The 56,778-nt window shown below is 37.7% G+C and overlaps 7 protein-coding genes and 3 pseudogenes across 21 annotated transcripts in view; 3 read left to right on the plus strand and 7 right to left on the minus strand.

The window, feature by feature from the left end:
• Nucleotides 1-4,562: 4,562 nt before the first annotated feature.
• Nucleotides 4,563-7,223, plus strand: LOC110766279 (DUF581 family protein, putative (DUF581)). 2 transcript variants are annotated; one of them, XM_021969566.2, is made up of 3 exons: nucleotides 4,563-4,813; nucleotides 5,521-6,600; nucleotides 6,701-7,223. In XM_021969566.2, exons 2-3 carry the CDS (start codon nucleotides 5,564-5,566, stop codon nucleotides 6,846-6,848), a joined length of 1,185 nt encoding a protein of 394 aa, XP_021825258.1. In that variant the 5' UTR covers nucleotides 4,563-4,813; nucleotides 5,521-5,563; the 3' UTR covers nucleotides 6,849-7,223. The 2 variants fall into 2 exon arrangements, with proteins under 2 accessions (XP_021825258.1, XP_088102843.1); XM_088246717.1 differs by lacking the exon at nucleotides 4,563-4,813 and adding an exon at nucleotides 4,830-5,363.
• Nucleotides 7,224-7,303: 80 nt separating this feature from the next.
• Nucleotides 7,304-10,435, minus strand: LOC110766278 (pentatricopeptide repeat-containing protein At3g22690 pseudogene; annotated as a pseudogene).
• A 143-nt stretch (nucleotides 10,436-10,578) lies between these two features.
• LOC110766280 (CHY-type/CTCHY-type/RING-type Zinc finger protein) lies at nucleotides 10,579-16,200 on the minus strand. Of its 5 annotated transcripts, none has more exons than XM_021969569.2 (13): nucleotides 15,897-16,200; nucleotides 13,668-14,322; nucleotides 12,989-13,544; nucleotides 12,811-12,898; nucleotides 12,624-12,683; nucleotides 12,479-12,511; nucleotides 12,135-12,212; nucleotides 11,953-11,996; nucleotides 11,702-11,742; nucleotides 11,529-11,611; nucleotides 11,334-11,425; nucleotides 11,129-11,240; nucleotides 10,579-11,030 (listed from the first exon to the last, which is right to left on the minus strand). In XM_021969569.2, exons 3-13 carry the CDS (start codon nucleotides 13,117-13,119, stop codon nucleotides 10,920-10,922), a joined length of 873 nt encoding a protein of 290 aa, XP_021825261.1. In that variant the 5' UTR covers nucleotides 13,120-13,544; nucleotides 13,668-14,322; nucleotides 15,897-16,200; the 3' UTR covers nucleotides 10,579-10,919. The 5 variants fall into 5 exon arrangements, with proteins under 5 accessions (XP_021825261.1, XP_021825260.1, XP_088102844.1 ...); XM_021969568.2 differs by having other exon boundaries at nucleotides 13,668-14,557; XM_088246718.1 differs by having other exon boundaries at nucleotides 14,750-16,200.
• Nucleotides 16,201-18,061: 1,861 nt separating this feature from the next.
• On the plus strand, nucleotides 18,062-20,226 carry LOC110766283 (leucine-rich repeat extensin-like protein 4). Its single transcript, XM_021969579.2, has one exon. It carries the CDS (start codon nucleotides 18,399-18,401, stop codon nucleotides 20,046-20,048), a length of 1,650 nt encoding a protein of 549 aa, XP_021825271.1. The 5' UTR covers nucleotides 18,062-18,398; the 3' UTR covers nucleotides 20,049-20,226.
• Nucleotides 20,041-25,654, minus strand: LOC110766281 (uncharacterized). 7 transcript variants are annotated; one of them, XM_021969576.2, is made up of 10 exons: nucleotides 25,519-25,654; nucleotides 25,238-25,308; nucleotides 24,682-24,953; nucleotides 23,658-24,318; nucleotides 23,317-23,516; nucleotides 22,983-23,224; nucleotides 21,684-22,552; nucleotides 21,406-21,475; nucleotides 21,137-21,197; nucleotides 20,041-20,179 (listed from the first exon to the last, which is right to left on the minus strand). In XM_021969576.2, exons 2-7 carry the CDS (start codon nucleotides 25,256-25,258, stop codon nucleotides 21,861-21,863), a joined length of 2,088 nt encoding a protein of 695 aa, XP_021825268.1. In that variant the 5' UTR covers nucleotides 25,259-25,308; nucleotides 25,519-25,654; the 3' UTR covers nucleotides 20,041-20,179; nucleotides 21,137-21,197; nucleotides 21,406-21,475; nucleotides 21,684-21,860. The 7 variants fall into 7 exon arrangements, with proteins under 7 accessions (XP_021825268.1, XP_021825264.1, XP_021825269.1 ...); XM_021969572.2 differs by having other exon boundaries at nucleotides 21,137-21,204; XM_021969577.2 differs by lacking the exon at nucleotides 20,041-20,179 and adding an exon at nucleotides 20,513-20,815 and having other exon boundaries at nucleotides 21,406-21,470.
• Nucleotides 25,655-30,459: 4,805 nt separating this feature from the next.
• On the plus strand, nucleotides 30,460-32,246 carry MOT1 (molybdate transporter 1). Its single transcript, XM_021969555.2, has one exon. It carries the CDS (start codon nucleotides 30,482-30,484, stop codon nucleotides 31,919-31,921), a length of 1,440 nt encoding a protein of 479 aa, XP_021825247.1. The 5' UTR covers nucleotides 30,460-30,481; the 3' UTR covers nucleotides 31,922-32,246.
• Nucleotides 32,247-34,289: 2,043 nt separating this feature from the next.
• LOC110766304 (ArfGap/RecO-like zinc finger domain-containing protein) lies at nucleotides 34,290-39,227 on the minus strand. Of its 3 annotated transcripts, none has more exons than XM_021969602.2 (15): nucleotides 39,064-39,227; nucleotides 38,676-38,725; nucleotides 38,445-38,563; nucleotides 38,003-38,064; nucleotides 37,754-37,841; nucleotides 37,617-37,678; nucleotides 37,417-37,534; nucleotides 36,747-37,202; nucleotides 36,006-36,593; nucleotides 35,676-35,840; nucleotides 35,476-35,592; nucleotides 35,307-35,390; nucleotides 34,939-35,113; nucleotides 34,814-34,853; nucleotides 34,290-34,699 (listed from the first exon to the last, which is right to left on the minus strand). In XM_021969602.2, the coding sequence occupies exons 3-15, from the start codon at nucleotides 38,541-38,543 to the stop codon at nucleotides 34,549-34,551; spliced, it is 2,205 nt and encodes a 734-aa protein (XP_021825294.1). In that variant the 5' UTR covers nucleotides 38,544-38,563; nucleotides 38,676-38,725; nucleotides 39,064-39,227; the 3' UTR covers nucleotides 34,290-34,548. The 3 variants fall into 3 exon arrangements, with proteins under 3 accessions (XP_021825294.1, XP_021825293.1, XP_021825295.1); XM_021969601.2 differs by having other exon boundaries at nucleotides 38,676-38,735; XM_021969603.2 differs by having other exon boundaries at nucleotides 35,485-35,592; nucleotides 38,676-38,735; nucleotides 39,064-39,226.
• A 7,367-nt stretch (nucleotides 39,228-46,594) lies between these two features.
• On the minus strand, nucleotides 46,595-47,864 carry LOC148298002 (uncharacterized; annotated as a pseudogene).
• Nucleotides 47,865-49,730: 1,866 nt separating this feature from the next.
• LOC148298003 (uncharacterized) lies at nucleotides 49,731-50,608 on the minus strand (annotated as a pseudogene).
• A 1,766-nt stretch (nucleotides 50,609-52,374) lies between these two features.
• Nucleotides 52,375-56,778, minus strand: part of LOC110766305 (Enhancer of polycomb-like transcription factor protein) — a 7,240-nt gene continuing 2,836 nt past the window's right edge. For both annotated transcript variants that reach the window (XM_021969604.2, XM_021969605.2), the window contains exons 2-5: nucleotides 56,296-56,778; nucleotides 54,394-56,142; nucleotides 53,624-53,879; nucleotides 52,375-53,513 (exon numbers count right to left, since the gene is read on the minus strand). The exon at nucleotides 56,296-56,778 is cut by the window's right edge. In XM_021969604.2, the coding sequence (XP_021825296.1) occupies nucleotides 52,945-53,513; nucleotides 53,624-53,879; nucleotides 54,394-56,142; nucleotides 56,296-56,778 (3,057 nt within the window). In that variant the 3' untranslated portion in view covers nucleotides 52,375-52,944. The remainder of the gene's footprint in view (nucleotides 53,514-53,623; nucleotides 53,880-54,393; nucleotides 56,143-56,295) is intronic.

Here is a 56,778-nt window from a genome sequence, read left to right on the forward strand (position 1 = left end):
TTACAAATTAAATAATATAAATGCATTCACTCTTTTTTTTGGTTTGAACCACAAGGTGGTCCTGAATGGGCTCCAAATATGGGTGGCACCTTTAAGCCTTAACCACAACCCAAACTAATTCCCGCTCACACCGGGTCGGCCCGTAAAGGGTAAAGTACTGGCCAAAGTGGTGACTCCGTACGAGAGTAGGGATCGAATCTTTGACCTCTCTTAAGGAATGAAAGTGCCGAACCACTCACACCAACCACCTTGGTTAAATGCATTCACTCTTGACTATCGAGAAATACCAACATTAACATATGCTCTAATAAAACTTTATTGTTTTTTTTTTTATGAAAATTGAATTTGAGATTTTTATTAGACTACGAGGAATTAAAGGCAAACTAAAAACAAAGTCTCAATTTTTTTCTTGTTTAATCATTTTGACGGTAAAATGCACTTGACAAAGTCAAAAGGGTAAGAAAATGAATTCCACCCTCGGATCAAATTCAAAAGGGTATTTGGGAAAAGCAAAGACCAAATGCATGTAATTATTACACTAACTACCCCACGTGTTCCCCCATCGAGCAAAAGATTAAAAAAAAAGGTGGATTTAGCACATGAAATAAACATGGTAAGGAAACACAAAGACCTAGTTGTACATAGTTAAGCAATGTACAATGTCCAAATAAACTCTTTTGCATTAATATATGACATGCTTTTAGTAGAAAATAATTTAGTCACAGCCTTTTAACAATTTAAGCTACTTTACTAGCTATAATTACTATTATGTTATTAAAAGATGGGCCATTGAGCTGTGAGAGATATCATGTGAAAAAACAAGAAGAAAATGTCGCTTTCATGAGATTTAAAGAAAAAACTCAAAAGTGAGGTTATAATTTGAAATGAACCAGTCTGGATCGGTTCATGAGAATATTTGACTTTTTATAATACAAACCAATACAAACGACCAATTTGGTCCCGAAACCTAGTTTTCCGGCCACCCATAGTTTTAAAGGCATGTCATAATCTTTGTTTGGTTTCATTCATTTGGTTGCAACTTGCATCTAAAGTTCTAAACCCGCCGTTAACTTCCAAACAAGTACTAGAACATTACGTTGATACATACCACCACGTGTCAAATTGAATAAATGTCTTTGTCCTCTTCAAGCACATTGCAATAATAATGCACAAGAAGCATTAATTATTAGTAAATTACAAAACAACTCTCAAAATAATTCAATGTATTCCAATCTCATTAATTTAAGGGGCTATGAATTATGGGAGTTATAAGATTGCTAATTGCAAAGCCAATGGAAACAAGACACGAAAATACAAATAAAATGAAAAGTGATCGTTTCAATAAATAACCAAATCATTAATAATTGTTCTATTAGTTTTCTTTAAAGACGATTGAAATGAAGCTTGATTTTTAAAGTAGATTTTTGTTGTTGACAACTTTATGAAGGGGTGTCTAGAAACTCACACACACGTGTGCCATGTGGGTTTTAACCTAGGACCACTTGGGAGCACACCAAAGACCTGGGCCAATCCAACTAAGAGTATATCTAAGTGAGATGTTAAATCCAATGTCGCACTTTTAACAAGTAGAAAAAATAAATGAGACTCACTCCAACCGAAATGTTAAATCATACATGGAATAACATTCAATCAGCCAAGGGAGATGCAGAAGAAGATTCAACATCTCCAAGGGAGATGCTCTAAAAAAAACACCCCGTTTTTTATCCAAATATAAAACACCCCATTGATTAAAATAGATTTCACATCCAGAGTATCTCTAACTGACATATCAAATTCTCATGTGAACATAAAACACTAAGCATTAAAGTATACATGACATGGCAAAAAATTTAACAAAAAGCATGAAAGGTATGAACGATCTGCGGAAAAAAAATAAAAAAGTTTGTGAAAAGAAAAAAGGGGGTGTAGATTTGTGTAAATAGAGATTGGCCCTCCCCATATTTTATAGCTCTTAAATTTTTGTAATTTATTTTATCAAATATAAAAAATAGTAAATTGAGCTTAGACCCATAAAATTCATTTGTAATCACCTAAAACCCTTTCCTTTATTTTTCTATTTAAAATACCCAATTTTTTCAAGTAAAACCCGCTAACTAGGATCCAAGTAAGCAAGTTACCTAATCTAGCTTAAAATCTGATTTATTCTATTTTTCAGATTCCAAAACTACCCATATTTACAAGTTAACGTGTTATGTGGAGGTGTAACTAATGACACACGTTGAATTTGGAAAGATCTTCAAATGGTTTTAATGGATGAAGGAATTATTTTAGAAACTTATTTGAAATTAAATATTAAATTCAACATTAACGTATTAGCAACGTTTTGGTTTATTTTATGACCAAAAAAAAAACGTTTTGGTTTATTTAATAAATTTTTGTTGTTGTTTTCCTTTTATGAATTATACTACTAGTAATCTATTTTATTATAGTTTTATGAATAATAGTGTACATTCTAATTATGTTGAAAAATATTTTGATAATCTATTTATTGTTTGTTTTATGAAAAACATTTTTTTTTAAATGAACCTATTTTTTCTCTAAATAATGTACCTATTTTTTTCTCTAAATTATGTACCCTTTTTTCTCTGAATAAAGTACCTATTATTTGTTTTATGAAAAACAATTTTTTTAAATGAACCTATTTTCTCTCTCCAAATAATGTACGTATTTTTTCCCTGTAATAATATACCTAGTAAAACAATGTACATATTTTTTTAAATGAACCTATTTTTCCTCTCCAAATAATGTACCTATACACATTTATAGGTATATTGTAAAATAATTTACCTATGGGTAAATAATGTACCTATATTTTCTATAAATTATTGTGTACCTATTTTTAATTTATGAAAAATGTACTGAAATTTCAATTACAAAGTAACTGACTTAGTTTTTTTTATTTAATTTTTTTGTTAAATAATATACCTATATTTTATTTAAATAATATATTTATATTTTATACGTATATATTTTTATTTTTATTTTTTATAGGTACATTATTGGATATGTAATTTACAGATATTTTTTTTTGGTTTGCAATTTTAGGGGGTGGTATGTGAGAGGGAATGACAACCAAAAGAAATGAGGTGATTGATATGCTATTAATAGGGAGTGTTAATTACAATTATGACAGTTAATGAAATGCTTGAAAAAAATTATAAATAAAATATGAATTTTGGTGGCAACGATGTAAAAATATAGGAATACTACGACTTCTTATATCCTACTGGTTATTTAAATTTGAAATTGGGTTTTACACATAGATTTGTAGAGTGATGGGTATATGTCTAGGAAATAGAAAATGTAGGGATCTATATTGAACAAGCCCTATAAAAAAAGACCCCGTCAAATCAGCCAAACGGGCCCCCGTTAACAGCCGTGGTGGTCTGTCAGTCAGTCATAATAGAAAGGCACCACGAGTCACAAGTCATTTTTGTCGTCTTGTGTGACTCAGCAAGAAAGGGTAAAGAAGAAAGTACTGAACCATTTCCTCTTTGTTTTTTTAATTGCCCTTTGACCCATTTCACCCTCCTCTCTCCACTACTTTACCCTCCAATTATGCCAAGTCACCCCCACCCCCCACCACCCACACCCACTTCTACTTTCACCACCTCAGTAACTCTCTGAAACATGTAATGATGTAAATCTTACCAACTTACCCACCTCCTCCTACAAAAAAATAACAAATTTTAACTTTTGTTTTATCGTATTTTTAAAATTTAATTTTAAATTATTATGCACGTAAAATTCGATTGAGATGAAATTAATTTATCTAAAATGTCAGCTAGTTAGAAGAGTCGTACCGGTTATTGATTAGTTTTTGTTTTTAATGTTATTGGACTAGATTCGGAGAAATTATGGCAGTTGAGAGGGGTTATAGAAAAGTTATTTTCGAGAGTGATTCTCTACAGATCGTTTCAGCTTTTCAAATGGCTCAGGTAATTAGGGAAGTTATATCCATGTTTGTCGTCACATTGTTATTGAAATAGCTTCCTTTATTGTATGTGTCCTTTGTATTATTATTCCTATTAATCTAATAAAATTCTATTGTCTTTTTATAACATAAAAAGAGAGAAGTAAAACTACGAAAATTAAACTTTGTCGGTAATTGTTATTTTACCGAAAAAAGATAGGCCCTTAGGAAATTGTTTTGGAAGCGAGTGCATTATTAAGGATCTAGTGTAGATGCGTCTTTAATTAAACAATATTAAGGGACGAGATATGGATTAAGATTTTGAACAGAATAATAAATGCTCTTAATCACGAAAGCTGCAAATTTAACAAAAATTTAATGCAAGTTGATTATTGATTAGATTGAGATTTGAGAGGCATTTTGAGTTCCAAATAATTCAATAAGTTACTGTGACATGCATTTTGAGGATTCTGTCAAAAATTGATAAAGAATGTGGTCCAAAACCAAAACCACTTGGTGATGAGGTGGCAATAGAAGAGGAGGAAAGGATGTATGTAGTGGCAAAAGTTGGTAAAATACGTACAAATGCATATCTGTGGGCAAAATACATTATTGCATACAGACATTGTTTTATTCTAGAGAGAGAAATAGAGGTCATAGAGAGAGAGACTGAGGAGTATTTCAGAAGCTCACTGCTTCGCTGATTTTGAGGCACCAAATAGAGAGAGAGAAAGGAGTGCAGAACAAGTTTCACATAGAGACACCGCTTGTGACAAGCAAAAAAACTTCTTATTTTTACTACATTTGGGCTTCTTTCCCTCAGAAAACCATATATCTCTCTGAAGTTTCCAGAGCTGAAAGGAGAGAGCTAGAACCCAGGTGGGTTTTTCTTCTTTTATGTCATTGTTATCTGAGTGACTCGTTCTTTTTCAATCCAATGTTGGGTTCTTCAAGGATCATCCTTTTATTATATTTTTCTCTTCTTCTTTTTTTTTCTTCTGGGTTTTGCGGGATTGAGCTAAAAGATTCAAGCTTTTAGTGTTCTTGGGCATTGATCGTCTTCTTATGCATGTTTAATCGGCTTTTAAGGGCTTTCTCTGTACTTTCTTGGGATTTTTATATCTGGGTTTTCTCTGTTGTATATTATTAAGTTGATTTATTATTTTTTTATTTGCCAATGCTTTAATGATATTCAGGGATTCAACCCCTCTTTGCCTCTACATTTTAGTTTTTACCAAGGAAGCTATTTTCTTCGACCTTACATTTGATTAGACATTTCTCTGTCATTTCAGACATCCTTTAATGCTCTAATCGACCCAAAATAGGGAAAAAATCTTATAATATATTTTTTGGGTGATCCAAAACCACTAGGCAAAAATTTATTTCATCTCAATCTTTGAAAGCATCAGGTTCTCTGTGTATCTGAGAGGTTTGATCATATTTCATATATTTTCTTTTGCTCAATGCAGCTCATGGATTATGCCGATGATACTCGTTTTTTGATGACTATTAACTGTTGAATCTTTATTAACTTCTGAATATGGTAAAATAATGTATTGATTTAAACCTTGTTGATTTTGGTACAGAAAAGGGGGGCTTTTGGTTCCCAAAAGGGGGATAGTTGAGAAAATGCTGAGGAAGAGAAGCAGGTCAATTCAGAAGGATCAACACCAAATGGGTCATTTGCCAATTGCTGATGCTGGGTCTGAGGTTTTGGGACACAATCCCAAAAGCAACTCTCTTTTCAGCGTTCCTGGTCTGTTTGTGGGGTTGAGTTCTAAGGGTTTAATAGATTCTGATTCAGTTAGGAGCCCAACTTCTCCTCTAGATTTTAGGGTGTTTTCAAATTTGGGCAACCCCTTTAGGTCCCCAAGGTCCAACAGTGATGGGCAGCAGAGGAGCTGGGGTAGCAGTAAAGTAGGCTTAAGCATCATAGATTCTCTTGATGATGATGTGAAGTTTTCTGGGAAAGTCCCTCGTTCATCAGAGAGTAAGAACATTCTTTTTGGACCTGGAATGAGGATTAAAACCCCAGATTCTCAGTCCAATACCAATTCTTTTGCTTCACCTAAATCTCTACCTAAGAACTATGCAGTTTTCCCTTATTCCAAAATCAAATCTCCTCTAGAGAAGGGTAGTTCTGATGTTCTTTTTGAAATTGGAGAATCCCCAACAGAGCCTGAGTCATTTGGAAAAATCCGGTCCTGTTCATTGGATTCTGGTAGGGCATTTTCAACCCTATCAGGTTTAAGCAACCTTAACCCTAACTCCACTTCTGGAAATTTTTGTATGGAAAGTTTAACCACCCAACCATTTATTGGAGAGAGCCCAAATTTAGCCACCCAAATGAATACTGGATCTATTGGGTCTAGCAATGGGTTAGTTGGGTCTCTCTCAGCTAGTGAGATTGAGCTTTCTGAGGATTATACTTGTGTAATTTCTCATGGTGCCAATCCCAAAAAAACTCATATCTTTGGTGACTGCATTTTGGGATGTCACTCTAATGATTTGAGCAATTTTGGTAAGAATGAGGGAAAGGAAATTGGATTTGCCCGCCCAGACATGAGCTTGGGGAATTTTGTCCAGTACCCCTCAAACAATTTCTTGAGCTTTTGCTACTATTGTAACAAGAAATTGGAAGAGGGGAAAGACATCTACATATACAGGTACAGTTTATGAAACAGACATATCTACTAGCTTTGTTATGATCTGCAAAGCATTTTGTAGAGGAATTGGAAATACTTATTAACATTTAATTTCTTTCAGGGGTGAGAAAGCATTTTGCAGTTTGAGTTGCCGCTCTGAGGAGATTTTAATTGATGAGGAATTGGAAAAATGCAATGACCAGTCTTCTGAGAAACCTCTTGAGTCAGATGAGGAACTTTTCGAAACTGGCATCATTGCTGATAAGTAAGAGACACTTCTCTTCTGCAGCCACCGTGCCCATGATTGATGAGCCCGTCGCAGACGCAGCTGATCATCTGTTTACAAAGAGCTGTTTGTGTGCATCGCTTGGCAGCCATGGATGATCGTTTTGTAAATTCACTCGTTTGTTTACTGTGTTTCAGCTTTCATGGTCTTGGTGGATGTTGGTTTCAGCTCAACTAGTTTTGCTTTCCATAAAATCAGACATTGATGTATGCCATCAAAGTACTATTTCCTCGTAATTCATGTAGAAGGGTGATAAGCCGACTTTTTTGGCTCCCTAATTCAAGTCTCTGTTGTGACCAGAGTTGCTGTAATCTTGAACCAGTTTTTGACTGAATATAAAGTACTATTACATATACAACTTCTTGTCATCTTTTACATTTTGATTAATTTTGTAAATTTTTTGAGTTTGGATGAAGATGAAAAACTATTGAGCATAGGTTGCAAATTATTATCTGAATTCACCAATAATCTTTACAAGAGCAATTTCCATCTACAAACCGATGGAATCTGTAATTATCCCTGATAACAATTTCTCTGTTGTAGGCCTGAGATATTAGTTTCATGGCTGTATGGCAATCCCTACAAATCTGCAGATTATTAACTACACGGATAGGAGTTCTCGGGGGGTTGTTTAAAAGACCAAAAGCAACAGCCAATCTTTCACTATGATGAGATGATGTTTCTACTAGGTCCTGTTTTTGCAATCTACCCTTGATCTCATCCAACATAGCATAAATTTCAGCAGATTGAGGGTTTGAGAAATCCCAAGCTGTAAATTCATGCACAGCTCCATTTTGTTCTATTAGACTACATCCTGGTTGCTTCCTCACTCCTAGTTCATGCAACTTCTTTCTTGCCCAGCTCACATCATCCCACCTACCAGCTTTTGCATATATATTTGAAATAAGAGCATAAGCAGCATCATTTAGGGGGTCTATCTTTATGAGCTGTTGAAATACTTTTTCTGCTAATTCTAGATTCTGATGGCTTCCACATGCTCTCAACAAGGAACTCCATATAGAGATATCTGGTTTGATAGGCATGCTTTCAACAAACTTCACTGCCTGGTCTAAGCGTCCGGCTCGACCTAGGAGATCAACCATACACCCATAGTGCTGGATCTTAGGAACAATACTGTAGACACTACTCATCTTGTTGAAATATGTGTACCCTTCATTGACTAAGCCTCCATGGCTACAAGCAGATAGAAGAGCTACGAAAGTGACATGATCTGGCTTTGTTGCTAGAGCTTCCATTTCTGAGAAGAGATCAATAGCTTTCTGGGCTTGCCCTTCCATGGCATGTGCTGCTATCATAGCAGTCCACACAAACTCATTTTTTTCAGTCATATCTGAGAATATCTCATAGGCTTCTTCAATGCTTCCACACTTTCCGTACATGTCAATCAAAGCAGTTCCCAACATAATATCCAACTCAATATGATTCTTTTTTATGTAAACATGCACCCAAATGCCATGATTCAGGGCTGCAACACTAGCACAGGAAGACAGAACACTGGCTAATGTGATCTTGTCCGGCTGAACATTTGAACTCTGCATTGCACGAAATAACTCAAACACTTCTCCGAATCGATGAGATATGGAATAGCAGTTGATCATGGTGTTCCAAGAAATCACATCCTTCTCAGGAATCTTATTGAAGAAGAGTCTAGCCTTCTTAATATCTCCACTTCTGCAGAACCCATCCAACATCGAATTCCAAGACACAACACTCTTGCAAGGCAACTGCTCAAAAACTAAGCAAGCCTCAGCCAGTTTTTCACATTTGGCATACAAGTCTATCAGAGCATTCCCAAGAAACCCTTCAACATTCATTCCATATTTGAAAATCAGACTGTGAATGGATTTGCCTAACTTGAAATCTCCCACATGAGCACATGCTGAAAGTACCGTGACCAAAAGAACCTCATCAAGGCTCAAATATGTTTTTCTCATTTGCCTGAATAACTCCAGACTTTCATAATAGTAACCTACTTGAACATAACCTGAAATCATCGTCATCCATGAAATCAAGTTCCTCTCTGTCATCTGGTCAAACAGGCACCTAGCAGAATGTATCTCATTAGATTTTACATACCCACCAACCATAATAGTCCCCAAAACAACATCAATATCAGGCTTGCATCTACCCACAAGCTCAAATGCCTTATTCATTTTCCCACACTTGACATACATATCCACCACACAATTCAACAGATTCCCACCAATCTCCAATTCATTTTCCTCAATATACTGGTGCAACTTCTCCCCCATTTCCAAATCCCTAAGCTTCGTACAAGCTGAAACTAAGCTCAGCATCGTAATTTCATCTGGTTCAACTTCTTCATCAGCCTGCATTTCCTGAAATATATTCAAAGCCTCGTAAAGCATTCCCTTATGGACATTGCATGATATCATGGTGTTCCAACTAATCACATCTCTCTGAGGTAATATCTCAAACAATTTGCGCACTTCATCCAATTTCCCACATTTCGAATACAAACCCATCAAATTGTTAATCAAAGACATATTATCCCCCAACCCAATTTTCAAAATCCGGCCTTGGATCTCAGTCCCCTGTTGAAAGGCCAAAAGTCTAGAACAAGCAAGAATCAAGAAGTGGAAAGTAGATGCATCCAGAGGCACACCTTGAGTGACCATGTTATAGTAAGTTGAAAGCACATCTCCAAAAGAACCATTTTTGAGTCTGTTTTCCATAAGGGTGTTCCAAATAATGGTCTCTGGCTGATGGGTTTGACTGAAAACTAGACGAGCATAATCTAAGTCTTTGATGGTTATGAAGAACCAGAGAACCTGGCTGGCGGTGAAGGGGTCGTGGATGAGGTTTGTGGTGACCAAACGGGCATGGATCGGTGCAAATTCTCTGAGGTTTGAACAGGATTTCAACAAGGAGATGACGCAGTTTGTTCTTGGAATTTGATTATAGACTTGATTTTTGGTTGGTTTTTGTGTGGAGAGAGACAGGCTTGAGAGAATGGCAGGAAGGGCTGCGGCCATTTTGGAATATTTGGCCCTTGGTTCCCTCCAAATTTCATTTTGTAGCAACTGGTAACTTTACGGATAAGAATTTATTTTCCATAATTCGTTTCAGGCTCTTCATTTGGATGATATTTATTAATTAGGACTTCAAATTATTTTGTTCGAGTTAGCAACTGAGCTAGATAGCAATAGCAGCGAGACGAGCGCCAGCAGAAATGCATTGTCCTAATGTTACAGTAGAAAATGTTCATCAGAATCTCACTGAAAATGCTGTACTGTCAGTCACCTCTATTTCTTGTCCTCTCATTTCTCTAATTCAAATAACAATCTTCTTCTTCATAGTGAGGAACACCTGCAGGCCAACGCCCTCATCAATTTCCAAATCCTATAACCACTACACGAATAAGATGAGTTTATAGGAAAACCATGGTCAATGATCCAGCTGTGCGAGTTGAATGCATAAAAATGCGCCTAAAAAGGGGTACGATTGTCTTTTTCCACATAAACTCGTGCCGCTTCCGAATCAAACTCCCTCCACTTTGTCTCAAACATGTCAACGTTCTTAATACCCACTCCTACATCCACACAGAAACAGGTGAACCGAAGCTCAGGTGCGGTGCCTTAGCAGGAGTGGATACCATTTGAATGCCTTTGCCGGAGTGGTGGATACTGTTCGAAAAACCAAACGCAATCGAGAATCAAAGGAGAAAGGAATACAGAGGAAAACAAGAGATCATCCATCCAGATGATAAATCGAGAAATCATCATGGCTACTCTTGGCTTAATTACAAGGGGAAACCATACATACGAAAGTAAATAAATAAATAGACGAGGAAAAGAAACACAGAAACAAAAAGCGAATCGCAACGGTGCATTCAGCCACTGGTTTCCAACAGAAGACAATCGCAGGACCACAATTCCCTTTGTCCTCCACTGATATAGCCAGGTGGTCAAAAGAGTGTACGGAGCCCCATTGTTGCGAGTCTTGTGACACACGTAGCTGCACAATAATAGCCAAAGCCAAGATCAATTCTGATGCAACCATAGCCACTAGCTCAGCCTCTCGTTTGGCGAGTGTTGTAGGATTTACAGTTCAGGCATTTCTGGGCCACAACATGGTACTGCACTTGTGAGCTTTTCCCACAGTCGTTGCAGAGGATCCAAACCTGTTGAAGCGAATCACGAAATAAGAAGAATGACTTCTAACCACACATTGTACACTTGGAAAGTGTGTAGAGAGAGAGGAGAGAGAGAGAGAGAGTACCAATTTGTTTTTATATGGTTCAGGCATTGGTGTAGCTGCAATCTCCATGTCATATTTCTCCCATACCTTGGACATATCACAAACTGATTTGGAGCAAAGAGGGCACGCATATCTGTCATAAAGTACGATCAACCAGTGAATTAGATAATTCTACTCAACTAGCCAAATAAAAGGAATCAAAATCACATAGCTGCCAGGCACTTACTGATAATGCTCCCTCATCTCTTTTAAGCAATCCTTGTGAATAGTGTGTCCACACAGCATCACCGTAACATCATTTGTTGATTCAAATAAGAACTGCAGATCACCAGGTACGTTATGCTCCAGTAAGACAGGCATCAATAACCCGAAAACAACAAACTAATATTTGTTGTAAGAATTTGTAAACTGCTAGTCTTACCTCAAAGCAAACAGGGCAGTCGTGATGCATTGCTCCTTCCACACAAGGGTGGCTGTTTTTCAACATAATTGAGTAGCAGCAGCCTAACAAGAAGATAATAACATCAGTCATGGTACAATATAATAAACGGGATGCTTAGTTGCTTTGGAGAAAAACAAGCACACATTGCTTACCACACTTGTAGCAGTGGAAGAAATTCTCACGCCCTCCGATTCTGTCACAAAAAGCACACTATCGAGTCAAACACTAAAGAATTAAAGCTCAACAAGACATAAACACAACAAAGATCAGAAAGTACAGCTGAGCCAGAAAAAACTGATGCCTGGAAGAATATTGAGTTTCTCTACTGAGTATTGAGGGGAATACTAGGTGTTACTTAAAAACATTTTTGCACAGAGCCTTAACAAGGACAAGAGAATCCTACCTGCATATTCCACATCCATTGCAGTGGTACTGTCTCTTAGACGTCTGCAAAGAAGGCAAATAGGATTAGCTTGCTACACAAGCTGGTTACTTGCAAGAAAGTATCATGAACTTCCAGGGCAAACTCACATAAAAATCCTGACATATAACGTAGAACAGAATTAAAGAAAGTCGGGCACTCACATCATCATCGAATAGCTTGCAAGTCCCACAGAAGTATTTCCCCATGCATACACCACAGTTAACACAAACTTGTCCAACCTGGTAATGAAAGCAATCAACATAAGATACTGCAGAAAATTGCAAGCAAGTCTTAGAAATAAAGATTTGTCTTAATTATAGAATCGAGAAAACATCTTAAGTTCAGCTAATGCATAATGTATCAACAATATCCACTATATCCTAATTATTAACGAATTAATTACTAGAATACTGACGTCAAACACAACCCTATCTCACAAGTTTAATGACTTAATACAAAATCCAAATAAATAAATAAATAAATCTGCCAATAAAACAAAACTCACCTCTTGCTCAGTGCCGCAAAGTGAACATATCACCTGAAGTAACATGCATGTATTTTGTCAGCTATGAAGCAGAACAATATATATTAACTTATTAAAATTCAAACAACGACAGGAGAAGATATACACCAACTCATACAATGATTACCTGTTTGACTTGATGACGTGGTATGTCATGCCTATGCTTCTGATCGACATTAATATCGTTCTGTACACCAATATGAAATTCAATATGAGTTGGCTCAACTCAAAAAAGAATTATCAACAAAAACATCAGAAAGGCAGAATTATTCCTACTGGAATATTCTCTGAAATTGTACATATTGAGTACTCACCTTTGCTTCATTATGACAATGGCGACAATCAAAAATCTCATTGCAGCAAGGAGCTCTAATGCGGCACCTTCGCCTGTAGTGTGGACATCTGCAGAAGAAGAAAAGGAAACCAATATCATAATGTTTATTGTGACAGGGGAGGGAAGGAAACCACCAGAGTAATGAATAAGAACATTACCCATACTCCATATGTCCTCTCTCCAACAATTCAGTGGCCTTTCCAGTATCCTTTGATTCTACTTTTGATTCTACAGTGAGCATGCACGATAGATTCAAATGGGCATCCTCCATTTTGTTCTGTCTAACCATTCTATGTTGCTTATCTCCAAATTGATATGATAATATTTAGAAGCTTGCAGAAGGCCTAAAGCACCTGCATGTACAAACATATTTAGCAACAATGGTTAATCCTCAGGGGCATATTAGTCACCCGATCAAGCCAGGCAAACACCCCATGACACTCTGCTTTCTTCTATAATGCTGCAGACATTTGAAATCAGCAACAACAAAAGCCAAGCAAGGTTGAACAGCTCCAATCAGCATTTCTCCGAGAGGAGGATTCATCAAAACAAGTAGATCTATAAGAATCCCAAACAATAACTACAATGCAGCGCTGGGGAACTCCAGAGCTTCCATCTGTTGAAAGTAAGCAATAACATTGCATCACTTGATTCCTTGAAGAAGTCCCAGAACCAAATCCAACTATACTGGGCACGACGAATTGACACCCCAACCTATGGTAAAAGCAATATATCACACAATCAAATGCGTTTTAAAATGTTTGTAACAAAATAGGGGAAAGAGTGTGAGAGATGGAGAAATGTGTTGTGTTGGTTGTCCATAGAGGACAGGCCTACCTTAAATGGAAATTATCCACCATGTCTGCTTCGAGTACTGAACTTACCCAATAGGCAAAATCTTAAAAATTCTATACCGTCAGACTTTGAGTGTCACTGCTTGAAACTTGTGGAGTTCTCTCATCATCTATGTAGTTGAGTTATGAACTACAAAAAGAATCACAACTTTCATCTCTTGATTTCCTTCAGAGAAAATTAACTCTCCTTCCAGGACCACGGCACCCATGCAAGGCTAAGTCCCAACCAGCTAAGTGGAGCACCATTCTTGTCTCTACTAACCTACTTACAACTTAATAACAGGTTTAGGGATGAAATGAACAACAATGTACTTGGAGTATGAGCATTGAAACTCATAACCAGGAGCAGACAAATGCTCCGATTAGCACAAGGGGGCAGATGAGACAACTCAGAAAATGATGTTTCCGCAATAAGAGTTTCAGTGCGGAATATTCACTATGGGGGTAATACACGGATATAGGCGCCAAAAAAGAGGAGCCACAAGATCTAACTAGAAATATACGCTGACATCTTCGGATGGAGATGTGAAGAACCATTTTTACCGGAAAGACATTCAAACCCCTCAATCAGAACCCCGATAAACCAGCATATACACTCTGGAGTTGGAAATTTCACCTCTGGTACAGATACAACAGCCCTGCAGAATACTGCCGAAACTCAATATTAACAATAAAAGAAAAACCCAAAGGAATAAGCCCCCCCGTATGCTGCCCTATCTTTCAATGCAACCCAATTAAAAACAAAGAAAATTATCTTATGTAATTTGTTAAAGCAGTCTCCTTAAATTTAACAAAGATCCACAAGGCTCAAGCTGCAACCAAGCTGTAGACTCAACACAAGCTGTAATGTTTTCCCGTCCTCAGTAACAGAAACTGAAAAAGTCGATAATTAATATCAGAAAATATGTCAGGTAATATTTTCTTTTATCATTTGCATTATGAAATCCATAACTGGCATCCTTAAATATTCCACTTGCACAGGTAGTTAACACCCCAAAACACTGAAGCCCTACACTTTAAAAGGCCCTAACGGTTTATCTATAACGAGCTACTATAGCTCAGTACCTGAAACCAAGGTCCAGAGGAAGGCCCAACAACATTGACCTTGGTGTTTCCTGGATGAACAAGGGCTGCTTCAGAAACAAGAGGCTGAGGTACACCAAACGGGATGCACCGGCCATAAAGAGGGGATGATGGCTGACAATACTCACAAACTTCACACGCCTATTTCAGAAGCTTATATAGAACAATCACAACAAAAGGACCAAATTGCCATTCATTTCACGCCACAAGCATGAACTCTATTTGCTATCCAATTACTATAAATCCTCGTCCAAATAAAAAAAGACCTACTATAACCCAGTCACATCACGTATCCATTTGGGTATGTTATTATTCAACAGTTGGCTTGAAATCAAGTGGCAAGTAATAGAGAGATTTCACCGCCCTAATTTTGTTTCTAGTTTCTCAACCAAAAAAAGTGCACCGTCAGTAAAGAGGAAACAAAAAACCTTGTTGAGTAGAATCACCTATGATACAAAACAAATGCATCATGTTCCACAGCTACCCATTTTCTATTTCCCTCCTCTCCCTCTGTAATACTCATGATGATCACATCCACAAATAAACGAAATGTAGAAATTACAAACAAAAAGTTAGACGTGGCTTCTTTCCAAGGGAAAACCAATGGTCTCACATAGCATTTCATCCTGGACATAAATTTCATGCACGGAAAATATTATCTACGAGAAGAAATAACCAAGGCGGATCACATTTCTTTCAAAAATTAGCTAAACCAAACATATCGATTATCGTCATCATCAGCAGCAGCAGCAACAACCAAATTCGTCACAGTCAACCAGTCAAAAATCATCACAAAACCAACAACACAAATTCAAACAGCACAAAATGGAACATAAAACCATTCACCAAATCAAATCCACAGCAATCCACGCAATGCATGATGAACAATACAGCAACAGAAAAATGAAGCATAAACACAATTCATTGAAAATACGTTACTGCGAAATCAAAAGCTCAGCATTAACACCATAACATATCAAACACACCTAACGCTTAAGCACACAAACACACAGAATTAAAAAAAACTGCAGCACCAAATTACCTACGATTTGAACAATTAACGCAAACTTAAAGCCATTCAGATCAAAACAGACTACGAATTATATGAATTTCTTAAAGAATAACGAACTTTCAATCGGGAACGACAAGCGGTGCAGTGGCCGATCCGAATCCGATAACAAACGGCGGGATCCGATTGACAATCCAAAGCTCCGGCTCGCCTTTAGAAACTATGTGCGTGTGTGTACGTGAGAGAGAGAGAGAGAGAGATACCGATATACAGAGTGACAGAGACGAATATGAGAGAGAAAGCGATACGGATGATAGAGAGAATTCGAACGGAAGCCGAATTTATAGCCTCCCTGAAGATAGGATCGTTTCCAGAGCCTTCGAAAACGAAAGCGTCAGGGCCACCGGTTTCTTTCTGTTGCTTCTCAATTGACAGCTTGTGCAGTAAATTGCCTGAAAATATCTCCGTTTTTTCTCAATTAAGATAATGAGATTTTATCCGGAGCACTCGCGCCCATTCTATAACTGTGTGCGTTAGCGTAAATCTTACGGTGTGGATACTGTGTTATTAAATCCGACGGACCCAAAGAGAGAGTATGTTATTTAACGTGCACACGCGTGTATTAGAAAGCTTCGCTTTAAATGTCGGTGACGTTGAACACTATTATGTTTCTTTCTTCCCGTGGGGAGAACTTGACCATTCAACGGTCAAGATCGAAGCGTACACGTCAGGTTGATGTGATTGCAGTTGGAATTTAGATTGAGCTATAGCGCAACGACGACACGTGTTACTTTTTTTTGGGGTCAAGGACGACACGTGTTACTTAAATGGGCAAAAAGTTCTGATTGCATGCCACGTGTTAAGGCTGACGTGGATGGATGTAATGATATTTGAAAAAAATATTAATTAATTTAAGAAAAATCTCCAAATTGATGTCTATCCAATAAAATGAATATTATATGGCATTGATTTGTGATAACTCCAGTAGATATCATGACATGTTGGTGAGAGAAGTGATCATATGATTTGGAACATTTTATGATAATGTTATAATATTAGTTTCTCATAGGAATGCCAAGTTTCTTGGAAATCATTCTAAGCTCACCTTCATTTGCTCAACTGGATCCAAACGTGAATCAGTTTGATGAAGTTCAATTATATATTTTGTTGTGAAATCAAATGCACGATTACATGACCTAATATTATTATTTTTTTTTAAACGATAAGATTTGAATTCAAAGACTTTTAATTTTCTCAATCGATCTCAATGCCTTGTGAATGTGAAATACTTTAAACTCATTATACATTGCGTCTATTTTTTTGTTCAAGAAGAGGTCTATTTTATGGGTTTGTCATGGTATTGTGTCTATATTATAATATGAAATGATCTCCGTAGTATGATTTGTAACTCAATTGGAAACCCAATATTCTTCTAAATTTTCAATATAACTAAATTCAAAATGAAAAATAAGTCCTATTAACTTTGTGATAGGTTACTGTTAAAGATATGTTTCAATCCAATTCAATTGGAGATATGTGAAAATTGAAGTCAGAAAAGTAAACGTTAGGAAATGATAGTTACACTAAAAAAATTGTTTGCAAGTAGAGTTATTTACACTAGCACCCCCTAAGGTTTTTGGCTTTTTTACAAAACTTATTGAGGTTTTAGAAATTACACAAACACCTTCTGAGATTTTAAATTATTTTCACAAAACTCATTTTCATTCATTTTTCATCCAAAGATTGATGATTTTATACAAAAAAAATCTCCAAATGACGAAGTAGGCCTTTGAGATTAGATTGCATATACTTCATTAAGGTTAATTTTGTCATTTGCATAAGTTATTTTTCAATGAAATCGTCAATTTTTGAACAAATAATCAACGAAAAAGGATTTTATGAAAATAAATTGAAACCTCAGGGGGGTGTTAATGTAAATAACTTTGCGAGTATGGATAACTAACTTTAACTCAGTTGATTACGTGTGTGTGAATGATTATCAGCCGTATGTAGTTCAAATACGCGTAGTCAAATTCTTAATTATGTCTCACTAAGGGTCTTTTACTATCCCTCTTAAAATTCTCTTATATCTGCAACTAACACTAACTTTAACTCAGTCAATTACGTGCGTGTGGACGATTATTAGCCGTATGTAGGTCTAATACGCGTAGTCAAATTCATAATTATGTCTCACTAAGGGATCTTTTACTATCTCTCTTAAAATTCTCTTATATCTGCAACCAACGCCCTCAGGCCCCTAAATTGGTGTGAAAAACTTGATCAAGTCCAAGATGAGAGAGTGAGAATCGGGAACCGTCCCAGAAAAACGGTGTTTCCCTTTGACTGGTTCCGTTTTATAAAGATGTAATAAGAATCATGCATTCATCGGTTCCAGCAAAATCTCAACGTCCCTACCTGCCACTCGTCTGACATACTTGTCTTGCACAGTGAACAAAATTTCTATGCACAAAAAAAGTTTTACAAAAACTCAGTGGCTCTGAGCTTTTACTGTGGATTTTGATAATTTTCCCATCCCCAAAATCCTCTTTTTTTCTCTCTTTAAATTTTGAGCAAACCAAAACCAAGAAATTGAAACCCCATAGATGTGATCTCTTGTATGTGATGAAGAGAGAAATTCAACACATTTTTCTACCCTCTACTTTCTTGATACTGATCTTTTGCCTTGGCTCCACTGCCCAAAACCCTAATGCAGGCGTGAGAGAGTTAAAACTTTCTCATATTAATCAGAGGCAGCTCTTGTTCTACACTGACCAAGATGGGTCAAGAGGGGAGCTTGTGGTAGTCCCATCCTCCCTTGTTTTTCACAACTCAAGACTCAGGAGTGCCTACGTTGCCCTCCAGGCATGGAAACAAGCCATGCTCTCAGACCCTCTGGGCCAAACATCCAACTGGGTTGGATCCAATGTCTGCAGCTACACTGGAGTCTTCTGCTCCCGAGCCCTAGATGACCCGTCAGTCGAAACTGTGGCAGGCATTGATCTGAACCACGGCGGCATTGCAGGGTACCTCCCTGAAGAGCTGGGTCTGCTCTCAGATATTGCATTGTTCCACATCAACTCCAATCGGTTTTGCGGCAGTGTCCCGAAGAGTTTCAGCAAACTGAGGCTGCTTTTTGAGCTTGATCTGAGCAACAACCGCTTTGCTGGGAAGTTCCCTCTTGTTGTTCTTCAACTGCCAAAGCTAAAATTCCTGGACCTGCGATTCAATGAGTTTGAAGGTAAGGTCCCCAAGGAACTGTTTGATAAAGATCTTGATGCAATCTTCATCAACCACAACAGGTTCTCCTTCGAATTGCCGGATAATTTCGGGAACTCGCCGGTCTCAGTTATTGTTCTTGCAAACAACAATTTCCATGGGTGTGTGCCAGCCAGCCTTGGCAACATGTCCAAGAATTTGAACGAAGTGGTGCTCACAAACAACGGCTTCCACTCATGCTTGCCAAAGGAAATAGGGATGCTGAAGGATGTGACTCTGTTTGATGTGAGCTATAATCGGATCGTCGGCGAGTTGCCGGAGGCAGTGGGTGAAATGGTGAGCTTGGAGGCGCTCAATGTGGCTCATAACATGCTAAGAGGGAACATACCTGAGAGCATTTGTGAGCTTCAGAACCTGAGGAACTTTAGCTTTGAGCACAACTTCTTCACTAGTGAGCCACCAATGTGTTTGAAATTGGAGAAGTTTGATGACAGCAAGAATTGCTTGCGGCGTAGGCCAAAGCAGAGAACCATGTTGCACTGTAAATTGGCCTTGTCTAAGGGTGTTAGTTGCAGTTCTTTTGGATGCCGTCCTTTTGTTCCTCCCTCCCCACCATTACCACCTTCACCACCACCATCTCGATCACCACCACCTCCATCGCCATCACCGCCACCATCACCACCACCTCCTCCTCCTCCTCCTCCACCACCACCGCCGCCGCCATCCCCACAGCCTTGCCTTCCCTCCCCGCCACCTCCTTCACCACATTCCCCACCACCATCTAAACCCTCTGATCCTCCACCATCTCCTCATCACAATTCACCACCACCTACCCTACATTCTCCCCCACCTCCACCCTCTAATTCTCATCCGTCGCCGCCTCCACCGCCCATTTATTCTCCTCCACCTGCTTCACCTTCTCCACCTCCATCTCCACCACCATGTATACGACCTTCTCCACCCCCACCTTCACCACCAGCTCCAGTGTATGATGGCCCGTTGCCACCAACTATCGGTGTCTCCTACGCCTCACCGCCACCACCACTATTTTATTAGTGATTCCTTCCATTTCTTCTCCACCTTCCCAGACAGCTTAGAGACTGATACACTAGAGTGACTAAAGTCCCATGACTTGGAAACAAATTTCCACATTAAAAATAATTGCCATGAATTCATCATCTCTACCACTGCAACCAGAGACGCAGGCAATACAGAACAAGGTCATCAAATCATGTTACAAGGTGAAGGTGAACACAAGAGGAACGAGACAGTGCATAGTGAAGGTTTTTTCTTAATTTTTTTTCAACAACAAAAAAAAAACTCTATTTATTTACATTGTTATGGACTTGTCTTTAAAAGTAGATAATAAGTTGGAAGATAAAGTACTAGGCTACTTGGAATGTAATTACAAAGCTCTCTAGATTCTCACATTTCTGTTATATTAAGAGCTTTCCCTTTGCTTATTTTCAGAGCTAAATGGTAAATTAAAGCACACACTTCTACTCAAATTGAATACAATATGCAATGCCGGATTTCTTCCGGTCCCAATTGAAATCTCTTTCAACTAAAGATTCTTAGAACCCTTGCAGCTAAGTTCCATCAGGTGACTAAAATGGCCTCAAGCACATTGGATTCTCCAGTCATATTACTGGTTCAAACTGGTAAATGGGCAATAGGTAAAATTCTATGTGTTGCCTTGAAACTTAAATGGTCGACCGACCACCAAACAAAGCAGTCAGGAGCGACTGAATTCCTCCCCCAGTTTTTGTCACATCCTCATCTTTAAAGCAGCTCTCTTTCTGCTGATTTGTCCCATCTGCTTGCTGTGAGAACAGACAATTAATGGAAAACCTAACAAACTGATATCTAGTCCAGCAGAAAAACAAAACAAAGAAAAAAAAGAGGAAAAGAAAGCAAGGATGAGAAATGAAACGTAAATCCTAGTTTCCTACGAAAATATGAACTTAAACATTAGCCTTCTTTCTCTACCTCTTGAAGCATTACAAGTTAAAGAATTATTTCAGAGTTTTTAATGTAAAACAGTTATAGAACTACCTGAGTATTAATACTTAAAAAGATGAATGTGTAAAGAGAATCAAGGATTTTCTAGTTACTGATATTCAAGTAGGAAAACTTTTTCTTACCTTCGACACGGTCGTCAAATTTTTCAAAACTACACATCACACCCTTACACCTGATTGCTTCCTGCAAACTGCACAGAGTTCACATACTTGTGGCTAAAAATTTCTTTGATGAACTAACTTCGATAAAAAATGGTCTTTAAAGTATAATTTAAATAGCCACTTTTTTACAGCCAACCCTGGAGAGAGGAAATACTTTTTCTGGATTCTTTTCAAATTTCAAGGTATTGCTTACAAATATACCATTTAGAAAAGTTAGGTCTCACTATTACCTTCTACAATGCTCTGCTTCAATATTTAAGACTCCGAATAAGAAATTGTAAAATCTGCGTTCCATCTTTGCTGCAGGAAGACGAAAGTCAAGAATCTTCATTTTCACTTGAGAAAGGAAAAATTCAATGCATAATCTAAATAATAATTGAAATGTCAAACTACGTGAAAAGCTGAATTTGATTAAAAAAATTATTTTTCCTTGATTTTATTCTCAACAAACACATGAGAAATGAAGAAAAAGGAGAGCAGTAATCAGAAGCATGAAAGATATAAATACCTCCATAATGCACGTCTGCATCTGAGTGAAAGAGACAGGGAGAGTCATGAATACCAAAGCATTTCAAAGCTCACTGAGGTACAGTCTGAACTGTACATCAAGTCTTAACCATGAACCAGATCAAAGATCATAACTTCAAGCCTCGTGCATGTTTCCATCTCCTTTTTGATGGCCTAATCAGTGGAGACGAGGAAAAAGTATATTGTCTGATACATGAGAACTAATCTCTGAAGGTAAAGGCTGGAGCAACCCACTATTAGATATTACTTCCAAGCCTTTAATGTCCTGTTGCAAGCGGGTTGCATGTAAAATGGCATGGTCAAGAACTACAGGATCATCTGGGGGATTTTGAAGGAGGGTAAGCAAGGCCTGCCGATAAACTTGGGCAGACAATAATGGTCTTGCAACCTGCTGACTTTTACATGTGATTGCCACCTTGATGACATGCTTGCAGAGATTTCCTAGCCTTGACCAAGGGCAATCACACAATGAGAACTCGGAACCGGGGTTCCAAATAGTGTATGCCAGGCTTCTGTCTGTTTGTGAGATGACTTTTGCATACTGGAGATTTTGCTCATCCAGTATGACATCAACATTTAGGATCTGCAAAGCCTGATACCAAGCATTGGTTGAGAAAGATTTGTCCCTCAAGTTTTCAAAATACCCAGTCTCTATGCTATATTGGTCTAACCAATATGAAGATTGAAATTCAGTTGTAAGTGTGTGGATTAACCAGTCAACTCTTGACCAAGAATTAACATATTGTTCATTGAAAAGCTTGGACTTCAACCTTAGATGATAGGACTCAATTGCAGCATTTGGCTCTGGACCAGCCACGGGAAGAGACCTTATGCCATTGGCCCACAACTCTGCACAGCAAGAGCATATGCAAATATCAATGTTTGAAAGAACAATATAACAATGTTTGAAGCGGCCATTATGATGGTTACAACAGCAATCACAACATCTAGCACATCAACTGCATTTTGTAACACTGAAGTTTGAATATTAAGAATATCACATTTCAGGGTTCATGTTTGTAAGTTAGACCACATAGTTCACATGTGTCACCTGACAACTAGGCTACACTAATCCTCCTCTCAATGGGTTTGGGACCAGCTATATAAAGTACAAGGCATGCAAAATGATATCAAACAGAGGTTAAAGACAAAAGCCAATAGTCCAATGAGGAGAAGGCATGGGTCATTTGACAGAAACAGGTATTCTGGCCTGGTAAGAGAAAATATGTCTTCTTTTTATTTTATGCATTAAAGGTCTCAATCATAAATGGGAAAATACCTATATTTGGTAACCATCGACTCTTAAAATAATCCATAAAGGCACATTGATCAACAAATACTTGCATAAACTCCTCAACTGAATCCATAGTATTTGGCCTTCTTGTGCAATACAAAAGCCAGCCTAAGTGCTTAAACATTTCTCGCTGCACATCAAAGTTGCAGCATGTCTTTAAAAGTCTTCTTATCCAAGAACGACGAGCACGCCAGATGCATAATAAGACCCGGCATTGGAAAGCCTCTCTGCAAATAAAAAAACAATTGCAGCAAAAATTCAATTCAATTTATAAACAAAACTCTATGACTAAACTGCATAGCCACACTAATATTATTACCTTATTATAGAAATTTCAAAGGAAGGATCATCCACTAAAAAGGCATCGAGTCTCCATCTTGGATCCTTGGTTTGGATTCTTTCAGCCAGTAGCCCAATCCATTTATGGATATCTTGACTGACGAAAGACGAGGTAATGACCCAAGCAACTGGTATTGCATCCCGTGATGCGTTGAAAACAAGTAATGTACACAAGGGATACTGTTAAGAGAGGACAAAAACAATCAGGATACGATATCATAATTGTTTTGTTTAATTCTTGAAGACAAAAACAATAAGGAAAAAAAAAAACAAAAGCATGAAATATCAAATGCACGTAACTAGAAGAAGCAATCACGATACCTTAAGTTTCTTTAAGCCAAATGTTGAATGGAAAGCTATGTAACCATTATGTCCATATTGGACCAACTGCTGCAGCTGCCAATCAGTCTGCATCCCCAAAACAAATGGTTCTGAACCAGAGCTATCTTGAAAATAGAACACATTCTTGCGATGGCGTTGAACCCACATCCTTATACTGCATTCATCATCTTCATGCAACTCATGAGAAGAATTGCGAATCACCCTTTCCATGTTACGAACATCATTACGACTTAGAAAATCATCACGGTTATGAGGTCCCCCATGCCCCTCGACCATCTCCATGTGATGCTGAACTATACTGTCCAAAGGTATTCCAACATAAAGCATAGACATCACTTTCTGGCGTTGCTCCTCTGAAATTCGTGGAGCATACATGGCTCTCGTTCCCATAGCATCCTGATCAAGTATACCATGACAAGGCGATCCTGATTTGTCTACATGATTTCTCTGGTTATAGATGATGAGAGCTAGGAGTGGCCGGGTATATAAGCGTTTTACAGTAAAATGACAGATGCAGCCCCTCATCATGTGACGCCTCCCAGGCCTGCTTCCCTTTCCAGATGCAGGCTTTGTACTAGAACCATCCACCACACCAGATTCATTTTCTCGGTAATCCTCAGGACCATAAGAACACCAGTATCTGATGAATAACCATATACACAATTATGTCTCTCAAATTTAAGTTGAAAATCATTTCAATGCTTTTAATTTAATTGTTTATGGAGCACATTACAGTTACCTATATTTGCAAGTTTAATTTAATAGTTATATTCATGAATATTAATAAACTCTATGTTATGGTTAATGAGCTTAAATGTGAAATGAATTCCTAATTTTCCAATCCTCGTACAAGGTGCGCAGAAACTAGTGAATCAAGCAGTGAAACTCGGTCGAAGGTTAAAAAGGTCAAAAGGAGGTATTTAAGACCAGAACTCCATGAACCCCAACAAACACAGAAAAGAAAGGAAGGCCTAGTGGATTCTGAAGAGCAAAGACAACACACAGTGTATACTCAAGATAGCCATCAACCCTTGGCTTGCTGATGCTGCCCTCAGGCCTCCTCCTTCTTGACTCAATGCGGAAGCTAGCAGGGCATTCTGCATTTGAAGATTCTCCTTTCACAAAATCACCCACTCTAGCAAATGGGATTAGGGCAATATCATCGCCGCCTTGGCGACCGCCTTCTACTTTTACCCATTTGATATGAGCCGCAGAAAACTCTGCACATGGAGGATCTTGTACTGGAAGGTTAAGAATATCCTCCATTCTTGGAATCTGTGATCACATGAAAATCAAATCACACTTCTTCTAATTTTTGTAGCACAAAAATCCATGCTAAGATTTTAGAATAATTGGTCTGTGCTAATCTCTGCTGCCTTTTCTGCCTTACAAAACCAAATACGGTTTCACTTACCATTACATAACACCAAGTTACCAAGTTAAACAAGCAAAATGCAAAGCTACTAGAGATTACTAAATAAAATGGTTGGAATTTTAAGATGACAGCACAGTAGGAACTTCAAAGATTGCTCAGGTAAAAGCAATTGAATAAAATTTACCTTGTGTTCATGGCCCTTCATGCTTCTCCTTCTTCACTAGCTCAAAAAGTGTAAATTCTGAAACTTTTATACTGCAAATGAATTATCAAGTTAAGATTTACATAAAAACTAAAATAATAATCAACAAAAGATTCCAGAGAGTCCTGGAAAGAGGAAAACCAAGGAGCAGCTGAGAAAAATGCAAAAAGATCAACACAAAATCCATGTGAAAGAAAAAAAAAAGTAAAAGAAATAAGTAAAGCTAAGGAAAACAGATAGTAAGATTGAGGAGGGAAATTTACCTCTAGAGGCTGCCATTTGAATGGAAAGCCATGGAAGAGTGATTTGAGGTCCTCGAAGTTTCAGTGCTGCGTTGGAGTTTTTGCCTTCTGGTGATCACCGTGTATCGGACAAAGCTGTTAATTTACCAAAACGACCTCAGTTCTTCTGTCTTTCTTTTCTTTTTGGGCTCGCAAAATGGGTCCAGCCCAAACCATATGCTTGGATCAGATGTATGTTTGGGCCAGATCAAAAAATATGGGCCCATCTTTTCTAGCCTAGCCGAGCTCATATGGAAATGTTAGCTCCAGCCCAACCGAGCCCCACATTCAAAAGTTGGCTTTCTACTTATAATATTTCCTTTTTCGGTTTTAAAGAAGAAGACAGTGCTCAGGGCAATCTCCTACACGCACTAGGAGACTTCCAATCGCTGATGTAAATGAATTTCATAACAGTATATACATGCATATAGTCCTTGGCATTCCTTAAAGATAAAAGAAAGGTCCATATAGTGAAAAGTTTTACAATTATACTTGTGGTGGCGTTATTATCATTCATGTCTCCACAATGAGAGTTTGATTCTCGCTCTTCTCGTCTTCGAAATAAAATGAAAAATAAAAATGAAGGACCCGCATAAATGGTTGTCCATGCAGCTCTACACCTTCTATGGCTTGCCGAGCTCTAAAAAGTTTGCATTACTTCACTACTTTTTTAATCCACCATTTCTTTCCAAGAAGGGACAATGCGCCGTCTAGTCTTCGCATAACCAAAATAAATCCAACATTAATTAATTTCCGATAAGCATTCCATCTAATTAATCCAACACCAATAATTCCACCTATAATCCTATTTGCTAGGAAGACCTTTTAATTAGCACTCAATTAGGTGTGAAAGTGAGGGTAGATTAAAAACACCAAAATTAACAAATGTTCTGGTTGTGTTTGTGTCTTTGTATGTGTGACCCACTTTGAAACTTTTTGTGTGAAATGAGTCAAATGATGTGATAGGATAGGAGCAACAAAAAAAATATACTTGATTGTATGCGGGTCATTGGGTCTTAGTCTTTCGGCTAGAAAAAGAAAAGCAGAGTTCATGATATTAATTCCCATCCAAAATAAACTATTTTCAACTATGATAATTCAAAATAACAGGTCACTCCTCCTTCACATTTGAAGAGAAGACAACACAACAAAAATCTAATTATCTCTTCTCCTACCTTTATATATATTTTCTACTTTCTATTAGTTTTTTTGGACAATGGTTATGTGACTTGGAGACATATCTGTATGTGAACGTGCTCATAGCGGATCTTGAGTTTGTGTAATATGAGTCGTATTTTGGAGTCTTGTAGACGGTCAATACTGGGACATAAGAAGGCTACAAAGGCTTTAGAATAGCGTCTTTAATGTGCTTCACCGTACCAAGCTTGCCTTTTTACTTATATTTTATTTTGCTTTTACTACCTATTAATTTTGTTTTTTTTATAGTTTCATTGTACCTTAAAAGCTTTCCAATTTATTTATATATTATTTATAATATAAAGATTTTTGTTGTGTACGGTATCAAATTTATCAAATTTATGGTATTTCGAAAGATGTCCTATCCTAAATTCAAATTGGATAAAGAAAATATTCAATACCACATAAATCATGTTAGGCTCCTTATTATTTTAAACCTCTAATCCCCAATTAGAGAGAAGTGTGTTTACACTGCATGACAGGACACACAGCACAGATGTGTGTAGACGTTTTTTTACACTTCAATACCTTTCAATTGGTTCTTTTCTTTTCTTTCATTAGGGATTTTTTTAATTAGGTTATGCACTTACAACTATTCTACTTGAAGTTGATTGAAGCAATCATCACTGTCATTAAGGTTTTTTTTATTGCATTATTTAAATACAATTAATAATCAACTTGGCTCATCGTCCTAGAACTTAATAGAAGAAATCATCATTAATTATGAGATTAGTTGTGCTAACCCAGGTACAACTTCATTATCTTTTTTTATATTCGACAAAACAACTACCAGAATTTAGACTTACAGAGGCACCCAGGCCTAAACATATCCAACTCCATCACAAATGCTCTCTGCCCGGATAAAGACTTTATGCTAGCTAACCAATGGTTAATTGATTTTCCAGTTTCGTGTACGCCAGAGATTCTCTTGTAGAACGATTATTTTGCTATCACCATCACCCTCTCCGTGGTCTATATAATTTAAGTCGTCTCAATAACATGTTGCACTTTGTTTAAGAATTTTATACAAAAATAAGTTAATAAAAGTGTTGGTCAAATAAATATCGTTATACCTTTAGATTTAGTTATGTATAACTTCACCTCTGTAGACGGATGCTTGTTATACCTATCGTTATATCTATAAATTCATTGAATTAGACCTCGTTGAAACCGTTGTTAGATATGTTTAAGTTTGCCAAACATCATGTCTTTAAAATATATGTCTACAAACCTTTACTCATGTAATGTAAGGGATGGTTGTTAACAATTCAAGCTTTTTAGAGCATCCACAGTGGGGGGTGTAAATTTGGGGGTGTAAAGCCACTTTTACATCCCCTTTACACCTCCGGGGGGGTGTAAATATGTTTTTTGCTCCAGTGGGGGTGTAAATTCGGGGGTGTAGCTGTGGGTCCTAGTCTTTTATGTTGATTTTTCTTCATTTTTCTTCTCTTTTCTCGGGTGGGTCCCGCCCGCAAGAGATGTAAAAATAGATGTAAATATACATTTTATTTTACATCCCCATGGTGGTGATGTATATATTTTTTTTTTTGGTCAATAGGTGGTGATGTATATTTACATCAATTTACATCTCCTCATTGGAGACGATTCCGGTGACTCGGGGTGTATATTTAACATACACCCCCATATACACCCCCCACTGTAGATGCTCTTAGTGTGGCCTTTCGTATGACTGAAATCTTATTTGCTACTTTATTAAGAGGCCGTGCAGTGTGCACTATGATTGGGATGCTATATACAAGTCAACCAGCCTTTCTTTAATCTCTGATGTCATGCTTTTCAAAATGTGTGATCATCTCGATGCCCTAATTAATACAGTTGCTTTTTGCTAACTTTGGAGTTTGGTTATGTTCCCAGATATTGTATTTTCGCATTTAGAATGTTAAGTGGTGCTTAATCTCAACTTTTATCCTATAATTTGTCATGTTTGATTCTGCTAACCAACTTTGATTAGTCCCAAATTGACTAGTTTCGATTGCAACAGCAGCACAATTTGGTAAGTGGTGCTTCTGCGGTCGGCAATACAATATTTATCTTTAAAATATATAATAATAATAATCATTACAGAATACAAAACAAAAGAAAGAGGTCTCAGCATCCGCAGCAAGGATATCTTCAAGGAAGTCAGGAACCTCATCATAGACATGGAGACCAGGGCCAAGATTATAACTTCTGGTAGCCAAAGCATCAACAGCTACAACCCACTCATAGACTTTTGACGTTGGGAAAACGATGCTAATTATAAGGCTGTCGTTATCCTATCCTCCATTGTACACAACATCAAGATTTCGATTCTCAAATTGATAAGTATATAGTATGATATCATAATTGATGTTCGTTCACATCATTAATTTATCTCATTATATATATATATTTATTTATGTTTTAGGATGATCCTAGGATGATCCAAGTGGGATCAAACAAAATAAACACTCAAATAAATTAGAATTGTTGTCACCAATAATAATAATAATAACCTAGGATGATCCAAGTGGGATCAAACAAAATAAACACTAAAATAAATTAGAATTGTTGTCCCCAATAATAATAATAATAAATCTATCGAGCTAACTCATGCATTTGGTTGGTAGGAAAAGGAATGATTTTTCATGTTTGGTAAGTCCAAATTTGGAAAATGATTTCATGGTTCATGAGAAAATATGGGGGAAAATGAAACCCTCCATCTACCTTAGGTTTCATTTTCCATTCTCATGGGGCATGTTTTTAAGAGATAAACTTCATCTCCATGGTTTATATATTAGTTTTTTTATAAATATAATTTTTTTGTCCTCGAATATATATTTCTCTTTAAAATTTTAGTTTTATATATATATATAGTGAGCTTCGGTTGAGGGACACCCTTGTAGAGCTCTCCATACATTGTATTTCATTAATCCAAATCATCTATTTTGTAGATATTCATTCGAAGATCATCTATGCAAAAAATTACTTGGATCCGATATCATTTGACTACTCAATTAAATTATTAAATTTTTGATACTTTCTTGAAACACCGTGTTCATTGATTTTGTAGAACACAATTAGATGTTCAAACGGTTTCTGATTTGTCTAATTTTTTGTAAGGATGATTTATGAATAAAGACCTAAAAAAATAGATGGTTTGGATCATTAGAAAAAAAAAAACTATAGGGTACCTTAAAGGGCATTAGTCCCTGAATTTTCAAAATCGTTCCTGTGGTCCTTCAACTTCAGTTTTGTTGGGACAAATGGTCATGCTGTCAATTTTGTTAACTTTTCTGTTAAATGCAGAGGCAAAATGATATTTTTGTATCAAAATTGATTAAAATATGAATAAAAAGTTAAAAAACTAAGAAATTAAAATTAAACTCTCTCTCTCTCCCCCTCTATCCCGATTTCTACTACCCCAAACTTGATTTTTATTTTTATTTTGTTGGTTATTTATTTGATTTTCTTTTATTGTTATTTTAAAGATATAGTTTTTTATATATGAAATACCATTTTGCCCCTGCGTTTAACAAAAAAAGTTAACAAAATTAACGACATGACCATTTGTCCTAACGAAAGTGAAGTTAAAAGACCACGGGAACAATTTTGAAAATTGAGGAACTCAAATGCAAATTAGATCTAAATTCAGGGACTAATAAAACGATTAACCCTAACAGAGTATGTTTTGCCAAGTAAAACTACTATAAATAAGTCACACGCCCATAAGACCATTTCAGATTGACCTACCAAACCGCATTCACATATGGAGTCCCAAAACAACCAAATCCCCCCAACCCAAAACACTCCTCCTCATCAACCTTTTCCTCAGTCTCAGTCGTCAGCACCACCACCCAGTTTCACGGCCAAAGTTGTCAGCCAAGTAAAATCCAATCTGATTTTCAAGTCCAAATGGGCAGAATTGAATGGGGCAGTGGGTGATTTGGGCACATACATACCAATTGTTGTGGCCTTGACACTCTCTAGGGACTTGAATTTGGGCACAACATTGATTTTCACTGGGGTCTACAACATTATCACTGGTGCCATCTATGGAGTCCCCATGCCAGTCCAACCCATGAAGGCAATTGCAGCCACTGCTCTGGCCAACCCAGATTTTGGTGTGCCTGAAATCATGGCTGCTGGGATTTTGACCGGAGGCATCTTACTTGTTCTGGGTGTCACAGGGTTGATGAAGTTGGTTTACAAGTTTATCCCTTTATGTGTTGTTAGGGGGATTCAGCTAGCACAAGGCTTGTCATTTGCGTTGACTGCGGTCAAATACATTCAGAAAGTTCAAAACTTGCCCAAGTCTAAGGCTTTGGGGCAGAGGCATTGGTTTGGTTTAGATGGGTTGGTTCTTGCTATTGTTTGTACTTGTTTTATAGTGCTTGTTAGTGGTGCAGGTGAGGAATATCATCAGAGAAGTGAGCGGGAGGCTGATGCTGATGTGGGTTCTAATAATGCTGTGGAAGGGAGGCCTAGCAGAAAGGCAAGGTGGTGGAAAATCATAGCCTCACTTCCTTCAGCTTTTCTGATTTTTGTGTTAGGTGTGATTTTGGCCTTTATAAGAAAACCAAAGATTGTGCATGAAATTAAATTTGGACCCTCTCCCATGGAAGTGGTGAAGATTTCTAGGCATGCATGGAAAGAAGGGTTCATCAAAGGGGCAATTCCTCAGCTACCTTTGTCTATATTGAATTCAGTGGTAGCTGTGTGCAAACTGTCCAATGATCTTTTTCCTGAGAGGGATTTCTCAGCCACTTCACTTTCAGTGACAGTTGGGTTGATGAATGTGGTGGGGAGTTGGTTTGGGGCCATGCCAAGTTGCCATGGAGCTGGTGGGCTAGCAGGGCAGTACAAGTTTGGGGGTAGGAGTGGTGGGTGTGTGGCTCTTCTAGGCACAGCCAAATTGGTGCTGGGTTTGGTCTTAGGGACCTCCTTGGTGACCATTTTGAACCAGTTTCCTGTTGGGGTCTTGGGGGTTCTGCTTTTGTTTGCTGGGATTGAACTAGCCATGTGTGCCAGGGACATGAACACGAAGGGGGAGTCTTTTGTGATGCTTATTTGCACTGCAGTCTCACTAGTGGGATCAAGTGCAGCACTTGGCTTTGTGGTTGGGATGGTTGTGTATTTGCTTCTGTGTATTAGAAAATTGGGCAGGGACAAGCCTGCTTCTATGATATGGATGCATGGTGGTGTCTAGACTTTTGTATTTGTTTAATGATGTGGCGTACATTTTTAAGTTGGTAATTAAGTTGGTGCATGCAAGGTTTGGAATTGATTTGAAAAAGAGCGAGAAAGAAAAGGTGCTTGCTTTGTAGTTTTTTTACTTGTAACTTTGCCTTTTTGTAATGGTTTTAAATTGGTGTTCTGGGAGAGAGTCAACAAGTGAAAAAATTACTCACTAGTGAGTTGAGTCTCAGTATTTGTTGCCTGCAGCTTTTCCCTCCTTGCTTACATTGTAGATCGCCTACACTGTAATATGTATATATTGACTTACTATGAATAAGGGAAAGCAATTGTGTTCATATTTCTTGAAGCTGTTGTCTATCTTTCTACTATATATGTTGACTTGCTAAAGAGGTACATTCATTGTAAGATGGGTTTTTGTTCTGCCAGTATGTGTGTGTATCACTCTCATCACGTGACTTAAAAAAGATAGACACATGATTGTATACAACCGTTACACTTAAAAATTTCCTCCATTCAGAAGAAGCTCGTGTTTTTGACTGACCTGATCAAACACTTGCGCTCAGATTCACCATTATAAATTGATGTCCACATTCATGCAATTGTACTTTTTGATGCACGTGTGGAAAGAATCATAAGCTGCAGTAATTACCAACTTCTAGCACTGTTATTTAGTTTATGAATACTTTTACTGAATGAACGAGTCTACAAGTCTTGTTGGTTTCTCCAACTGCGCCTCCACAATAGCTGCAAAGATATGAATAAATACAGAAAAGATAAGAGCCCATTTGCACCTAAGCATATTCTTCGTTAATTGTGCTGCTAATCTGCATCAAAGACGACCAACCCATTTTCCATGATTTTATTCCCCTTGGCTGAAATTCAAGATTTTGAATGGTTAACCTTCCACTTGGGTAAAAAGTTAAAAAGGCAAAAAGGGAAAACAGAGGAAGACTCTGAATAAACAAATTTAAGTATATAGAATAATTTAGTAATGTTGCAGACTGACGTGTAAACCTAATTATGAGTCGTTTATCATCTCAGAAGTCAATTTCTGCATCAAAAACTTTACATTAAATAGCTTATATCAATTTTCACATGCGTGGGCTATAATTTTCTTTTTCTTTTTTCCGTCTATCATGTGTGAGCGACTAATTGACTTTGTTTTGGGAGTTGTTAGGGTAGAGCGGGCTAATTTTCGCAAATCAGAGGCCCGGGAATGAGTATGAAAAAGCCACAAACTCCTTAGTTGCAATCTGGATTTATCTTCAGAGTGACTTGGAACTATCGCAACATCACCATTAGCTATAAAAAGCTTTATGATGGGAGAGAGGTTCTTGAGTAGAGGCTTTTACTACAACAGAATGATAAGATACCTCCTCCTTTAAATAAAGAGGATGCCCTGCTTATATGCACGAGGCTTTGAATAAATTCTGCTGCTGTTCATAGGGACCATACATATATGCTTCAGTAATTTGATGTCATTTTCTTGGTAACAACTTATTTTCTCATTCTCAGAACAAAAAAAATTAATGGATATTTTCAATGTAAAAAAAAAGGACAAAGAAAAGTTATTTGTCTGATGAACAAAAAAATAATTATGTTGGATAGTTTTCGATTGAACTTAAAAAAAATTTATTTGAAGGAAACCATGAGGATGTAACACCATTTCAACGACACATCCGCGTATGGCCATGACACCTCATGCCCACATGCGGCTCCATCTAATTACTAATTAGATTGCAAAATGTGACAAATGTGTTATTGGCCTCCCTATGGATTTTAGGCCAACTCCGCAACTGGAGATAATAGATGGAGGTATATGAAACTCAACTATTTTCCTTAACAATTTATTATTTTTTTTCAAACTTTCATATGAAATATGACTGGTGGTGATATTGTGGGATTCATGTAAAATTATAAGAAAGTTGAAAAAAGAAGAAGAGAGGGTTTGGATATCGAATAATCCATTCGTCATTCCAGAAGCCAATAATAACCCATAACCCATTCGTCATTCCAGAAGCCATTCGTCCATTCATGGCATCTTAAGGCAATAATAACCCATTCGTCATTCCAGAAGCCAGTCTATGCATCTACCATGCCTAAATGCAAGCCATAGGGGTCAAAAGGAAAACGCTGCTTCCATCATTTTGGAAGTACAATGGCCACTTTAGAAATTGAGAAATTATTGGCTCATTCTCTGACAGCTTCGTAAAAACTCAAATTCGGGTAAAGCAAAACGAAGAGGCTCCTAACCTCATCCAAAAAGTGTATCATAAACAATATAATGGCATAAGAGAGCATTTTTTATTTTCAAATACACAAGATTCAGCTCCAGTTGAGTAAAATATGATAGCAGCCTCATGCAAAATTAGAGAATCTTGGTCACAAAGGAACTATATATTAATAATATACAAATTAGTACAGCCATGGAAGAACAAATTTGCTCATGGTAGCAAAGATATTTACAAATCTTGAGAAAATAGCTTGGACCCCAATGAAACTGTAGGATGTCTACAAAGTAGTATCTATATTTACTCATTACCCTTGATGTTTAACCAGAAAGGATGCAGACTCCCTCCTGAAAATGCTTGAAGGCCAAAAGAATTTTTAAACTTAATGGAATAAAGAATCTTTCATCTATCCAAATGGGTTTCCTCTCATTGAAGAAAAAGTTTCTGAGTTGCTGGGTGCTGGGTATCTGATGCTTGGCTGCTGAAATGGTTGCTGAGTTGTGCTTAAGGCGCCAAATACAGCTTCGTCCCTGCCAAAGCCACCGACTCCTTGTGGTCTGCAATGACGATAGTGGCGGAAAAATTAAGAAATTATATTCGTTGTCTCAGCTGAAATGGCTCGTAGCATGCGATGCAATACAAAAAACGATAACCAAGAACAAATCATTTACCTCGTGTAATTATTATGCAATTGCTGCCCCATGTAGGCACCTGAGATGATTATATTATTAGATATAAACAAAACAAGAAGCCAAGAAAAGTTGACAAGAAACAGAAGATAACGAAATGAATTTACTAGGAGAGAATGCAGTTGCAAAGGAAGGCGAATGTGATGGTATCATGGATTCATTAGTTGGAGATTGAGGTGCCTTCAACTGCGAAACATGAGTAGGAAAGCTGGAAGCATGCATCAAGCCTGGAGGTGCTGACACATGATGCAGAGCTCCTTGCAATGGGGCCATGGAAGGAAACTACAACAAAAATAATACTTGGAAGGTTCAAAATAAAATTCTTAGCTATGATTTGAACTTTTATTTCTTGAGAAAAGAAAAAGAATGCTCTTAAACATAAAAATAAAAATAAAAAAGTCAACTAAGAGTATGAATTTTTAAAACTTCGCAAAATTGAGAAAGAATAAGACGTCAGTTTGAATGTTGTGCATACATGTGTGGAATGTACTACACTTCTTTCTTCATTAAGATCAAATGGGTTTGTTGGTTTTGCTGGAGCAGGAAATGCAGGAGCAGGCTGTAAATGAAAATAACATATCAATAATCTGCATACATTAAGAAATCTTAACACAGAACATATTCAGCTTGATTCATTTTTATACATTATATACCGTTGTGTTAGGGTAATACTGCATGCTGTACCCCATTCCATGAGCTGGAGCAGTATGCCAACCTGAAGCTTGTGCAGGGACTGATGAGTACCTTGCAGAGAATAGGTCCTGTAGAGAATTCAATATAAGATAATGACTAAGAAAATTTTTACAGAAAAAGAAATATGAAACAACATAAGACAATTTCATACCAATGGAAGTTCCTTTCTCATACTAGAGCTTGTTTCCACTGGAAAATATTGGGATCCAGCTCTACTGCCGGCATCTTTAGCTGGCTTTAAAGAAGATTGAGTTGATTTTTCAACAGGAATACTGAGAGATCTTTGTATGTTTGGTGCCAGTGGTATAGTCCTTGACTGCAAATGTGTACATTAAGCAACAAAGTAAGAAAAAACCATGAACTACATAAGACACAAGAGAAAGCAGTATATTTACATTGAAGAATTTTCAGAATAATTCATAATCAGTGATTGCTTAAATGAATTTTCAATATTTAATAAGGAGGAAGCCATTTATCTTACCTCACCATTTGAAGCTCGAACTGGAAAATTGATATGTTGTGAACCACTATCTGCAGCGAAGGATTGCTGCATACATGGTGGCTGCTGCCCATTATTAACTTTTAGAGTGGAATCACCCCCACTAGGAGGAGTTAGAGCTAGCAAAGGACCTGCATTAGCAGGTTGTTCTGGTACAGCGGTACTAGTTGATGTAGATGTAGAAGCAGTTAGAGCATCAAGTAATGTTGGTATCTGCTCTACAGGTGCAGCTGGGGCAGCACCGCCTGCAGGCATGTTGCTTATACACAAAGTTGAGGGTGCAACGTCATTGCATGGTGTCTCAGATGCATTAGTCGCAGGTACACATGAGGGAGCTGACAATTCAAATAGCAAAGACTCCAAAGGGTCTGGATTTGGAACCTGAGATGCCTTTTCGTTTGAAGATGAATCAAATGAGGCCCAGTTGTTATCATTATTAGGTGGAGGTGTTTGCTGTGATTGTGAATTTGCTGCGGCATGTGGGGGGTCGGAATCAGTATTGAAATCAATCAAGCTTACTATTTTGTTTTCCGTCACATTCCCATCCTGGCCATTGGCAGATTTGATTTTCTACAGAGGAAACCACAAACTATAAGTGCATATCTTTCTTGAAAACTGTCTATAAAAAAAGTAGTCTTCCAAACCAACAGAGCCTATGAACCTACATAAAGAAAAACACCTATGCTCCAATGAAATATCCATCATAATGCAGCAGCAACTGACCTGATTATGAGCAGAACCATCAGCATCCTTCTGATTTTCTGTAGAAATTTCACCAACCTGTAGAGGAGGCACATTCTGCACTAGTTTCTCTTCAGTGGGGCGTGCAACAAGGGAACGGGACCTCTCCATGTTCTTCTTATTTTCAGTTGCCCTGCTTTGGACCTTGAATTCTCCACTTGAGGATCCATTGCATCTGGTTTTTTCCTCCCGAATCCTGTTATCAACAATCTCAAAACGCAGAGGATTTCTCTTGACACCACCACTTCTTACATTTTCTTGAGAATATCGAGGACTTCTTCTTTCATCATAGTAATATCTTAAACTTCTGTCGGTACCTCTTTCACCTGGACTAATTCCTTGACTATAACTCCGTTCATACATGTCGTCATCATGGAAGGTCCTAGATCCACCATGATATGAACCTACCTTCCTGCCTTCGTTAGACTCCTCATTGCTCTGTATAAAATGAACAAGAATCTTTAACTGGGGGCAATCAACAGAACTTACAAACAATCCATCATCACAAAACCAAAATGAGGTCTATGTTTGTAGTGCTTGCTGCTGCTGGTATAGCGTGCAGATCAGGAATGGCCAAGCTCTCCGCAGACGAAAGTAGTAAAATATGAAATAAAATATTGAATGTGCAACCATTAATAAATGTATAGCTCACCAATCGCAGCCTTGGGAGCTTGTTGACACTTCTCTCACCAATGTAGACACTCCTCTCACCAGTGAATTTTCTATCCACGTAGACGTGCTTGATAAAATCCCTAAGTCTATGAAGATTACTGGAGGAAAGTATGTGAATTAGAAAACATCTGGTATGAATTAATTAACCCATATTAATAGAAGATAAATACGCTTAATCACCTGCCATCAGGGTAAGCATGGTACTGAGGATCCCATTCTTTAAAATAAATTTGTCTTGCTCGCTATAAATGAAAATTTTAGTAAGAACCTGAACAGAATATATACATACAGAAAGACCAATGAGTATGCACACTCACCTCATTTCCCCCGGCCTGCAGAGCACTAACTTCTTCTGCATTAAATTTAGCCATCGACACTGATTTCACTCGGTGAGTGAACTCCCGACTGAAGAATACGAAAAATCTTAATAGGTCAGCACTGGTAAAACACAAAATCAAAATGATGCCATGTAGAATTTATGCACATCACAACAAGAATAAAGAAAACTATAGGAAAGAAGGGTATCACGGAGAGGTAGTGAGTGTAAACCAGATATGAATACTTACTGTACTCCACTACAATTTGTACACACAAATGTCAAGAAGGTTGTGCAAACATATTGTGGTCCCTGCACAAAGAATACATGTTAAGAATAATGTTGAACATTTGCTTGTAAGAGAAAACATACGAAACCGCGCTTTCCACCAAAATATAATTAAATTTTTCACAAAAACATATATATTGCCGAAGTATCTTCTCATATATCTTTCGAAGCATAGTGCGTCTTGAATGCAATAGGAAATCTAACACATAATTAACCATGCATTTACAGAGTTCAAATGTTAATTTGCAGAAAATAACAAATTGAGGGTTTTGCTGCTTTCCCTGATATAATGCTGCAGATGAAGAACCGTTGTTGATGCTTTTAATTTCATTTGTATAAGGACCACATAACAATGAAGGACACACACCAAAGAGAATAGAAAATATGTAAAGAAGATGTCATACCAGACTATTGCAATTGATGCATCTTTTATTCTCAGGATGTTTCAAAAGTCTGCGAATTGTTCTTTCGATTTTCTCATCTTCCTTCAACCGATTACCCATTTCTCAGAAAATTATGTAACCTGAACAAAAAAGAAGGGAGAAATAATTATTTCCACACAAAAAAAGGTCATCCTTACTTTCTTTTCCAAAATTTCTCACCATTCAAAGGGAAAATTACAGGAGGAAACCAACCTGATTATATAACCAGTGCAGATTATATCGATTTCCGCATGCAGAAAAATCTGGCACCTCCTTCCATCCAAAAAATAGAAATGTCATCTTCCATAAATAATTCAAACATCATCTATAAAATGATTGGAAATGCATATTTTCTCTTTTTTCTTCAGAAAAAGAAAATTGAGAATAATCCTTCAACTATATAAATGCAATGTTTTACATGAATATGAATGTTCCCTGTCCTTTACTTTTCCTACATTTTCTCAGTAACCAAACGGACGGAAATGAAATAAAACCACTTGTTATCCATATCCGATCAAAATGAAGGAAAAGAGGACGACATTTACTCTACTTTGCTCAATTTTCTGAGCAAGCAAACAGAAAATTGCTGGGGGAAACCAACCTGATTATATAACCAGTGTCGTTTTTGTATGATCTATGCCTGCATCCACCAGCGTGCAGAAGAAACCCCAGAAATTGGCCACCGAGAGAGGAAGTGAAGATAATAAGCGTCGCAAAGAACCCGACGGCTTAGAGTCGGACATTTGTGCAACGAAGTCGGTTAGAGAGAGAGAGAGAGAGAGAGAGAGAGAGAGAGAGAGAGGGAGAGGTCAAACGGAGGGAGTGAAAGTTGCCGATTCGAACGGTTAAATTTACCGCTAAATAATAGTAGCCGTTGAATCTATGCTGATTCTTTTTTTTTTAGTAACAAAAACAACGGCCACTTCCTAATTAAACCAGTTGTGAAAAAGCGTATGGGCGAAATTGACGAATAAATTTCATATAATGGCTAAATTTACTGAAAAATTAATTATTGATGGTTATTTCGACGGTCAAAATAATCCAAGAGGGTATTCGGCAATTTAACCTAAAATATTTTATAGTGGCCGAATATTTAAGTTGTAATTTGCCAAAATTTTGGTGGATAAAAAAATTATGTATTTTATTCATATAGCCGCGTGGTTATACAAAATCAATATCTATAAAGTATAAACTAATGACACTAGATGGGTCCTTCTTTCTTTTATTTATTTATTAAATAGTCTAGCCGTGCGGCTATACTAGGTCTTTTAATATTTGTTATAGAAATAGTATAGCCGTTCGGCTCTACTCTGATTTTTTAATTTTTTTAATATATATACAGCAACTGGTATTTTTTTTTAAAGATATAGTATAGCCGTGCGCCTATACCCTTTTTCTAAAAAGGAAATCGTATAGCCGCGGGGCTATACTATACTCTGTTTTTCCTAATTTCAAATATATATATATACTCGGTTATTTTCCTAACTGTTGAAGAAAAAAAAACAAACAAACAAACAAAGAAGCAAATCATCCGATTTGGGTTTTCATTAATTTTAAGTTTTAACCCCATAAAACCTAATTTCATCGAATTACAACAATATCAAAACACAAGAAATTAATACATACATACCACATTTTGGAACTTCTGTATGTTTTCTCAAGTTGGGAATTGGAATTTATATCTTTGATCACCCTCCCCATTTTGTCCATCAAATAGAGAGATCGAAGACTGACAAAATGGGCACTGACTTGAACTCAATCAATACAGCCATTGTCACATCTCGGATCGGCTCCGTCGTAGCACGATATTGTCCGCTTTGGGCCCCTGCCCTCACGGTTTTGTTTCTGGGAACTCACGAGCAACTTCCCAATGGGTCACCCATCTTGGGATTGCTTTAGCCCAAACTCGCTTAACTTCGGAGTTCCCATGGAATCCGAAGTCAGTGAGCTCCCAAAAGGCCTCGTGCTAGATAGAGGTGGGCATGTACATATAAGGCACATCACTCCCTCTCCGTTGGTCGATGTGGGATGTTACAATCCATCCCCCTTAGGGGCCTGACGTCTTCATCGGCACACTCGCACCACACGGTAGAGTGGCTCTGATATCATTCTGTCACATCCTGGATCGGCTCCGCCGTAGCACGATATTGTCCGTTTTGGGCCCCTACCCTCACGGTTTTGTTTCTGGGAACTCACAAGCAACTTCCCAATGGGTCACCTATCTTGGGATTGCTCTAACCCAAACTCGCTTAACTTCGGAGTTCTCATGGAATCCGAAGCTAGTGAGCTCCCAAAAGGCCTCGTGCTAGATGGAGGTGGGCATATACATATAAGGCACATCACCCCCTCTCCGTTGGTCGATGTGGGATGCTACACCCGGCATACTTATGGAGTTCAGATTCTCTATTTTATCTTTTATGTGAAGATATTGTTAACAATGTCATTTGAGGTCACACATCCTATTTTACTCTAGCACATATAGTGGTGCTTAGTTTTGAGCCAGATTTGAACTCTTCTACTGAAAAAAGTATAGCCAAGCGGCTATACTCGGGATTTATATATATAAATAAAGAGTATAGCCTTATAGAGTATTTTATAAATAGTATAGTTGCGCGGCTATACTCTTTACATGGATACTATTATCTTTTTTCTCCGATTTTGTTTATCGATAGCTTAGAGCATTTTCCATTACTATTAGGCCTTTACACGAGTCTCTATTGTACCCTTTTGAGTTTTTACTTTTCAAAAGTTATTAGCCGTATAAAAAATTTAGCATTTCCATATTCAATACTCGTATTTTACAAGTACGTATGTATTTTTCATGTTTAATACACTAGATTTTGTACAAAATTTTCAATAATAGACATAAAATTCACGTATTATGCACACAATTTTCACATACTATTGAATAAAAATAATATATATTAAAAAATCTATAAGGTATACATATCGAAACTAGCAAATTAATATTTATAAAGTATAAACTAATGCAAATAGAATGGTTTTTTTTAATAAATCATATAGCCGCACGGTTATACCCTTTTGATTGGGCGATATGCGTCTTTTTTAGGGTATACTGGTGATTTACCCCCTGAACTTGTACCTCGCTTTCAATTAGCCCCCTATCCTTTATTTTTTAGAAAATTAAGGATATGAATTTTTTTCTTCTGCCAATTTCCCCCTCTGCCGTCTAAATCCTCAATATTTCATCCAATTTGCCGTTAAATATGAGGGCAAATTGGTCATTTTCATATTAAAATAAAATAAAACAATTTAAAATTTAGAAATAATAATGATAGAAAATAAATAAATAAATAAAAGGCCACCTGCCACCTTCTCTCTCTCTCTCTCTCTCTCTCAACTTAACCCCCACAGATCCACCCCTCTCCAGCCCACTCTCTCATTCTCTTCCAGATTGGTGCCAGATTAGATTTAGAGGTTGAATATGGACCGTTTGTGTTTGTCAAATTCAATTTTTTCTCAAGTCCACTCTGTGGTTTCCAAAACCCAATTGTTTTTGTTGCATTCCCAATCACATTCACCAATTCAAAAATGGAATATTGTAATTGCCCTTCAACAAAGCTGAAATCCCCAGAGAGGCCTCTAAAGTTAGTACTTGACAAGGATTGGCTAAGTTCTGGACCGTTTAGGGAAACCCCAAAATATTCAAGATCAGTTGATGAGTTGGTTGAAGCATTCGCCTTTTCGAAGCCAAAGTTTTTAGTCCCGACATTTTCAACTGCCATGGCTAATGCAAAAGCAGCATCATAAGCCCAGAGTGCAGGAACATCTAACTCAGCATCAATTATGGTTGGATTGTCCTTTTTTTTTTTAGGTGAGACCCAAGGGTATCCACCGCCGACAGTAGTGACTAATCCCTTTCGCCGCGGGAGCTCTCCCAATGGAGGTAAACGGCTGGCCACGAAATGCGCTCCATTCCCATGGGCGGGGATCGAACCCCCAACCTCATGGTTAAGGAATGAGGTGAGCTACCACCACACCACATCTCATGGTTGGTTGGATTGTCCTTTTGGAATTGCCTTTTCCATCGACAAGCTCTTCTCTTCTGGAGGTATGGTAGGGGTTGTCGTCAACTCCCAGATTTCAACCACCGCCACAGAACTCCTAAAAAACCCAGATCTATGTCCCACCTCCAAGATTTCATCCTTCCCCTTCGTCTTCTCTCTCAGCTAAGCTCAAGGAACAAAAAACACAACAAATATTTGATATCTGATACACAAATCCCAGTTTTTTTTTTTTTTTGCTTTTTGATTGTTTTTGCTGTGAGCAATGAGGGTTTCAACTTCCACAATTCAAAAATATTGAGGCAGAGGAGAAATAGGGTGGAGATAAAGATTTATTTGTTGTCGAAGAAAGAGGGGAAAGAGGAGAGAGAGAGAGAAGGAAGAAGGGTAGGTTTGGTTGTTGTCGAAGAAGGAATGGTTGCTGAGTAGCGGGGAAGACACAGGGGGGCCTGTGGGTGAGAATAGGTTTTTTTTTTTTTTTTTTTTGGGGTTATTTTTCTCTTTAATTTTTTCTAAAAAATAAATTTATTTTTAATGATTTAACATAAAATTGGATGAAATGTTGATGATTTAGACGGTAAGGGGGAAATTGGCCAAAAAAAGAAGTTCATATCCTTAATTTTCTAAAAAAAAAAGGATAAAGGGTAAATCGAAAATTAGGTACAAGTTTATGGGGCAAATCACTAGTATACCCTTTTTTTTAACAAATATTATAGCCGCGCGGCTATACGTTGGATTTTACTAGAGTCTTTTTTTATTTATTTTATAAATAGTATAGCCGCGCGGCCCTTTTCTAAACCCTAAACATAACTTCATCATCATTCTCGTTTCTCTCTCTCTCTCTCTCTCTCTCTCTCCAGCGCCCGCCCAGACAGCCTAGAGCGCCTAGCCCGCCTAGCGCCAGCCTAGGCCATTTATTCAACTCCATTCAATGCTTTTTATGAAATAGCCTTTCAGGTGACCTTAATTGCTCAAGGGGATGTTCCTCTGTCTATTGTAATGACGGTATGCACAACTCTTGGGGCAGCAGCCCTGACTCCTCTACTAACAAAGATATTGGCAGGGACTTTCGACCCTGTGGATGCTACCAAACTGTCAATGAGCACCATGCATGTTAAGTTAAATGTAATAAACTTCAGTAATATTATATTATCCATCAGCTGGAGCTCATTGGTCTCTATTCTGTCATCTGTAGGTCGTTGTTGCTCCAATTTTGTTAGGTTCTTATATGCAGAGTGCATTTCCTGCAGTGGTTAAAATTGTGATACATTTTGCACCACATTTCCCTGTTCTAGCTAGCTGCATCACTGCTTGCATGCTGGTACGTTTGTTGTGCATATAAATATCTTTTTAATTACTTATATGTAAAATATGATTGTCTTGCCTGTGGTTCCTTCCAAATGTGCTCTCTTTCTCAAACATACTATATTTTATTTTGTGGGCCAGTGTATTCTCCGAGAATGTTGTCCGTCTCAAAGCTTCAATGGTTGCTGTAACATTGCCGGCTGAACTGTCCCTAATGGCTCATGCTGAGACAGTGTTATCTGGAGAAGTTGGGGTGGTTATTCTTTCTATGCTGTTAGTACATATTGCTGGTTTCTTTGTGGGGTAAGTTGCCTTTAACTGTTGGTGACTTTAATTGTTAAGTGTGTTGTTGTGGAAAAAACTCAAAAATTATAAAAAAAAATTACATTGTAGCCTTGTATTAGTGTATTATTGCTGTTTGATTTAGCTTATGTCAAGTTTGATATATAAATTATAGAGTGAAGTTAACTACTCTGAAAAAACAAAGTATTCATAATTTGTAAGCAATAGTTGAGAAACTATAGTTTGCTGTCATAATGACTTCATAGCCATAAAAGCTTTTGCAGTAAGAAAGTATATATTCAATCTTCTCTGTCTATGTGGATTTTAATTTGACATATGAAGACAGAAGCTAGTTTTGTATATGAGCATTGTTGGCAGAGTTTGCACCCATACAAATATTCTTTAAGGTTGTGGTGCTGGGCATGTTTGTTTAGTTTGTTTTGGAGTTTTTGCGGTGCAAATGTGCAACTTGAGGAGTCTTTTTTGATCAAGGAAAGTCTTAATTTATAGGTATATATCAGCAGCTGTTTGGTCAAATTGGTAATAAAGATATAAAAATTCTCTCCTTAAACTTTATTATAAGTCCATAGAAGATCTTCATTGTTTTATGCTCAGATTGAAATGTCAAAACTTTCATAAATTTTGGTGGGCATGCAACACTAATCCTTCATTTACATGTTTGACACTCGCAGGTTGGAGATATATCCTTCATCATTGTTTGTTGTGATTATGAATATAATGGGAAGCAATCTGGCATTCTTTTGGAGATATATGTAGATCCTTTTGACTCCAAGGAGACTCCTACAGTTGAGGTTAAGTGACAACTATAGCACCCTTTCGAAGTTTTCCCTAACCCGGCAATATCTGCTATGAGTATGAATACAATGGGCAGCAGCAGTCTGGGTGTCCTTGGAGATATGCATCCTTTTGGCTCCATTAAGTCTCTTACAGTTGATGTTAAGTGACACTAAAAGCCTTTTCTACGTTTCCTGGCCTACTTATGGAGTTCAGATTCTTTGTTTTTTTTTTTATGTGAAGATATTGTTAACTAATAGTCTAAAACAATGTCGTTTGAGGTCACACATCCTATTTTACTCTAGCACATCTTGCGGTGCTTAGTTTTGAGCCAGATTTGAACTCTTCTACTAAAGATAGTATAGCCGGGCGGCTATACTCAGGAGCATTTTATAAAGAGAGATTCACTAATATACCCAATATATGAGCCCAAATTATAAAAATACCCAATATGAAATGGACTTTAGAAACACACCCAAAGCCCATTTATAACATAACAAAAAGGCTTTTAACTTCTTTTAAATTACAAAACTGCCATTGATTTCTCAAAACAAACCCAACCCCAAAACATATAAACAAGCCCAAAATACTTAATAGGACATCAAAGTAATTTAATAATCAAAATTAAATTCAATAGGGCCAATTGTCATTTTTTGGGTTTTTTTTGGGTTTGTTTATAGAAATTAAATGATGTATGGTTTATTTATAGTTTTAGTGGTAAGAATGGGTATTTGACTAAATATCTCTTTTAAAAATAGTATAGCTACACGGCTATACTCTTTACATGGATACTATTATCTTTTTTCCCCAATTTTTGTTTATCGATAGCTTAGAGCATTTTCCATTATGATTAGGCCTTTACGCGAGTCTCTATTGTACCCTTTTGGGTTTTTACTTTTCCAAAGTTATTCGCCGTATAAAAATTTTAGCATTTTCATGTTTAATACTCATATTTTACACATACGTATGTATTTTTCATGTTTAATACACTTGATTTTTTACAAAATTTTCAATAATACACATAAAATTTCATGTTTAAACACCCAATTTTCACATACTATTGAATAAAAATAATACATATCAAAAAAATTTAAATCTATAAAGTATATATATCGAAACTAGCAAATTAATATCTATAAAGTATAAACTAATGCAAATAGAATGTTTTTTTTTTAATAAATCGTATAGCCGAACGGCTAGACTACGGTTTTTTTATTATAAAAAAACCAGTATAGCCGGTCGGCTATACCCTTTGATTGGGGCGCTATGCGTTCCTTTTTTAACAAATAGTATAGCCGCGCGGCTATACTCGGGATTTTATTTTTTAAAAAAAAGTAAAGCCTAGGGTCTTTTTTTATTTTTTATTTTTTATAAATATTATAGCCGCGCGGCCCTTTTCTAAACCCTAAACATAACTCCATCGTCATCCTCGTTTCTATCTCTCTCGCCTCATAGCACCATTGTCATCCTTGTTTCTCTCTCTCTTTCTCTCTCTCTCTCTCTCCAGCGCCCGCCTAGACCGCCTAGACCGCCTAGCCCGCCTAGCACCCGCCTAGCGCCTGCCTAGGCCATTTATTCAACTCCATTCAATGCTTTTTATGAAATAGCCTTTCAGGTGATCTTAATTGCTCAAGGAGATGTTCCTCTGTCTATTGTAATGACGATATGCACAACTCTTGGGGCAGTACCCCTGACTCCTCTACTAACAAAGATATTGGCAGGGACTTACATCCCTGTGGATGCTGCCAAACTGTCAATGAGCACCATGCAGGTTAAGTCACCTTGAACCTGTTCTGCTTCAAACAACCAATCTTTGTCCTCGACACAGAGTAATATTTGAGGGGTTTCTTGTATACCATTTTAGTTTTGTGCTAGTCATGGGATGATGGGAATTTGGCTATATATATAAAATTTTCATTTCCTTTATATGGGTTCGATGTTCAGCAATTTTGTTTTTCTTTCTCAAGTGTGTATATATGTACATATGTTTGAAGACTTCTGTTCACTTCTTGGGAATAAGTTGGGAGAGAGCAACATATATATATATATATATATATATATATATATATATATATATATATATATATTATATAGGCAGTCAAGTTGGGCAAATTAATTTGGTTTAGGATCTTGAGGAGAGAGACTCTTGTTTTAATCAACTGCCTAAATAGGCAGTCAAGTTGTTCTTCCTGATCTTGAATGCATGACTCCAGATTGTCAAGCTGGTTGTCTGCATTCTTGTGGTCAGATTTGCTTGTCTTAAAGAATGATTGCAGAGCAGCATCCACTTGGGCAAATTCATTTGCTTCTGTTTTCTTCCTCACAAGCTACTCTTTTGGTGTTAATAATCTTGGAAACCAATAACCAGCTGCTGCTCGGCTTTGAATTTGGACCAGAGATACAGGACATGAGTGATTCAAACACTGAGAGAGTGACTGCCTCGATATCTCTCAACGTGCTAACAACGGCAATAGTCTCATTGTCCTTGCTGAGGGATGAGAAACTGGATCCCTTGAGATTTACCATAGCCTTGTGGATTGCCTTCTTCACCATCTTCCTTGAGGTCAAGTATTTCCTGACCTCAGTTGTGAGTGCTCCAGATTCACCTCCTCGCGTTCTTCGCATGATCGATTGAAGGTCCTGTACGCATTCCTTGGTTTGCAACAGGGCATCCTTGGCACTGCTACAAACATCCAAGAGCCTGAGAGAACCATCTAATGGCTCATTAGTCGATTTCTCATTCTGCTCTTGGGCCAAGGCTTGTTGAGTGAGGGGCAACTGAAGCAACCTATCAACACAATCATGCAAGTCTTGAAGGCCAGTTAGTTGGTGGCTGATTGATGTTGATGATGTGGAGGTGGCCTCAGAAGACCTCAATCTACACAAATGTTCATCAACTTCTTGAACGATTGGGTGTGGCCTTGAAGGGAAGCTGTTAGCTAGAGCGAATGTGGCAAGCCATTTCTTCTTGTTGTGTATTGTGAGAAGATAGAATAGAAGACCTTGAAAGAAGTGGTTAATGTAATATCTTTTCCATGTGTTTGTTTAATATGTAGTGTTGGTTGAGGAGGGGGACATGGTCATCCTCTTCAATCATATCAGTGAGAAGGGTAACATGATTTGAATTGGATCCCAAATCATGAACTCATTAATTTAGCTCATAACTAACATACTGGACAGAGTTCTATAAACTAACATGCTTAACTCTAATGCATAAACTCAATTATATGCTGATCAAGTTCATATTATTTTTCAGGTCCTTGGCATGATTGTTAAGCAAGTAGCAGGCAAGATTTGCAATCTGTATATTTCAATGATCATGTGCAATATTGCGTTTCCATGATGTTGAAAAATGGTTTGTAGCTAGCAGACTTTATGAATTGGACCGCTCCCCAAACATTTTATTTCGAATTAATAAGCAAAGCAAAAGTGGATTGGCTGCCTACTGTGGTTGGAGAGATTGACATAAGTAAATGTATAGGTTTTGAATTAAATCTGTACAGGTAATGGAAAATCGTAGAAAACTAAAAAAGGTGGCGGTCAAGTGAAGAGCGGACCTAGGCCTAGCGTGATCGACAACTGCTCAGATAAGCCACCATGGTTGCTTGTAGGGTAGCCCACAAGCAACCGTGCCGAGAGCGTTGTGCCATAGGTTGTCCACGTCTTACACTAAGTTCCAAATTTCCACCTTTAATGCCCCCATGTTGGGTCACAAGCTCACATTACTAAGCTCGGCGAGCAAAGTTTTAGGAGTTAACAATATTAAGTACATAACACGTATTATATATTTCCAATGTGGGATCTACAGTTTTTTCAAGAGAGAAGAGGAAAAGGAATAAAACTCTATTACAAGCAGTTCGGTAATTTTCTTGTATAGAATTAAAGGCCTTTGGAGAATTTATATTGTGTATGCTTCGTGCAAGTATATATACATCACAACCGTATGGCCGAGTTTAGACATCCTTCTTGGTATAATGTTTACTGCTCAAAGCGTGTAGTCAAATACTCCTTTGAATGCTATTAGACATTAGTTGTTGATTATTCATCTCCCTTGAGATATTTGATTTGCTTGCAAAAATCCCATGTGATCTCAATCATAATTTCAGAAACTCCCTTGAATTTTTTGAGATTATCCCACGTGAGGATGAAACTTTTGCATTAATAGTTTAAATATTCTTGGCCTCTACAAATTTGTTTCGTGTCAAACACTGACTTTCTAAACAAAAATTATTTTTTCCTTTTTTTGTAATTTTTTTAAATCTTGGTCTCTATCTGTTAGGAAGATGTTCTCTGAATTAACTTTAACTGACGCCATGGATAGCATGATAATAATTGGAATATTTACAAAGCAGATTGGGCATGAATTTGACATCAAATAGATGATGTATTCGCATCGCATGCAAGGTATATTTTGTTATGTTCAAAATCGAAATGCTAATATACATATAAAAACGAAAAAAGAGAGGAATTGGGTTGGCATCGTGGGTTGTGGGAGGAGGGAGGTAAAAAGGTGGTGGTAATTGGTCAAGTCAAGAGCGGGTCTCAGTCGGCCCAGAGTGAGATTAGATGCCGTTATGTCTGCCACAGCTGCTCTGATAAGTCAACTGCCTTTCCACAATGTTGCTAACCAGCCAACTGAGATTAGCCGTCAACTTGGGAGCATCTTTGTAGAAGCCTACTATAACCATAGGGGAAACACCGGCACTGGACCTGTTAGTCGCGTCTTAACAAGACCTTCCCACATTCCACCTTTAATGCCCCCACGTTGGGTCACAAGCCCACGTTACTAGGCTCGGCAATCAAATTTTTAGGAGTTAACAATATAAGTAGTTAACAAGGGTTATGTTTTTTCAATGTGGGATTACTGTTTTTTAAAGATAGAAGGAGAAAAGGACTCTATATTAATTACAAAACGAATCTTCCTTCCGCATTGGTTAAAAGGATGATTATACCAAGGGGAACGTGCCAAATTGTATCCTGTTCGTCCTTCCAACAGAAGGAAAGCCCAAGCCTTAAGGTTCATCCAAAGGTCCAAAATTTCTTTTGGTATTATGTTTTCTACTGAAAGTTGTTGATTATTTATGAGTGGTTGTATGTGACTTTTGGACACCAATGACCAGCTGCTTGTCTGTGACTTTGGCCCGGAGATGAAGGAAGGAAGTGATTCAAACACTGGAAGAGTGTCTGCTTCTACTTTCTCTCAACTTGCTAACAATGGCAATGGTCTCATGATCCTAGTTGAGGAAAGAGAAAGTTGATCTGTTTTCTATTGCCTTGAGATTCTTCATAGCCTTGTGGATTTTCTTTTTCACCATGTTCCTCGAGGTCAAGTATTTGTTAACCTCACTTGTGACTCCAGTTTCTCACCTCCCTCCCCGCCTTCTTCGTAGGATTGATTGAAGTTCTTGTGGACATTCCTGGGTTTGCAACAGGGAATAATTGACACTGCAGCAAACATCCACGAGCCTAGGTGAGTTATCTAATAGCTCATTAGTCAATTTCTAATTAATTATGGGGCAACTGAAGCAACGTAATCAATACAATCGTGCAAGTCTTGGAGGCCACTTAGTTTGTGTCTCTGATTGACGAGGAGGATGTGGAGGTGGCCTCAGAAGGATCTCAATCCACACAAATGTTCATCGACTTCTTGAACGTACGGGTGTGGCCTTGAGGGGAAGCTGTTGGAGCGGATGTGGAAAGCCATTTCTTCTTCTTGTTGTGTCTTGGGAGAAGATAGAATATAAGACCTTGAAGAAGTTGTGGCTAATGTTCTTTTCAATATGTGTCTGCTTAATATATTGAATCCTGAGAGAGGTAACATGATTTGAATTTGATATCAGAGGATGTATTTGTATACAAGTAGGATGTTGAAGAGGGAGAGTCTTGTTTTGATCAATTTGCCCAAATAAATAGGCATTCAACTCCTTCCTCCCGATCATGTATTTGTATACATGATTTTATTCATATATCCACGCAGCTATACGAAATCAATATCAATAAAGTATAATCTAATGCAATTAGGAGGGTCGTTCTTTCTTAATTTGTTATTAAATAGTATAGCCGCACAGCTATACTCTTTAAATATATTCAAATATTTTAATAGTATAGCCGCACAGCTATACTTTTTAAATATATACGAATATTTAAAAATATACAGATAAATAATCTTCTATTCATGTTTGTTGGATACGGTACCATTGATTATGGGAGAAACTTGTATTGCTCTTTAACTAAATTGTTTTTTTTATCTTTTTCATGCTGGCTATCTCTACTGAATTTTTCAGGCTCTGTCCATTTTTATTTATTAAAATGGAATGTTGCTTATTTTTAACATTCAAATTTTCATGATTTAGCACATTACTTTTAACTTAACCCCGTTGAAATGACTACTGCATACTGCTCATGATCCCTTTTCCTTGCTTTTATAGGTTTCTGATGCACATTGCTCGTGCATATAGGTTGTTCCCCTTATGTGGTTTGATTATTAAAGGAAGATTCACTATTATACCCAATATAAGGGTTCAAATTCTAAAAAAACCTACATACAATAGACTTTACAAAAACACCCAGAGCCCATTTACAACATGACAAAGAGTATAGCTATATATCACTAGTGCTAAGAATGGGTGTGTAACTAAATAGCTCTTATCAAATTACGCATAAGAAAAAAATTGAGACTGGTTGTGCTTCATGGCGAATTTTTTTTAACAGAAACATCGGAAATTAAATTCAATGATGAATGAAAATATACCCCTACAAATCATATTCGTTAAGAATCACATCTCTCATATGCGAAAGTCGCTATCGCTACTGTCCAAATCAACGGTGTATCACCATTTTTGTTTTTGTTCAGAAAGAGCTAGAGAGAGGGGATGAGGCAAAGAAGATGGATGGGGAGGAGGAAGGAAGAAGAAGTTTACCATGACAACTTTAGGTCAAGAAGATGGATGGGCAGATATAAAACTTTTGGAAGGGCAAACCCTTTACTTGAGAGAGATCAGAAATGCCAATACTTGTAATTTATTCGTGATACAATGATTGAAGAGAATGCTTCTGTTGGCCAGCCAAATTTATACCAGCACAATTGCCGAAAGATAGCTTTCTTTGTTTCGATAAATCCATTTTGGTTGGTGTATGGAATTAATTTTTGGGGGAATTATCTGAAACAACCAACTTCTACAAGTCGAAATCCTTGATTATTCAACAATTTATTTGACCTTATAAATATACATAATCAGCCCTTTATTCGGCGATTTGTATACAAATATACAAGTTCAATTCTTTATTCGAGCCATGATGCGTAAGTCTTTTCACATGCAAGAAGAGTTATTTTGTAGAGTTTTACAAACTAGGGGGAAAAAAATGTTCATGACTCGCCATTTCAGACATTTCCCCAATGATCTTGATTTAGAAAGTGTGTTTACAATTGGTTTCCAAACGGTGTAATTCATGAGTCTGTTGAATCAGGTTGCCGAGTATTATCACTAGTATGGAGTAAAGCAAGCTTAGTGTTCAACAGCAAATGGCAATCATTCCTTTTTCTTTTTCTTTTCTTTTTTCCCAAGTGGAGTGTTATTCGGGCAAACTGCTCCTTTTAATACCGAACACTTAAACACTGAGAGGGGGGTTAAGGGGGACAAAGAACAAAGGACAAAGAAAAAGATCTGTACAATGAGATTGGCAGCCAAAAATTTCATATACCCCTCCCCCCCTCCCTCCCTAACCTGCAGGATCAGTACAAAGATTGCACCGATTTGAACCGAGTAGACAGACCTCAAGCTGGTAAAAAAAAATCTCGCTAGTAGAAGAATCAGGGGCGTTGCTGGTGTCGTTGGAGCAATGATTTTCTTCCCCACTCTTACTGCTCATGGCTCTCATGTTAGAATTTCTCTATCGTATCTGCGTAAAAAAGACGGAAAAAAAAGCCACCACTATCGACAAAGTAGAACCGGACTGACTGATTCCACCAAAAACATTGTCGAGTCTAATAGTAGTTCTCTTTAGGCTGCCTGCACAGCAGCAAGCTGAGGGATTTGGCATTTCCATTCTGTCATCTCATGTTTAATTTTGATGTTCTACCCTTCGCTATCAGAGTCCTCGGAAGAACCTTTGATCGCTTCTGCAGTCATGAGAGAAACCACGGCCTTGTGAATTGCTAGATCTGCTCTGTAAAACAATTTCTGAGCTTTCTCTCTCTTGAGCCTAGCAATGTTATGCGCATGCTGAGCGGCACCAGATGCATCACGCAGTCTGAACTCATCGAGATCAGGACCATCCAACAGTCCCATGTCATGCCTCTGAGGCCCATCTGTTTGATAATACCGTTGGCTTGACCAATCAGGGAAACCCATATTCCATCGCTGAACTCCATTTCTGTTTCCTACCACTCTATGACTGTAAGGAGACATCATCTGGGGTTCAACAGGAGATACCGTCCTTCCAAATTTCTTTGACTTGCTTCTGTGAATTCTATGTAGATGATTCCTCTCAAACCCATCATTGCTAATCAAGATGTTAGTTGCATCCCTTGGTGAAAATACCCTAGGTGATGTCTGAGACAATGGGGAATCATCTAAAGAGTCATAGTTGTGGCCTGTATATACAACTTTTTCATCACCAAAAGCAAACCCATTTGATCTTCTTCCTGAGGGAATAAACAAAACCCAATAAAAAAGATGCTTGCAAAAGAAATTAGTCAAAATTTGTATTTAGGGAAAAGATTTTGATTGGAATACCAAGGGTAAAGAAAATTACCAATAGCATGGAAACCATCCTGATCTCCTAACATGCCACTGCTATGTCCAGAAACTGAAAATCTCTTCTGTGACCGTTGTTTTGATCCCTTGTTGGGAACTTCCAGGCCCCGTGGTTTCAGACAAAAAGCAAACATTGGTGGCTTCTCAACTGATGCACCTTTCTCGTGGCATCCATTGGGGAGGATGGTATTGGTTTTTATCATAGCTTGCTCCCATTCTCTCACTTGTTGTTGATACCTTTCCCATGCAGATGGCTGTAAATAAAAAATAAAAAATTTGTAATGCATTCAAATGAACAAACAAAAAGACAGATGGCTTTTCCACAATGAAAATAAAAATTCAAGGGTGGCCAGGAATTAACAGATATAACTAGAAGCATCCCACCCCATGAATTACAAGCTACATAATAAAATATCACCCTGTCAAGGTCGTAAATTTGGGTTCAAAAATTACACGGTTACTGCCACAGGGAAAACTGAGTATTCTCAATAAAGAAAATGACTTGAAGCTTTTAAGCAAGAATATGATCTGATGAATGTCAACTTCTCCCTAAACAGGTTCATCTTATTATAATAATGGTGGATACTGTTTACAGACAGTTTGGCACAGGAACCAAGCAGGAGTTAAATTGGCTGTGAGAGGTACATTCCCAACCATAAAAGAAAACTCGTAACTAATGCAGAGATGAAATGTAGATGAGTGTCCCGTTATTCTAAACTACCTAAAAGGTATAGCTATCACATAAAATAAATAACATTCAGAAAGTACCTGGAGATGTCGGATTAAAGGCATTCCCTTCGTTAGCCTTTTCCCTCGCCAATGCTCGTAAATGGTTTTAATCGCATCCATGGGACCAACTACAGCCATGAACTCTTCTATTTCTTCATATGTGAACTGATCACACTGTTGAGCATACGCAGCCTTCTCAAACATGTCCATTGTCTTCTCGAACATCTCCTCGTCGATCTCTATAGAGCTACTGTTGTCAACTTCTGAAGAATTTTGAAACTTCATGATCCACTGCTCATCATCACTATCCATGTCATACAAGACCCGAGATGGATCCAAAGCCATCTCAACATCTGTTTCTGTCTGCCGGAAATACTTCATAGAACTGCGAAGAAACGATATTTCTGCTCCATGATCATCACTTTCTTCAATTAAGCGGACACCAGGAATAGGAATGTTTTTTACCAAAGCAGAACGAATATTCCGATTGTAACACTCTTCATGCATCTCCCTGAAAAGTGCCCACTGGCTCCTATCTGGAAACTCCAAGATCCAATCCTTTCCTCCCTTCCACATCATAGCATGAGTATAGCGGTTTGTCGACCCAGGCTGCAAAAATTGATGTGCCTTGTATGAATACTTTGTAGTCCCTGATATTTTCACAGCAAGCTTCCACTCATTATGATCAAAAAGCTCTAATACTATATGTGCCCCACATTCCCTCCACCCTCTGTCACTGCCATTGATTAACACATTTGCTTCACATGATAACTGCTCCAAGTTTCTTTGGGAACCTCTAGAAACGTCTGATAACCTCTTCTCATTAGCCCTCCTAATTCGTTTAGGAGGAATCCCTTTCTGAAGGTTTCTTTGCTTCGAGCTAAAATCAAAACCTCCGTAAGGCAATGTGTATGAGACCTGAGTTCGGGGCTTCTTTGGTCCATTGCCAAAACCATTATGGAAAAGGTCAGCCTTTCCATCAGACCAACCATGTGAGAGGTAACCAAATGATGATGAACTATTTCTACTTCGGTGCCATGTACTTCTAGGAGCCGTGGGATTAGGGCTAGGGATAATGCTACCACTCATAGTCCAAGAACAATCTGTAGGCTGTTGAGCACTTTGCACCTCCCCATCCACAGGCTTCTCAAATCGGTCAAATGATGGGATCTCAACAGTGAGACCATTCAAAAAAGACTGGGAATCAGTGTCAGACTTCTCTTTGCCAACCAAATGCTTTGGTGATAAAGAACATTGATCTGACTCTGGATGGTGGACAACTGCATCAGTTCCAGTCTTTTCAGGGACCTCAGTACCAGTGGAGGATCCAGCAACACTAAGAACACCATTTTGGTAATGCTGAGAAGACTTTGTCCAACCTCCATTGCATACAGCAAGAGCAGTTTCTGTTTCTGGTTTGGAAAAGGAGTGATCAGAAGTAGCATTACCTGGTGGAGCCTTTAAATTGTTCTCCTGAGTAATTTTTGAACCTCTGTTACAAAAGTCCTCCACACTAGAAGAGTCAACTGCCAACATACTGCCAGAGTTTCCTAGAAGCTCCACTGAATCAGGGTCCCGAAAGCATATATTAGCAACACAATGTTCCATAAGCAGCTTAAGATGCAAACTAAGGAAGAAAGTAGGTGCAGCAGTAAAAGATAGGGCGAGTGGAGGAAGTTTTCTGGGAAGCTGATCAGAATGAGAAGTAGAATGACTGATATTTACAAAAGTAGATTCCCTGGAACTACCCATGAAGTTAATGCCCTGCCTGGACCTCCTCCGTGTACCCTGGTTGGTGGAAAAATTACAGAAGTGAATGCCTTCATAATACAAATACATTGATGAACAATATAATTATCTACACAAGGTGGAAGACTAGAAAAAAAATTCAGTTAAACCAAAAATTGTTTTCGGAATATGTAGAGAACATAAGACAAATACCTTGACAGAGGAGGGATGCCCGCAAAGAGACATAAAAGGTGACTGATTTGTTCCATTTTGAAGTGCTTGAATACTATCATAGGTGCATTCAGACAGAGGCAGTTTCTTGGTGAGCAAACAATGGCTCCTAACTTTTGAGTCTAGGTACTTCCACTTTGACTTTTTCACTTGAGAGAAGTTGTAGACTGCAAACACAAGTTGCTTCCGAAGAAGCTGAACACAAGAGAATTTGAACCTGATTGAAGTTACTGGTAACTGGAAATCCAGAAACATCCCCTGTTCAATAGGGTGATGAAATAATGCCAGGACGAGAAAAACAAAGGCCACAGCCTGCTCCAAGCAACCTTCAAACAAGAGAAACCTCAGCCCAACTACATTATCAACAAAAAGCATCTCCAAATAAACCTTTGGCCATGTGATCACCACTGTACCATACCGATGCAGCATTGCAGCATGAAACAACGAAAATTCTACTCCAAAAGA

Source organism: Prunus avium, chromosome 1 (genome assembly GCF_965620075.1).
Source record: "Prunus avium chromosome 1, drPruAviu1.hap1.1, whole genome shotgun sequence".
Taxonomy (NCBI): domain Eukaryota; kingdom Viridiplantae; phylum Streptophyta; class Magnoliopsida; order Rosales; family Rosaceae; genus Prunus; species Prunus avium.

What these genes read in the sequence shown, in the direction of transcription:
- LOC110766283 (XM_021969579.2), top strand. Translation starts at nt 18,399, where the DNA reads ATGAAGAGAGAAATTCAACACATTTTTCTACCCTCTACTTTCTTGATA.
- LOC110766304 (XM_021969602.2), bottom strand. Translation starts at nt 38,543, where the DNA reads ATGGGTAATCGGTTGAAGGAAGATGAGAAAATCGAAAGAACAATTCGC. An exon ending in GCATCAATTGCAATAGTCTG is followed by an intron (nt 38,065 to 38,444) that starts GTATGACATCTT and finishes TTCTTTGTGCAG; the next exon opens with GGACCACAATATGTTTGCAC. An exon ending in AGCTCCCAAGGCTGCGATTG is followed by an intron (nt 37,203 to 37,416) that starts GTGAGCTATACA and finishes CATTTTATACAG; the next exon opens with AGCAATGAGGAGTCTAACGA.
- LOC110766279 (XM_021969566.2), top strand. Translation starts at nt 5,564, where the DNA reads ATGCTGAGGAAGAGAAGCAGGTCAATTCAGAAGGATCAACACCAAATG. An exon ending in AAAGACATCTACATATACAG is followed by an intron (nt 6,601 to 6,700) that starts GTACAGTTTATG and finishes AATTTCTTTCAG; the next exon opens with GGGTGAGAAAGCATTTTGCA.
- MOT1 (XM_021969555.2), top strand. Translation starts at nt 30,482, where the DNA reads ATGGAGTCCCAAAACAACCAAATCCCCCCAACCCAAAACACTCCTCCT.
- LOC110766280 (XM_021969570.2), bottom strand. Translation starts at nt 13,119, where the DNA reads ATGGTTAGACAGAACAAAATGGAGGATGCCCATTTGAATCTATCGTGC. An exon ending in ATTGTCATAATGAAGCAAAG is followed by an intron (nt 12,684 to 12,810) that starts GTGAGTACTCAA and finishes ATTGGTGTACAG; the next exon opens with AACGATATTAATGTCGATCA. An exon ending in TTTGCGGCACTGAGCAAGAG is followed by an intron (nt 12,213 to 12,478) that starts GTGAGTTTTGTT and finishes TTTCATTACCAG; the next exon opens with GTTGGACAAGTTTGTGTTAA.
- LOC110766281 (XM_021969576.2), bottom strand. Translation starts at nt 25,258, where the DNA reads ATGAAGGGCCATGAACACAAG. An exon ending in GGCTATCTTGAGTATACACT is followed by an intron (nt 24,319 to 24,681) that starts GTGTGTTGTCTT and finishes GTTATTCATCAG; the next exon opens with ATACTGGTGTTCTTATGGTC. An exon ending in TTGGCTTAAAGAAACTTAAG is followed by an intron (nt 23,517 to 23,657) that starts GTATCGTGATTG and finishes CTCTCTTAACAG; the next exon opens with TATCCCTTGTGTACATTACT.